This window comes from Martes martes, assembly GCF_963455335.1.
Source record: "Martes martes genome assembly, chromosome: 3".
NCBI classification, from domain to species: domain Eukaryota; kingdom Metazoa; phylum Chordata; class Mammalia; order Carnivora; family Mustelidae; genus Martes; species Martes martes.
Genome location: NC_137890.1, coordinates 148,764,346 through 148,836,434, shown reverse-complemented (window position 1 = coordinate 148,836,434; position 72,089 = coordinate 148,764,346).

Genomic DNA, 72,089 nt, shown 5'->3' with positions numbered 1-72,089 from the left:
CATACATGGTATTATTTCCCCTTATCTCTGGTCTTCTCAATCTGAAGACATCTCAAGTCTCAGGATTTTCTTGTGTGGGTAACTGGAACAGATTCAGCTGGCTTTTCACCTCTGCCCATCATGATCATTAAGACAATTATCTCAGTGGAAGACCTCTGAGTAAGATACTCAAAGATCCCTAGGAATAGAGACATTATAATATTTTTCAGTTATTGAAGTTACTGAAAGAAGTATCTTGGGCACCTGGGTGACTCAGTGAGTTAAGTCTCTGCCTTCGCTCAGGTCATGATCTCAGGATCCTGGGATCGAATCCCACATGGGGCTCTCTGCTCGGCGGGGAGCCTGTTTCCTCCTCTCTCTTTCTGCCTGCCTCTCTGCCTACTTGTGATCTTTCTCTATCAAATAAATAAATAAAGATAAAATCTTAAAAAAAAAAGTATCTTTCTAAAATTGATTCAAGATCTGGTATGTCCAGAGTGTGCTCTAGGACAGGACTGAAATAGTATATAAAATAAAATTTTTAAAAAAAGAATGTAACTTTGGGGGCTCAACTGGTTAAGTGCCTGCCTTTGGCTCAGGTCATGATCTTGATCTTGGGGTCCTGAGATCAGCCCTGCATTGGGCTCAATGGGGAGTCTGAGTCTCACTTTCCCTCTCCCCTTGCCCTCAGCTTGTGTGTGCATGCTCTCTTTCTCTCAAATAAATAAATAAAACCTTTTAAAAAAAGAAAAAAAAAAAAGAATGTAACTCTGGAGTTAGATCTGGGTACAAATCTTAGCTACTTAATTCTCTGAGGTCCAGTATCCTCATCTCTAAGATGAAGTTGACAATAATTGTTATAAAAAAATATTAAGATTTAAAGTACTTAAGACAGTGCCACAAAAGTAGTGAGCTCTTAGTGAAATGTGGCTGTTATTACTATAATTGTTACTATAATTATTACTAGACCTTTAGGAAATCAATGATTTGGGATTATCAAATATTTACCACAGATCATTGCTAAGAAATTGAAGAAGTCATGACAGCTCCATAATAATTAAACATCCATTTCATAGTTGGTAAAGTTTAAGCAAGAAGAATATTTTAAGGTTAGGTTTCCCTGGAAAAGCTAAGGGTGAAGTTACAGAGAAAGAATTGACTGGAATAGAAATTGACAGAACTATGAGGACAATATAACAGTTTTTTTTAAAAGATTTTATTTATTTGTCAGAGAGAGAGAGAGAGAGAGAGCAAAAGAGCGTGAGTGAGCCCAAGCAGGGGGGAGCAGCAGGCTCCCCACTGAGCAAGAAGCCGGAAGCAGGAATTGATCCCAGGATCCTGGGATCATGAAATGAGCTGCAGGTAGTCAACCAGGTGCCCCCACAGTATATTTCAAGAAAAAGAGTAGCAAATAAAAGCTGCCATTTTGGTTTAACCAAATATATACATAAAAATCAGAAAGATACATACCAAAATGTTAATAGTGATGGATTATAAAGGTTTCTTTTTATATCATTTTATGGAATAAATATATTTTTATTTGGTATAAAAAGTAAAATAAATAAAATAAAAACACTCAGCTCAGCCTATTCTACAAAGTGAGATAATGCTTATACACTTTGCTAATATTCCCTTACCTACAATTATTTACTTCCCAACCATAGTAGAGTTTATGTGGTATGACTATGACTTGTATTAGTCCAATCTGCAGAGAAAGAACTTAGACAGTGTATCCAAGCTTTAGGGGGACTTCATGTTTAAATTAGTATTGTGACAATGAGCTACTTTGTTTTATTCTGTAGTCCAAGGAAATGGTGCCAGACATCTCTAAGATGCCAGGAGGTTCTAAAATTCAGACTTTAAATTATCTGTGTGCTTCAGAGATTTGTGCAGGAGAAAGGGAGGAGCCCAGTGTCCCTGAACATCTCTGTTACCTGTGTTGACCATGGCACAAGTAACATTCTGTAGGCATCATTTTGATTTCTTGGTACTATTGTTAAAGTTGCTTTTGTCTCAAGTTCCTCCCTTTAGTAGTAATTATAATGATAATGGAAATTTTTATCTTTTATCATCCATGGGCCCAGATCCTGGGCTCCCAGAGAAGGTATCCTTTAACATTTTACCAAGATCAAAATGACTGGGCAAAACCTTAGAGCATGAGCCCTATTTCTGTCCCAAGCACCTGTTGTACATCTGCTTCAAGAAGAAAAAGATAACCAAAAAATGCCATTGCAAACATAAAGATTTAAAAAAAAAAAAAAGGAACCTCTCCTGCTCCCATAAAATTAAAGTCATACTGACTTGCGCATACTGAAAACATAAGAAAAAGCCTGTAACTTTCTGGAATGTTCTTCCTTATGATGATTTGTAACTCTGTATGTAAAACAAAACAGAACAAATATGTAAACCTGCCCACAGATCCACAGGCAGAGTTGGTGCAGGAAAGGAAGGGGCAGGTCTCTGAGAGTGGTGTGCAGCTAGAGGGATCCATGGAAGAAGCCCTGTGTGTGTGGGGGGGGGTGCTGCCCCAAACTCCCCCTGTTCCTGCATGGCCCAGCCAGGTGTTAGGGCAGGAGGCACCTCCAGGACCACCTGAAGTCGCAGGGAGGCATGAGTTTAAGGGTGGGTGGTTTGTGCAGGCAGGTGCCGCATCCAGTAGGCTCAGGGCATCACCCTCCCTGACCAATCACTGGGTAAGGGTGGAGCTACCTCTTTGTGGGTGGCCCCGATCTGCCCTGCGATGCAGAGGTGGGGCGGGAGAAGGTGAGGTTGACCTGTGGAATTCCCTGCTGGGTGAGTACACACTGTGGGCTGGGGTGGGGGGGTCCCAGGGTAAGGTGAGCCCCAGGTGGGAGGCGGGGATACTGGAAGGGTGTGTGGAATGAGCTAATGCTGGGAACTCAGATGAGATTTTTTTTTTCCTCCCTGAAAGTCTCTTCTGCCTGATGTTCATTGACTGGCTGTATTCCCCAGATCCATGAATTCCAGGGTGCCTGTTCACCCCAGGTTTTGTGGAATGGGTTGTGGACATGTCAGGGTTTCCTGTGTTCCCTGTGAAGAGAGCACCTAAGGATGGTACACAGTCCCAAACTTCAGTGGGGTGCCCCCTGTCCCCTGGCACAGTGCAGGTTATGGACCTTCAGCAGCACCCCAAGTTCAGCAGAGTGTCCACTATTCTCTCCAGCACAGGTATGGTGGCAACAAGCCTCAGAGCTGTTCCCCAACTTCAGCATTGTGCCCCATGTCCCCCAGAGATAGTGGTAATGGCCTGTCAGGATCACGCAGGAGGGTCCTGCAGGTTCCTGCCCACCCCCCACCCGGGAAAAGTGTGGTGGTAACAGCCCCAGAGCCATCCCCCAATTTTACCATTGTGCCCCGTGTCCCCCGTGGATGGTGGTAATGGGCTGTCAGGATTGGGCGGGAGGGCCCTCCAGGTCCCTGTTCCCCCAGGCAGAGGTGTGGTGCTAACAAGCCTCACAGCAGTCCTCCAGCTTCAGCATTCTGCACCCTGTCCCCCAGGGATGGTGGGAATGGGCTGTCAAGATCGTGTGTGATGGTCCTTCAGGTTCCTGCCCCACTCCAGGCACAGGTGTGGTGGCAACAAGCCCTAAAGCAGTCCCCCAACTTCAGCATTGTGCCCCATGTCCCCAGAGATGGTGGTAATGGGCTGTCAGGATCATGCAGGAGTGTCCTCCAGGTGGGGGCCTGGAAGTTGGAGTAAACCAGACCCCAATTAAGTTGCATGAGGAACAGATGAGGTGAGGTGTTCCTTTGGAAGAGTAATTTCACCTTTCCAAGAAAGACAATGTCATTGGTGTACGTTTTGAATGAAGATAATTACTACTTAAGAGACAAGTATGTGTTTCTCCTTCTCCCAAAAACTGAAGCAGGTGTGCAGGACATAGCTTGCAGGTACCTACCTATGCCCACCTGACAACACTTCTCTTCTCTGGCTCCACAAAACCTGAAGTTTTGAACACCAGCATCTAGGCCAGTGATGTAGCTTGTCACAGGACATCAGCGTTCAGAGAAAGCAGCAGATACATCGGGCACGATGTCACATCCATGTCAGGAATAGAGGTAAAGCTTTTCATTAACCCAAAACCTTGGGGCTTTTCTCTTTCCTCTAGTTGAGCCATGAAGTAAGACTTAAGTCGTTGTCAGCATTCTGATTTGGTGCAAGAGCTACTTAGTTTCCCTGCAGGTAAAACATTGCAGGGAATACCCTTTTTCTGTTCATTTTATTGCTTACAAAATGTAATCTGAACATCTGTTTCCTAGGAAATCACTTTTATTAAAAAGGGAAGGTGAGATTTACTCTTTGTGTGTTTTTAACATATTATTCTTTCCTTTATCTAACAGTGTTTGTTCAGTTGGGCCTAGGATATGGTTGAGTGGCCAAAATCTAGAGTTAGGTGGTTTTTTGTTGTCAAATACTGACCTTGATGATGTTGTTGGGTCCATGGTCAAAGGAACGAGACTGATACAAAGCGAAGGTCAAGCAAAGCTCTATTTCACACCAAGCATGGAGAATCAAACTGACCAGCCACAGCCGTCTCTTGCAAAGAGCAACCTCTCTCTGCTTTACAGACTAGCTTTTAAGGGCAAATGTCATGTGGTTGGACCTGGTGACCCACAGGTGACCAATGAGATTGTAACACACAGAGAAAGCTGCACAGTCATGCTAGGTCACACATAAGTGATCAATTGAATTACAATTTACCCTATAGTAGATATTTGAACTAGCCTATCACCTTGGTCAGAATTGGCACCCAAAAGGCACCCAAAGGGCGGGGCCCGTACTCCTTGGTAGCTAGGGAGACAGTATGCGCCCCCACTGATTGGATACCTCCACCTGGCCTGACCCACCCTTGTATTTGGGCTTTGTTACCTGGGACTGGTTTCCGGGACTTGTTTTTAAGTAAGTCCCCTGGGGGGAAGGGGGCGCAGGGAGAGTTTAAGTTTTACTGCATAAACAATAAAATCACTGTTTAACTGGATGGAATTGCTCTAGCTAAATAGGCCCTTAAAATGTCATTTGTCAAAAGTGATGTTTCATAATTGATTAGTCTTCTCATCAAAAGAGTTACAATTAGGGTTGAGGGCAAATTCAAAATTATTCAAAGTAGGCTTTTACTGTTTAGAAGTTGAACGTAACTTTAGTTTTACTAAGTGTATCATCCAGATATTTTGATATGCTGTATTTTCTCTGTAGGTTCTTTGTTGGTGGAGTCAAGGGAGAGTCTTTGGGAATTCTTCTGGATAGAGGCATGTTGCTGGTCTCAAGGGGCTTGGTGTCAGGAGCCCTGGGGTGAGTCAGGTTATCCCACAGAGTTTCTGTTTCCTCCTTATGAAATTGCTGGCAGGCAATATCTATGGAAAGGCCTTTTACACAGAAACTTTCTGCCTAATAAAGAACAACTAAAAATGAGGTGATTTGAGCTGTATTATTCTGTAAATAATAGTTTTAACCACCCCCTTCTCCATCATGGGATATGGTATTTTATTGCACAAGGAGTCCTCAGAAGGCTGGAGTGAAAGATTCAGATCTCAGAGCACATTCATATTCCATTGATATATTACTTACAGTTTGCACAGGTAGGAAGGTAAGTGGAGAGAAATATGACAGAAGAGGAAAGTAGGTGTTAACCATTCATTAAGTAGGCTTCTACTTTTCTCATGAAAGCCTTGGGCCAGAGTAATTTTGGAATAAGGGGTAGGGCAGTGGGAATCCTGGAGCTTTGCAGCAGACAGGGCAGTTCCAAGTCTGGGGAGAGTTGACAGGGGTCTCGGAGGAGAGTGGAGTGCATTCTGCAGGAGGGTGTGGGCAGAGCAGGCTCCAGGGTTGGCTGTGTGTCTTGCATGTGACAGTTGTGACAGGTCAGTGCTGTGAGCAGGTTTCTGGCTGAGGACAGGTGAGGCCCGGGTGGAGAGCCAGCTGAGCACCTTCTTCTGTGCCACCAGCCTCACCCAACACACACAACTTCATCGTCTGTCCATGTCACTCCACTTCAGACTTCTCTGAGTTGCCAGACTGAGACATTTGTTTGTGTTTCTTTCTTTGCATGTGTGTGAAGTTTCAAAACTTTGATTATGGAAATGACGGGTCATCAGAATGTCTTTTATTTGCTGCTCTTTAAGTCATCCCAGTGAATCATACCTGCTAGTGGAAGGGGCTATCTATGCATTTTTATTTCCTGTTTTAATTAAACAATGGGAAAATAATATTTTGAAATTTTAAAAGAATGCTTTGTGGGTATTCATGTTTTTCTCTTTCATGAACCACATTCCAATATTAGAAAATATTTGAAAGTAAAGCCCAGCCTGAGAGCTGTAACAGGTTATAGTGCCCTTTGTGAGGAGGAGAAATGGAGAAGGGAGTGTAATTGTTTAGGAGCTTGGGGAATGGTGCATCAGGTTCCCAAAGGAAATTGGGCCCCTTGTCATCCTTCCCCGGGGGGAGGGAGGGCATGCTGTTCACCTGGTGGCCCATCCTGAGCTCTGAAACCTGACCCAGTGAATCACTTGGAACTTGAACTGGAGAATTTATGAAGAAAACAGAATGAACCCTGGAGGGTGTTTGTATCCTTTGCACTCAGACAACTACATGGAACAAAAGAACTCATCACCCATGAAGTGTGTCAGGATCCCTGAGGGTGTGGGCTTTGCTTCATAGGCTGAGGATGTATCTTCATCCTTATCTGAACCAGAGCCATGTTGTCTGGTTATGGAGATCCAGAGCCTTACATGACAATGTCATTATTATTATTATTGTTATTTTAAGAAAGTCATATAGACATCAACTTCAAGATACAAATATCAAAAGGAAAACACAAGGTCAAATATATATATATGTGAGGACTGAACTTGTGGTATCTCTCATTAGTATGGGTAATGTAGGGCTGCCCATATGAGAATGACCAAGGAATTCTATTTGGATAGAAGTGTGCTGTGCACATGTAGTGTTTTATTCTATCCTTTTCCTTACTTCTCTGAAGGGAAAATAGAGTGGTGACTAGAGCTTGGTTTCTGATTTTAAGGAATGGGAGACAAGTGAATTGAAAGAGCAGTGTTCATGCTGACATGGTGTTCAGCACCCAGTGAGTGAAGGTTTGAAGCTTGGACTTGGAAGCATTGGTGTTCAGGTAGAATGTTGTCCAAGTGTCCAGCAAATCGAGTCACTTGGCTGGTCTGCCTACTTGAGCCAGTTTCTGCCTTTCTAACTGCAGCTTGAAAGTGGCTTGAAATCCTAGGGCATTTCCAGAGTGGTCTGGATGGGAAGCCTGTGGGGGCCAGTATAGACACAACCCAGGGAATTCCAGAGCTAATGATGAGCACATTTCCAAGGCTAGAATTTCTTCTCTGTGAGTAGCATGGAGCTGGGGTGGAAAGCAGTCTCTGTTTCTTATGACTCACCATATGAGCAGGTCTGAGCATTTCAGGGTCATCAGATCAGATAGCTGGGAGATTGTGAGGCCATGGTCGTGGACCATTGTTCTTGATGGATAGGCCAGTTTACTCCAGGGACAGGGACAAGGCTCTCTGCCCCCTGGCCAGCCATCCTGCTGCAGATGTGATATGAAAGTCATTTCATGTTTGGTTCTCAAGCCCTCAGCTTAGCAGGGGGTTTGGTAGGGAGGAGCCCACAGGAAGCATTATTGATTTTTGCCCAGTGTGCCACCTGCTTCCTCGGATGAGACGCAGCAGGTGTCCTCTGCCTGGTGTCGGTGAATTCAGCCAGCAGAAGCACTTCCTCTAGAGCCACACCCATGAGAAATGTTCTCTCCACATCCCTGTGCTATGTGGAGAAGGCCAGTTTTTATTTGGAACTGAAATCTCGGCTCCTTTCATTAGGTTCCGAGACCACACAGGACACCAGTCTCCATGAAACTCTAGTTCTATGTGGGGCCCAATGTGTGAGACTGAGGCTGAACCTAGGTGGTCTGTTGATATTGCTGCAGGTTCCTTCCTGAAGACTGTGCAGCAAAGCCTGATTTGTGATGACGTCCCAGGAAAGAGGGACAGGTGCACAACTCTGCCCAATCACACGAGGATGCTGGACATCAATCACAGGTGGTTGGTGCAGGGAGGAGGGATGTCTATTTCCCAGAACCTTTGCCAGAGGGACAGCTAGACCCGGGGATATGTCTCTGCTGAGCTTTCTTGGATGAGCACCTCAGGCATGTGGAGGAAGTGCTTGTGTTCACCTTTAATTGAGGCAGGTTTCTGGTTTCAGGTGGACTCCTCATATAGCTCATTTTCCTGATGGTGTTCAGGGTGTAATAGGTGGACCCCCTTATCCCAGGCATCCTGGCTGTATAAGAGCCTAGGGCACCTTTTCCCTCAGGGCTCTGAAATAGGAATTTGGAGGGAGTCAGTAGTGAAACCACCCATGTAGGCCTCCCTTTCTTCCCTACTGAGATGGACTGGTGACTATGATAACTATCTGGAAATATAAAGCAGGAGACAGAGCTGGGGTGCTGAAGGGGAGGTGGGGGTTGTGCTTGCTCTTCACATAGGGGCCAGTGGGACTTCACTAGGAAGGTGATGCTTGAGTCAAGTTCTAAAGAAGGTAAGTAATATCACATGAAGAGCATTCTAAACAAAAGGGAAAGCATGTGCAAAGGCCCTGGGGCAGGAGCAGCAAGAAGGCTCTGTGGCTGCAGGAGACAGCTTAGGACATGACCTTAGGGAGGTGACAGTAGGGTGACAGAAGGCCATTGCAGGGCTGTGACCACATGGGACCCTGTTTCACCAGGCCATCCTGGCTGCAGTGTTAAGAACATATGACACAGGGTTGAGGATGGGCAAGGGAGGTCAATGATAAACTTTTCCAGGAACTCAGGCAAGAGATGGGCTCCCATGGGGACCAGACAGGTAGCCTTGGAAGGAGTGGTGAGTTCTATTCTGGGTGCATTTTGAATATGGAATTCACAGGATTTGCTGATGGGTTAGATATTGGGAATGGGAGACAGAAGGAATTAGAGTAACTCCCAGCTGTTGTTGGTTGTCCTGAGCGAGGGGAAGCAGGAGGTTTCTGGGGGTAGGAGGTAGTCCATGTTCCACATGCTGAGGAAGGTGCATTTCAGTGGATCTGCTGATGTTTGTGTTGGGGAGAACATTTAACATCTATTCCCTCAGCAACTTTCAAGTACAAGTATCCCCCCGCTTTTTGAAAGTTCATGGTAAGACACTTGGCTCTTTTGAAAGATCTGTGTTATTACCCAGTTCAGTAAGAGGAAGAAACCTGAAGAGGATTTCCCTCTTAAGAAAAAGTCAAAGTTTGAGCATTGCGTTCAGCATCTGTTTTGTGGGGAACCACTACAGAGGTGGCATACACCCCATCCAGCCCCTTCCTGGGCACTGCTCTCCATGTCCAGCCACCAGCACTTTGAATAGTGTCTATGAGCATCTGCTGTGCTTTATCTCCATTTATTTAGGGCATCCAATAGCAAGTTGTGTCCTGAGGCTCCAGAAAAGCCAAAGAGAACTACTTTTTGGAGTCTGAGAGTGCTCACTAATTTTTCCATAAAAATTAATGGTAGTTCCTTCTTTACACCATTTCTGCTGTGAAAGGTTTCCTAGGAACACTGTACTTTCAGATAGTGGGGGAAACCATACCCCATCATACAGGGTTAGCTTTAGTCTCCATGCTGCACAGAACATTCCATGACTTACGGATTTTATCACTCAAACACTGTGCCTTTGACCACCTTCACCTGTTTCCCCCCCATCCCTGAATCTGGCAACCACCAATCTCTTCTCAGTATCTATGCATTCAGTATTTTTTTTTCCATGTGGAATGTCCATGAGAGCCTCTGGTGTTTGTCTTTCTGTGTCTGAGTTACTTAGCATGATCCTCCCAAAATCTATGTTTCCATGTCTGGTTATTGTGAATAATGCTTCTGTGACCATGGGAATGCATCTCTCTTTTTTGAGGGAGTGTTTTTGTGTTCTCCAAAAAGTACTCAGTAGAGCAATTACTGGGTCATGTGGTAGTTGCATTGCTTGTTTTTGAGGACCCTCCATAGTGTTGTCACAGTAGCTGCACCAATTTGCATTCCTACCAACTGTGCACAGGGTTGGCTTGTCTACACACCCTTGACAACAAACTGGTGTCTGTCTCTGGGATGATTGCCATTCCAACAGTTATGAGGTGATAGCTAATTGCAGTTAAAAAAAAAAAGATTTTATGTATTTACTTGAGAGAGAGAGATATAACAAGAAAGAGCATGAGCAGATTCCCTGCTGAGCAAGGAGCCCAATGTGGGACTCGATTCCAGGACCCTGGGACCATGACCTGAGCTGAAGGCAGACACCAAACCGACTGAGCCACACAGGCACCTCTGATTGCAGTTTTGACTTATGTTTCCCTGATCATGATTAGTGATGTTGAACAACTTTTTTCTATGTATTTTGGCAAGCCACTTGTATGCCATCTTTGGAAAGTATCTATTCACATGTTCTCCCCATTTTTTATATCATTTTTTGTTTTGATTTGTATGTGTGTTTTATGTATTTTGGATATTAGCCTCTTCTCACACATATGATTTGCAGATTTTTTTTTCATTAGGTTGGTCACCTTCTAAGTTTTTGATGGTTTCTTTTGCCATGCAGAAGATTTCAGTTTGAGGTTGTTCCACTTGTTTATTTTTGCTTTTGTTTCCTTTGCTTTTGGTGTCTGATCTAAAGACTCTTTGCCAAAATCAACATTGAGAAACTTATTACCTGTGTTTCCTTCTTGGAGGTTTATGGATTCAGGTCTTATGTTCAAGTCATTCACTGGTTTAAAATCTTTGTGTGTGGTGTAGTGATCCAGTTACATTCTTCTGCATTTGGTATCCAGTTTTCTCAGTACCATTCACTGAAGAGACAGTCCTCTCCACATTGAATATTTTCTGCTCCTGTGTTGTAAGTTAGGACCATATATGTATGGGTTAGTTTCTGAATTTTCTATTCTGTCCCATTGACCTGTGTGTGTGTGTGTGTGTGTGTGTGTGTGTGTGTGTGTTTATGCCAGTACCATACTGTTGATGATTACAACTTTGTAATCTACCTTGAAATCTGAAAGTGTGGTGACTGCAGCTTTCTTTCTCCAAATTGCTTTGGGTATTTGGGGTCTTTTGTGATTCTATATGAATTTTAGAACTGTCTTCTATTTCCTTGGATAATGCCATTGGAATTCAGATAAGGATTTCATCACATCTGTAGATTGCTTTGGGTATGATGGACATGTTAACATTATTAACTCTTCCAGTTACTGAACATGACATATGCTTCCATTTATTTGTGTCATCTTCCATTTCTTTGACCCAGACATTCCACCCCACCCCAACACACACATGTGCTTCCTTTCTTTTTCATCATGTGTTCAGTTAACCAGGTCTTTCTTATCCTTGGTTACTTTTATTACTAAATTTCTTTTCTTCTTGCAATTGTAAATGACATTTCTTTCTTAGTTTCTGTTTGTGAAAGTTTGATCTTCAGTACATAGAAACACAACAAGTTGGGGCACCTGGGTGGCTCCATCAATGAAGCGTCTGCCTTCAGCTCGGGTCATGATTCTGGGGTTCTGGGATGGAGCCCTGCATTGGGCTCCCTGCTCAATGGAAAGCCTCTTTCTCTCTCTCTCTCTGCTGCTGTCCCTGCTTATGCTCAGGCTCCCTCTGTCAAATAAATAAATAAAATCTTTTAAAAGAAGAAATGCAACAAGTCTCTGTATATCAACTTTGTATCCTGCAGCTTTACTGAATTTGTTTATTCTAATAGTTTTTTGGTGGAATCTTTAGCGATTTCTATATACAGCATCACATCATCTGCAAATAATGACCATTTTCTTTTCCAGTTTGGATTTCATCCATCTTTCTTTCTTTCTTTCTTTCTTTCTTTCTTTCTTTCTTTCTTTCTTTCTTTCATCTTCTGAGGACTTTTCGCCTAGGACATTTAATGCTATGTTGAATGAAAGTGGTGAGAGTGGGCATCTTCATCTTTTTCTTGATCTTAATGGAAAAGTTTTCAGATTTTTACCCTTGAGTATAATGTCAGTTGTGGGCTTTTCCTATAGGGCCTTTACTGTGTTGAGGTATATTTCCTCACTACCCAGTCGGTTTAGAGTTTTTAGTCGTAAATGCTTATTGAATCTTGTCAAATGTTCTTTCTGCATCCATTATAACAATCTTACAATTTCGTCTTTTATTTTGTTAAGGTGCTGTATCCCATTGGTGGATGTGCAGATGTGGAGTCATCCCTGCATCCCTGGAATAAATCCCACTGGATCGTGTTGTGTGAGTCTCCTGATGTATTGTTGAATTTGGTCTGCTGATAATTTATTGAGGATTTTTGCAACTCTGTTCATGAGGGATATTGGCCTTTCCTTTGCTTGTAGCATCGTTGTCTTGTTTTGGTAACAGGGTACTGCTGGCTTCATAAAGTGAGTTTGAATGGATGCCCTCCTCTCCTATTTTTTAAAGAGTTTTAGACGGGTTTGTATTAATTCTTCTATTGTCCGGTTGAACTCCTCAGTGAAACGGTCTGGTCTTGGACATTTGTTTCTTGGGAGGTTTTTGATTATCAAATTAATCTTTTTACTAGTGATCAGTCTGTTCAGATTTTTTTTTTTCCCTTCACAGTTCAGTCTTTCTAGGTTGTTGGTAGGAACTTATCTGTTTCTTCTAGGTTGTCCATTGTGTTGGCCTCTACTTGCTCATAGTACTCTCTTACAATCCTTTGTGGGGTTTTTTGTGGTATTAATTGTCATGGCTGATCTTTCTTCTCTTTTTTTAAAGTTTTCACATTTTTAAAAATTTAAATTCAATTAGTCAAGGTATAGTGCATCGTTAGTTATTGATGTAATGTTCAATGATTCATTAGCTGAGTATAACAGCCAGTGCACATCACCACATGTGCCCTCTTTAATGCTTATCACCCAGTTATCCCATCTGCCACCCACCTCTCTTTCTGCAACCATCAGTTTTTTTTCCCAGAGTCAAGAGACTCATATGGTTTTTCTTCATCTCTGATTTCTTCCCACTCAGGTTTCCCTCCCTGTCCCTATGGTCCTCTGTGCTATTCCTTATGTCCCACATATGAGTGAAATCATATGATAATTGTCTTTCTCTGACTTATTTCACTTAGCATAATCCCCTCTATTTCCATCCATGCCAATGCAAATGGTAGATATTTATCCTTTCTGATGGCTGAGTAATGTTCCATTGTATATATGAACTGCATCATCTTTTTTTTCATGTACAAAGGTTTATTTTGTTGATTTTAGTGCAAAGTACATTTTATCCACCACACTGGCAAAAATAATGCATATTTTTATTATAATATTATATATGTAACATATTATATATCATATATTATATTATATATTTATATATAAATATATATTATAATATTAATTAATTAATATATAATTTATATATTACACATTTATATATTATATATTATATATTATATAATTAATTAATATAATTTAATTATATTAAATATAATATAATTAAATAATGCATATTTATATTACTTTATTTTATTTAGGTTCGCCCTCACCAAGATAAGTTTTTTTAAGGGAAAAATATCCCTCAATTAATATAACTAATTATTTTCAGCAAATACACAGAGTAAGCAGATGAAGCAGTCACTTAGGATTTCAAAAAGTTTTTAAAACATCTTAGGGGAGCCTAAACTTAAATAAAAATAAACAGCAAGTAGATAATTCAAAATAATTATAATTTGCATTTTATAGCTGATTTATTAATAACAAACCACATCTTCTTTATCCATTCATCTGTTGAGGGACATCTCAACTCTTTCCACAGTTTGGCTATTGTGGACACTGCTGCTATGAACATTTGGGTGCATATGGCCCTTTTCAATAAATTTGTATCTTTGTGGTAAATATCCAGTAGTGCAATTATTGGGTGGTAGGGTAGCTTTATTTTTTAATGTCTTGAGGAAACTCCATACTGTTTTTCAGAGTGGTTATACCAGCTTGCTTTCCCACCAACCGTGTAAGAAGGTTCCCCTTTCTCTCCATCCTTGCCAACATGTGTTATTTCCTGCCTTGTTAATTTTGGGCATTCTTACTGGTGTAAGGTGATATCTCAATGTGGTTTTAATTTGAATCTCCTTGATGGCTAGTGATGTTGAGCATTTTTTCACGTGTCTGTTAGCTGTTATATGTCTTCTTTGGAGAAGTGTCTGTTCATATCTTTGCCCATTTCTTGATCAGATTATTTGTTTTCGGGTGTTGAGTTTGAGAAGCTCTTTATGGATCTTGGATACCAGCCCTTCATCTGTAATGCTATTTACAAATATCTTCTCCCATTCCCTGAGTTGCCTCTTAGTTTTGTTGACTGTTTCCTGTGCTGTGCAGGAGCTTTTTATCTTGATGAAGTCCCAAAAGCTCATTTTTGCTTTTGTTACCCTTGCCTTTAGAGATGTGTCTTGAAAGAAGTTGCTGTTTCCAAGGTTGAAGAGGTTGCTGCCTGTGTTCTCTGTGATTTTGGTGTGAGATAGGAATTAATCATCTTTCTTTCTTCATTCTTTTGAGCTCTCTCTCTTTCTTGGTGAGTCTAGCTAAAAGTTTGTCAGTTTTGTTTATCTTTCCAAAAAAGGCAGCTCTTATTTTCGTTGATCTTTTGTCTTTTTAGTCACCATTGGATTTATTTTCACATTCCTTTTTGTTATTTCCTTATTCCTACTGAGTTGGGGCTTTTTTTTTCTACTTCTTTCTCATGTAAAATTAGGGCATTTATTGGAGAGCTTTCTTATGGATTGATGAGGACCTGAATTTCTAAGAATTTTCCCCTTAGAACTACTTTTGCTGCATCTCATAAGTTTTTGTAGGTTCTCTTTTTTGTCTCAAGTTACTTCTAAAATTTCTTATGATTTCTTCTTTCACCATTAGTTCCTTAGTAGCATGTTGTTAAGTCTCCACATATTTTTGACTGTCCCATTTTCTTCTTGTGTCTGATTTCTAGTTTCATACCATTGCGGTTGGACAAGATTTGAACTAGAAGGTGAAGGGAGCATTCAGATTTGTTTTTTTTTTGTTTTTTTTTGTTTTTTTGTTTTTTTGTTTTTTTTTTCTGAGGGGAGAGCACGAGTTCCATACTAGTGGAAGGTTTTGTGAGATTGGGGGTCAACTCTTATTATAATTACTGACTACCATGCAGGCTGTGTACCACCATTCACAATGTAGTCCTGATGGATTTGTACTTCATTAGAAATATTTTCTACGAGGTGCAAGGGTGGCTTTCTCTAACAGAAAGATACCATGTGGGTTCATGGCATGGCCCCAGGTCAGAAACCAGGATGTATGGTATGGTGGGGCATCAGAACTTTCTTTGAAAGTGACAGAAACAGGTCATGGTGAGCTTCATGACAATAGCCAAAGTCCTGAGTGACCCACTGGGTGTTGGTGGTAGGTGGGGTAGTGGGGTCTGTAGAACTGTCCCATAAGATCCTGTGGAATTCAGGGGCATCCTCCTGTCTGAGTTGTGTGGAGACAGGTAGACAGCAGTCTCTGGCCAAGCACAAGGGTTGCACTGGATCACCACCAGAGGGGCAGTGTGCGGTGGCAACCACTCCTTCATTTCCATAAAAACAGACCAGGGTCTATGACAGTGATTCCTAGCAGCAGCATGGGGAGAGGAGGACAGTGGTGGTGCATACTTCCTAGGGTTGTGGTCAGGACTAGTCTGGATCCCACTGGAGTCAACTGCACCTGGCACAGAAGGCACGCAGTCACTGTAGCTGTGGGCACAGTGCCCATGGCACTTTCTTGCCTGGTGGCTACCATGCTGCTGCCTCCTACTTTTCATCATCTTCATGGTCGTGAGCCTCTGCTCTTTCCCCATGGCCTCCAGGATATTGCCCTCCCTCCATCTGGCCCTCATCCTCTGCCCTTTGCAACTGATGCCAGGGTAGCCTTCTCAAGAGACAGCTCAGTCAGTCCCCTGATGGAACACTTCCATGGATCCCCTGTGAGGTGAGGACAATGCCTTGCCCTAGAAGGGGGCTGCAGGTCCCCAATCAGGAAAACCACATCTCTGTTTTCAGCCTGGCCTGCCTTCCCCTCAGTTTTCCTCAGGGAAGATAGTCTCACTTTCTGAGCTGACAGCTCTGAACTTAAAAATGAATATTGTTTTATATTCCTCAATGCCTTAGTTCATCCATGGCATGGCTTTCAAAACTGTTAGTGGGTTTTTAGCAGTCCTGGAGGGCTGCCTGCTCAAGGAGGGAATGACACCTCCCTCAGCATGTCCCTGAGCCCTGGAGTGATCTGTCCCACTGAAGGTTAAAGGACCCAAGCCAGCCCAACCTGAGACCAAACTGTGTCATCTGTATAGACTAATGTGTGCAAGGAGCAGTGGGCAGCTGGCATAAGCCAGGTGCAGGCAGTTTCTCCTTCTCATTCCTTCCTTGCCTCTCTCCCAGAGGTAGCTCAGAGCAGACTCCAAGCCCTGCATCTCCAGATCCTGTGACCTGGGCCTCCTGCCTTCAACTGGTGACCTTCGTGCTTTCCTGTTGTTTCTGCCTCCCGTACCCACTCCCGTGGCTGTTCCTAGACCAGGAGAGGGATAGTACCTTTGTCTGTACTTGGTTTTCTTCCTGTCCCACACCAAGCCCATCCACCTTTATGTCTTCCATGTATGTGCTTGGAAGCAAGCCCATCCACAGGAACCTATCAGCCAAATTGACCCAGGTAATAACCACTGAATTACAGATCCAGGGATGTATAACAAACTTGCTCTGAAACCTGTACCACACTCTGTGATGATCACACACTAAAACAGAAACAATAATAGCTTTCCGGACTGTGAAGTGGCATGTGTCTTTACTTACACTCTTGAAAGCATAGGTGCTGATCCTGGATGGAAAGGGAACATGGCTCTTGTGGGCCAGGATTAACAGGTACAGTATAAGAATTCAGTGAAATTTGAATTCCAGGCATAGAGTGAATACTTATTGTAGAGTAAATACTCTCAAGTAAGTCTTATGAACATTGCATAGCAAAAGTTTTTTCAAATAGGTTACTGAAAGAAAAATCTTTTTTATTGTCTATTTTAATTCAGGTATAGTTAACATACGGTGGTATATTAGTTTCAGGTGTACAATAGAGTGATTCAGTGATTCTATATATTACTCAGTGCTCATCAAGAAAAGTGTACTCTTAGTCCCCTTCATCTATTTCACTCATCCCTCCATCCACCTCCCCTCTGGTAACCGTAGAGTCTGTATTTTGTTTTGTCTCTTTTTTCTCCTTTATTTATGTATGTTTGTTTCTTAAATTCCATGTAAGAGTGACATCATATGGCATTTGTCTTTCTCTGACTGACTGATTTCACTTAGGATAATACTCTCTAGCTCCATCCATGTGTCTGTAAATGGGAAGATTTTATGCTTTTATGGCTGAGTAATATTCCACTGTGTGTGTGTGTGTACATCTATCATCTCATTTATCAAATTATCAACAAACACTTGGGTTGCTTCCATATTGTAATATTTTAAATAATGTTGTAAGAAACATAGGGATGCTTGTATCCTTTTAAGTTATTGTTCTCATATTCTTTGGGTAAACACCCAGTAGTGTGATTGCTGGATCATAGGGTAGTTCTATATTTAATGTTTTGAGGAACCTTCATACTGTTTTCCACAGTGGCTGCCCCAGCTTGCATTCCCACCAACATCCACATCCTCCCAACATCTGTTGTTTCTTGTGCTGCTGCTGTTAGCCATTCTGACAGTATGAGGTAATAGCTCATGGAGTTTGATTTGCATTTTCCTATTGATGGGTGATGGTAAACATCTTTTCATGTGACTGTTGGCCATCTGTATTTCTTCTTTGGAGAAATGTCTTCATGACTTCTGCCTACTTTTTAACTGGATTATTTATTTTTTTGGGTGTTGAGTTGTATCAGTTCCATATATTTTGGACACTACCCATTTATTACACATGATATTTGCAAACATCTTCTCCCATTAAGTAGGTTTTCTTCTATTTATTACATTTTCATTGTTTTTCTGCTGTGAAATAAGTTTTCATATTGATATAGTCCCAGTAGTTTTTGTTTTTGTTACCTTTGCCTTAGGAGACATGTCCAGAAAAATGTTGGTATGGTTCCTGTCATAGAAGTTAGTGTCTATGCCCTCTTGGAGGATTTTTATGGTTTCAGGTCTCACATTGAGGTCTTGAAAGTGTTTTGAGTTTATTTGTCTGTATGTTGTAAGAAAGCAGTCTAATTTCATTCTTTTGTGCATAGCTGTCCAGTTTTCCCAACACCATTTGTTGTAGAGACTGTCCTTTTCCCTTCTAATATTTTTGTCTGCTTTGTGAAAGATTAATTGGGCACAAAATTGTGGGTTTATGTTTGAGCTTCTATCCTGTCCCCTTGGTCGCTGTGTGTATTTTTGTGCCAGTCCCATACCGTTAAGATGACTGCAGCTTTGTACTATAACTTGAACTCTGGAATTGTGACTCCTCCAGCTTTGTTTTTCTTCTTAACATTGTGTTGACCATTCAGTATCTTTTGCGGTTCCATACAAATTTTTAGGATAGTTTCTTTGAGTTTTTATTTTTTTAAATTTAAATTCAATTAGCCAGCTTATAGTACATTGTTAGTTTCAGATGTCATGTTCAATAATATATCAGGTGTGTTTAACACCCAGTGCTCATTGTATCACGTGTCCTCCTTAATGCCCATTACCCATTACCCATCCCCCCACACACCTCACCTCCAGCAACCCTCAGTTTGTTGCTGTAGTTAAGAGTCTGTCAGGGAACCTGGGTGGCTCAGTGGGTTAAGCCTCTGCCTTTGGTTCAGGTCATGATTTTAGGGTTCTGGGATCGAGCCCCACATCAGGCTCTCTGCTCAGCTGGGAGCCTGCTTCCCCCTCTCTCTCTGTTCTGCCTGCTGCTCTGCCTGCTCTCTGTCAAATAAATACCCCTCTCTCTGTCAAATAAATAAATAAATAAATAAATAAATAAATAAAATCTTTTTAAAAAGAGAGTCTATCATGGTTTTTCTCTCTCTTTGATGACTTCCTGTTCTGTTTTCCCTCCCTTCCCCTATGGTCCTCTACCCTGTTTCTGATATTTCACATATGAGTGAAACCATATGATAATTGTCTTTCTCTCATTGACATATTTTACTCAGCATAATACCTTCCAGATCCATCCAGGTTGATGTGATGATAAGTATTCATCCTTTCTGATGGGTGAGTAATATTCCATTGAGTATATGAACCACATCTTCTTTATCCATTCATCTGTCCATAGATATCTGGGCTCTTTCCATAGTTTGGCTATAGTGGATATTGTTGCAATGAACATTGGGGTCAGGTGCCAGTTCTTTTCACTGCATCTCTATTTTTGTGGTAAAAACCCAGTAGCGCAACTGGTATATTTTAGGGTAACTTTACTTTTAACTTCTTGAGGAAACTCCATACTGTTTTCCAGTGTGGCTGTAATGTGTATGCATTCCCACCAGGAATGTAGGAGGATTCTCCTTTCCGTGCATCCTCGCCAACATTTGTGGTTTCATGTTTTGTTAATTTTAGACATTCTGTGTTGTGTGATAGGGCAACTCACTGTGCCCTATGTGCACTGTGGTTTAGATTTGTATTTCCCAGAAGCCATGAGATATGGAACATTTATGCACATGTCTGTTGGTCACCTGTATAGCATCATCGGAGAAATGTCTGTTTATATTTTCACCCATTTCTAGACCTTACACTGGGTTAAGGCCCTGAAGACTGGAAGATGCGATCAGCCAGAACTGTGGAGAACTTCATAAGGTCTGAGTTAAAATGGAGTTTTAGGGTGTGTATCAAGCTCAGGATTTGTGTTCAGAGGGTAGATGAAAGTGTAGGTTCACTGACATTGGCTCAGGTTTGCACTAAGATTTCTCATGCTCTGAATCCAGCCTGGAGTCAGAAAGGCAGTTTCCTTCTGTGTGGCAGGCTGATCCTCTGGTATTGCTTGGGTGTCCCCAATCCTTGGGGCTTGGGAGCCAGGCCTCTGCAGATGGACTTCTCAGAACCCAAAATAGGGTTACAGTTAGGAGCTAGGAACATAGAAGATCTGAACTGCAAACTGTGTGGTGAGCATCCTGGAAGGCTGAGTTGAGGGCATGGGTTAGGGTGAGTGTCAGGCTCAGAGGTTCAATCCATGAGCCCTTGAAATTGGGGGTTCACTGGGGTTGAAAGAGATGGGACTCCAGATTTCTATTGACTTATATACTTACTAGAGTCCATTATGGAAAGCTTTCCTTCTGGGTAGCAGGCTGAGTTCTCTGGTATTCTTCAGGCATCCAAACAATCCTGGGGCTTTGGAGCCCACCCTTGGGGGGACATATGGATACCTGAGAACCGAACCTAGGGATAGGGCTAGGGTCAAGGGACATTGCAGACCCAATCAGCTGACTGTGTGTGGTTCCTAGAGGCTGAAATTGAGGACTAGGGCTCCAGATCAGGTCAGGCTCAGGGTTTGTGGCCAAGAGGCCACTGAAAGTGGGGGTTTGCTGGGATAGGCTCAGATGGGCAGGCATTTTCTCCTGCTTTGAATTCTCTAGAGGTCTACATGGCACACTTTCCTCCCATGTGTCAGGCTGAGTCTGCAGTATGGCTAAGGTGGCCCCAGTCCCCTTAGCCAGCCCCTGGGGATGGAATTCTTGGAACACAAACTAAGCTTCAGTTAGGGCCTAGGAGCATGGCAGACCCAATTTGACGGTGGTGTGGCAAGCTCTCCAGAGGGCTGAGTAGAGAGCAAAGGATACGGTGAGTGTTAGGTTCAGGTTTGTGTCCAGGGGGCCGCTGATTGTGGGGGTGAACTCAGAGGGGCATGGCAGATTTCTCCTACTCAGAATCCTTTGCAGAGTTTCAAATGGTATGGTTTCCTTCTGGGTGGCAGGTGGAGATCTCAAATATTGCTCAGATGTCCCCCATTTGTGGGGCTTGGGTGCCAGGCCTCTGGGGACAGAAAGCTGAAAATCAACCTAGGGTTAGGGTTAGGTTCCAGGGGCATGACACAATCTGCTGGCACTGAGGTGAGCTCTCCACAAGGCATGGTTCAGGCTGAGACAGGCCCCGGGTTTATGTCCACAGGGCTGCAGAGGTGGGGGTAGCCTCAGGGGGGTATGGCAGATTTCTTCTGCTCAGAGTCCTTGGCAGAGTTCCAATTCTACTGTTTTCTTCTGGGTAGAAAGCAGAGTCCTTTGGTATTTCTCAGGGGTCCCACATCTGTGAAGTTTGGGTGCCTGTATTCTGGGGACTGAAGACTGAAAAAGCACCTAAGTTTAGGATAGAACCGAGGGGCATGTCAGGCCCAGTCTGCTGCGCTGAGGGGAGCAGCCTGGGGAGCTGAGTTGAGGGTGTGGGTCACTGTGAGTGTAAGGCTCTAGGCAGTGTGAAGAGGGTTGCTGAACATGGGGATGGCCTTAGGGGAGCATGGCAGATTTCTCTTGCTCTGAGTCCTTAGTGAAGGTCCAAATTCTAATGTTTCCTGCTGGGTTGAAGGTGAAGTCCTCTGGTATAGCTCAGGTGTACCACATCAGCATGGATTTGGTGCCAGTCTTCAAGACACAGAAGACTAAAAACCCAACCTATGGGGTGGGGGTAGGGCTAAGGGGCATGGCAGGCCCGATTAGTCAGCAATGAGGCAAGCTCCCCGGGGTGCTGAGTTAAGAATGTCGTTCAGGCTGAAGGTAGGGCTCTGGGTTTGTGTCCAGGGGGCCGCTGAAGGTAGAGGTTGGCCCCAGTGAGGCATGCAGATATCTCCTGCTCTGACTGTTTTTTGGAGCTCCAAATGGCATGGTTTCCTTCTGGGTGGCAGGCGGAGACACTTGTTGTGGCTCAGGGATCCCCAGTCAGGAGGGATTGGGTACCAGATGTCAGGGATGGAAGCCTGCAAACCTGACCTAGGGCTAGGGTTAGGGCCTAGAGACATGGTAAGCCCCATCTGCAGGCACTAAGGGGAGATCCCCGGGGGCTGAATTGAGAGTAGGGTTCAGCCTGAGTTTGTGTCCAGGAGGGCTGCAGAATGTGGGGTGACCTCTGCGAGACATTCAGGTTTTCCTGATCTGAGAATTTCATGCAAATCCAAATGGCACAATTTCCTTCTGGGGGGCAGGTGGAGTCTGTGGTGTGGCTGAAGGGTCCCCAGTCTGGAAGGCTTGGAGGCCAGGCCTCTGTGGGTGGAAGCCTGAAAAATAAACCTAGGGTTAGGGTTAGGGTCTAGGGGCCTGGTCGGACCAATTTGCATTGAAGTGAGATATGCAGGGGTGAGTTGAGGGCAGGGGACAGGCTGAGTGTCAGGCTGGAGGTTTATAGCCGGGGGGCTGCTGAAGGTGGATTGGCCTCAGTGGGGCATTCAGGTTTCTCCCACTCTGAGGGTTCTGTGTAGCTCCAACAGCATGTTTTCCTCCTGGGTGGCAGAAGGAGTCATGGGGTATGGCTCGGGAGTCCCCCATTTGGAGGCCTTGAGGATGGAAGCCTGAAAACCCAAACTATGGTTAGGTTTAGGGCCCTGGTGGATGGTGGTCCCAATCTGCCGACAGTGAGGTGAGATCCCTGGGGTTCTGAGTTGAGGGAGGGGCCAGGCAGTGCATCAGACTCCAGGTTTGTGGCCAGGGGGGCTGCCGAAAGTGGGAGTGGCCTCAGGGAGGCCTGAAGGTTTCTCCTGGCATGAGGGTTCTGCACAGTTCCAAAAGGCATGGTGTCCTCCAGGTTGGCAGGCAGAGTCCTGGGGTGTGGCTGAGGGGTCCCCATTCTGGAGGGCTTGAGGTTCAGATCTCTGGAGATGGAAGCCTGAAAACCCAGACTAGAGTTAGGGTTATGGCCTAGGGGCATGGCAGGCTGGATCTGCCAGTGCTGAGGCAGGATCCCGGGGGGCTGAGTTGAGGGCAGGCGTCATGCTGCATGGCGGAGTCTGGCGTTTGGCCAAGGGGGCCGCTGATGGTGTGGGTGGCTTTAGGGGGGCATGCAGGTTTCTCCCCCTCTGAGGCTTTAGCACAGCTCCAAACAGCGTGGTTTCCTCCCACGTGGTGGGCAGAGTCCTGGGGTGTCATTCAGGGGTCCTCAGTCCAAGAGGGTTGGGGGCCAGGCCTCTTGGGATGGAAGCCTGAAAACCCAAACTAGGGTTAGGGTTAGGGCCTAGGGGTATGACAGTTCCAATCTGCTGGTGCTGAGGCGGGCTTCCCGGTCGGCCAAGTTGAGGGTGGGTGTCAGGTGGAGCATCGGAGTTGGGTTTGTGTCCGGGAAGGGCGCAGATGCTGGGGATGGCCTCGGGGAGCATGCAGGTTTCTCTTGCTCTGAGGTTTCTGCACAACTCCAAATGGCACTATTTTGCCCTAGGTGGCTGGCAGAGTGCCAGCGTGAGGCTCAGTCATCCCCAATCTGGCAGGCCTAGGGGCTAGGCCTCTGTGCATGGAACCTATACACTCCACCTAGGGTAAATGTGAGGGCCTAGGGTCATGGCAGACCCAATCTGCCAGTGCTAAGATGGGATCCCGGGAGGACTGAGTCAAGGATGTGCGTCAGACGGCACATCAGGTCTGTTTTTTTGGCCAGGGGAACCGTCCAAGATGGGGGTGGCCTCAGGGATGCATGCAGACTTCTGGTCTGAGGATTTTGCGCAGCTCTGAACAACATGGTTTCCTCCTGGGTGGCAGGTGGACTCCTGGGGTGTGGCTCTGGGTTCCCCAATCTAGAGGGCTCAGGGAACAGACCTCTGGGGACGGAAGCCTGAAAACCCAACTGAGGGTTAGGGCCAGGGCCTAGGGGCATGGTAGGCCCTATCTGCCAGCGCTGGGGCAGGCACCCCCGGGGCCTGAGTATCGGAGGACTTGGTCTTGCGTGGCCTGGCTTATAGAGGGCTTTCTTGCAGGGTTCAGGCCGTGACCACTTGGGATCCTGGGCCAGGACCAAGAGGATGCCTTACAGGCCTGCACCACTGGGAGCAAGTTCGCCAGGGATTTTCTAACCAATTCTCAGGAGTGTCCTGCCCAAATCCATATCAATTTGGGCAGAAAGCTCTTGAAAATTCGCCAGCGTTGGGTGGCGATTTGGGCTGCACTGGTGCCTGCCATCTAGAACACTTCCTCACTAGGTTCGTGTCACGGCCATCTGGGAACACGGGCCAGACCCACGTGGCTCCCCTGAAGGTCTTGGCTTGGGGGAGCTTTCTGGGGACAGAGTTGAATAAGGGGGACTGGCTGAGCATCAACATCCATGTTTGCGATGCAGTGGGGTGCCAAAGGAGGGGGTGGCCTTAGGGGGGTCATGCAGGTGTCTCCCACTCTGAGGGTTTTGCACAACTCTGAACAGAACTGTTTCCTCCTGGGTAGGGCAACCCACAGGGGAGCTTTCTGGGGACAGAGTTGAATAAGGGGGACTGGCTGAGCATCAACATCCGTGTTTGCGGCCCAGTGGGGTGCCAAAGGAGGGGGTGGCCTTAGGGGGGTCATGCAGGTGTCTTCCACTCTGAGGGTTTCGCACAACTCCGAACAGAACTGTTTCCTCCTGGGTGGCAGGCAGAGTCATGGGGTGTGGCTCAGGGGTCCCCAATCTGGAGGGTTTGGGGGCCAGATCACTGCAGATGGAAGCCTGAAAAGCCAACCTAGGGTTAGGATTAGGGCCTAGGGTCATGGCAGGCCTGATCTGCTGGTGATGAGGCAGGATTCCCCAGGGGGCTGAGTTGAGGACCGGGGTCAAGCAGCGCATCTGGCTCCAGGTTTTGTGGCTGTGAGGGGCCACCAGAGTTGGGTGTATCTTCAGGGAAGCATGAGAGTATCTTCCAGTCTGAGGGATCTGCACAACTCTGAACTACACGGTTTCCTTCTGGGTGGCCGGCAAAGTCCTGGGGTGTGGCTCATGGGTCCCCAGTCTGGAGGGCTTGGGGGCCAGGTGTCTGGGGACGGAAGCCTGAAAACCCAACCTGGGTTTTGGGCTGGGCCTAGGGGCATGGCAGGCCCGATCTGTTGGCGCTGAGGCGGGTTCCCCATGGGGCTGACTTGAGATCAGGAAGTGCGCCATGCTGTGAGTTTGTGGCCAGAGAGTGCCGTCGAACGTGGGGGTGGCCTGGGGTAGACATGCAGGTTTGTTCCATTCTGAGTGTTCTTTGCAGCTCTGAATGGCACAGTTTCCTTTTGAGTGGCAGGCAGAGTCCTGGAGTGTGGCTCAGAGGTCCCCAATCTGGAGGGACAGTGCCCTTGTGGCTTTAGAGCTATTGATGGCTTGTGAGCAGCATTAGTCTTTGAAAGGCCCGGCAATGCCTGTTCACGCCACTGGAGGGAGTGGTGAGCTGTGGTGTGAAAGACCACGGAAGGCATGGCAATGCTGCTTGCCACCACTGGAGGCAGTGACGAGCTACAGTGCGAAACACACCACAAGAGGAGACAGTGCAGCCTGCTGGCTCTGAGGACAGTGGTGAGGTGCTGGGTGTGAGACCCTGGAAGGTGAGGCACTGCCGCTTGTTTTTACAGGAGGGAGTGGTGAGCTTTATAGTCTCTGTTTCCGAATGCTCAAGAGTGGTGGTAACAACCCCTGGAGCCGGCCCCCACTCAGCATTGTGCCCCATTGCCCCAGGTTTGCTGGTAATGTGCTGTCAGGATGTTTCAGGAGGGTCCTCCCGGTGGGGGTCTGGAGCCAGGGGGAAACCAAACCCGACTCATGGTGCATTTGGAACCGAGGACTTGAGTGTTTGTTTGGAAGAGTATATTTGCTTCTCCAAAAAGGACAAGGGCACTGGTCGGCTTTAGAAGGAAGTTAATTACCACTTAAGAAACAAACACGTGCCATTCCTTCTCCCAGGAATTGGAGCAGGTTGCAGGTTTTAGGTGACTGCTTGTCCCCACCTGACATCCTTCTTCACTCTGGCTCCATGAGACCTGAAGTTTGGAAATCAGCGTCTGAGTCAGTCATGCAGCTTGTTGCAGGACGTCAGCATTCAGAGAGAACAGCAGGCCCATTGGGTGCAATGTCATATCCATGCCAGGATGGGAGGTAAATAAAACTTGTTTTTCACTCCAAACCTTCTGGACTTTTCTCTTGTCTCCACTGGAGCCACAAAGTTGCGCTAAAGCAGCTGTCAGCAATCTAGAGGGGGTGCCAGAGTTCTTGAGTTTCCCTGCAGGGAGCACATGGCAGGGGATCCCATTTTCTCTGTTTATTTCTGGCTTAAAAAAGGTATTTGGGGGGCGCCTGGGTGGCTCAGTGGGTTAAGCCGCTGCCTTCGGCTCAGGTCATGATCTCGGGGTCCTGGGATCGAGTCCCACGTCGGGCTCTCTGCTCAGCAGGGAGCCTGCTTCCCTCTCTCGCTCTGCCCGCCTCTCTGTCTACTTGTGATCGCTCTCTGTCAAATAAATAAATAAAAAAAAAAAAAAAGGTATTTGGAACATCTCTTTCCTAGGCAATCCATTGGATTAGAAAGGGAAGGTGAGGTTGACTCAGTGTGTGTTTTGAACATAGAATGTGTTCCTTCATCTAACAGTGTTTATTCCATTGGGCCTAGGCTGTGGTGGAGTGGCCAGCATCTAGAGTTAGGTGGCTGTTTGTGGTCAGATAGAGACTTGGATGATGTCTTGTCCTTTGTCAAAGGTGATGTATCCTAATGGATTCGTCTTTTCATCCAAAGAGTTCCAATGGGGGCAGAGGGAAAACTCAAAAAGGATTCCAAGGAGCCTTGGACGATTGAAAAGGGAAGCTTGACTTTCTAGTTTCACTCAGTAGACCATCTAGATAGTTGGACATGCTGTATTTTCTCTGCAGTTTAATGAATGGTAAAGTCAGGAGAGTCTTTGGGAATTCCCCTGGATAAAGGCATTCTGAAGACTTCAAGGGGCTTGGCGTCAGGAACGCTGGGGTGAATTTCTGTGGCTGCTTGCCTGACACTGGGTGAGTCAGGTTATCCTACAGGTTTTCCATTTCCTCCTTAGGAAATTCCTGGCAGGGAGTGTTCTGCTTAAAGTGGAACCCTCCTACACTGTTGGTGGGCGTGAGGATTGGTGCAGCCACTCTGGAAAGAGCATGGTGGTTCCTCCAAAAGCTAAAAACTGAACAACCCTAGGATCAAGCAATGGCCCTCCTAGGTATTTCCCTTAAGGGCACAAAAATGCACATTCATTGGGGTATAAGCACTGTGATATTTACAGTAGCATTACCAACCATAGCAAAACTATGGAGTCCCAATGTCCATTCACTAATGAAATATATATATATAATCTCCCACATCTTCTAAATGGAATAGGAGCCAGGTTCAAAAAGAATGAAATCTTACCATGTGCAAGGATGTGGATGGATCTAGAGTGGATTTAGCTAAGCAAAATCTGTAAGTAAAGACCAATAGCCTATGACTTGACTTCTATGGAATTTCGAAAGAAAACAGATGAACATAGTGAGGGGAGAAATATGGGCTAATGAGGAAATGGAATCAACGTTAGAGCACAAACCAAGGTTTGCTAGAGGGCAGGGGTGTGGGGGGAAGGGTTAAATGGGTGATCGCTATTAGGGAGGGCACTTGTGATGAACTCTGGGTGTTCCATGCAGTGAGGAATCATGAAATCCTACCCTTGAATCAAAGGAATTAACACTGCATGGAAACGAATTGGAATTGAAGTCAATGAAGGAAAGAAGACCATCTTCTACTCCACGAAGAGTGAGGTAAAATGGAGTGATTTTTGCTCTCCTGTTCTGTCGATGATCATTTTCAAACACACTGTGGTAGGATACACTAGTTTCTGATTGCATAAGGAGCCCTCAGAAAGCTACCATGGAAGATTCAGATCTCAGAGCATGTCCATGTTCCGTTGATATGTTCCTTCGAGGTTGCCCAGGTATAAAGGGAAGTGGAGAGAAATAGGACAGAAGAGGAAAGGAGGTGTTAAGCATTCAGGAGGTAGCCTTTTGCCTTTCTCATTAAAGCCAGTGTAAATTGAGAAGAAGGAGGGGGGGAGCCCAGAACTTTGTGGCAGATGGAGGAGTTCCAGGTCTGCCTAGAGCTGACAGGGGTCCCTGAGGAGAGCTGAGCTAGGGGCATGGCAGGTCTGAACTGCTGGTTCGGAGGTGGGTTCCCTGAGGAGCTGAGTTGAGGATGGGGCTCAGGTGGTGCATCAGGCTCTGGGTTTATAGCCAGGGGGCTGCAGAACATGGGGGAGTCCTCCTGGGGGCATGCGGGTCTCTCCAGCTTTGAGGGTTCTGCACAGCTCCAAATGGACTGGTTTCCTGCTGGGTGGCATGCCAACTCCTATGGCGTGACTCCAGGATTCCCAATCTAGAGGGCTTTGGGGATAGGCTCCTGGGAAAAGAAGCCTGAAAATGCAACTTTGGGTTAGGGTTATGGCCTTGGGGAATGGCAGGCCCGATCTGTGGGTGCTGAGACAGGCTCCTCTCAGGGTTGAGTTGAGGGAATGCATCTGGCAGTATGGGGTCTCTGGCCAGGGGGACCACTGATGGTGGGGGTGGCTTTAGAGTTGCACACAGTTTTCTCCCACTCTGAGGGAACTGTGGAGCTCCTGATGGCATGGTTTTGCCCCACATGGCAGTTGGATTCCTAGGTTGTCACAGAGGGGTCCTTCATATGGGGATTTTGGGGGCCAGGACTCTTGGGATGGAAGCCTAAAAACAGAAACTAGAGTTATGGCAAGGGCCTAGGGGCATGGCAGGCTCAATCTCTCGGTGCTGAGGCAGGCTCCCTGGTGGGCTGACGTCAGTGTGGGCACCAGGCAGCACTTCAGAATCCGAGTTTGTGTCCAGGGTGGCCACAGAAGCTGGGAGTGACCTCAGGGTGGCATGCAGGTTTCTCCCACTCTGAGGGTTCTGCAGAGCTTCAAATGGCACGGTGTCTTCCCGTGTGCCAGACGTAGTCTTGGGGTGTCACTGAGGCATCCTTAATCTGTGCCGGCATGAGTCTCAGAGGTGCCCAATCTGGCAGGCTTGGGGGACAGGCCTCTGGGCATGGAAGCCTGTATACCACACCTAGGGTTAGGGTTAGGGCCTAAGGGCATGGCAGGCCCAATGTGCCCATGCTGATTTGGGCTCCCCTCAGGGCTGAGTTGAGGGCATGCTTCCGGCGGTGTAGCAGAATCCGGTTTTATGGCCATGGGGGCCACTCACGGTAGGGTTGGCTTTAGGAGGCTTGCATGTTTCTTCCCCTCTGAGGATTTGGTGCAGCTCCAAACCACAAGGTTTCCTCCGGCGTGGAAGGTGGAGTCCTCTGGTGTCACTTAGTAGTCCTTAACCCAGGGGAAGTGGGGGTCAGACCTCTTGGGATGGAAGCCTGAAAACCCAAACTAGTGTTATGGTAAGGGCCTAGTGGCATGGCTGGCCCAATCTGCCGGTGCTGAGTTGGGCTCCCCTGTGGGCTGAGTTGATGGTGGGTGTCAGGCGGTGCGTGGGATTCTGGGTTTGTGTCCAGGGAGGCACAGATGCTGGGGGTTGCTTCCAGGGGCATGCAGGTTTCCCCGCTCTGAGGTTTCTACACAACTCCAAATGGCACCATTTCACCCTAGGGGGCTGGTGAAGTGCCTGTGTGAGTCTCAGGCATCCCCAATCTGGCGGGCTTGGGGACCAGGCCTCTGGGTACAACACCCCACCTAGGGTAAGGGTTAGAGCCTAGGGACATGGCAGGCCTGATTTGATGGTGCTGAGGCAGTTTCCCCTTGGGGCTGAGTTTAGGACATTCACCAGGCGACCCTGCAAAATCAGGGTTTGTTGCCGCCAATTGTAGGGGTGGTTTTAGCGAGACATGCAGGTTTCTCCCCATCTGAGGGTTTGGCACAGCTTCAAATGACATGGTTTCCATCCACGTGGAGGACGGATTCCTGGGGTGTCGCTCAGGGATCCTTAATCCACAGGGTTGGGGGCCAGGCCCCTCGGAATGGAAGCCTAAAAACCCAAACTAGGGTTCAGGTTAGGGCCTAGGGTCATTGCAGGCCCTATCTGCTGGCTCTGAGGCAGGCTGCCCTCAGGGCTGAGTTGAGGCCATATGTCCAGCGTTGCAAGAATCCTACTTCATGGCCAGGGGGTCCGCTGATATTCAGGGTAGCTTTAGGGGGGCATGCACTTTACTCCGCATCTGAATGCAGCTCCAAATGCCACGGTCTCCTACCGTGTGGCTACGGAGTCCTGAGGTGTCAATCAGGGGTCCCTTATCCAGGGGGCTTGGGGTACAGGACCCTTGGAATGGAAGCCTGAAAACCAAAACTAGAGTTTCTGTTAGGGCCTAGGGCCATGGCAGGCCCGATCTGCTGGCGCCAATGTGGTCACCCCAGGGGGCTGAGTAGCAGGAGGCATTGGACGTGCGTGCACCTGGCTCATAGAGGGTGTTCTCAGAGGATTCAGGCCGCGACCACCCGGGATCCCAGGCTAGGCCCCTGTGGTGGCCCTGCAGACGTGCGCCCCAGGAAGCAACTTCACCGGGGGTTTTCCGGCCAATTCTCATGAGCTTTCTGCCCAAATCGATATTGTTTTGGGCAGAAAGCTCGTGAGAATTGCCCAGTGTTAGGCGGTGATTTGGGCCACGCTGGCACCCGCAGTCTAGAGTGCTTCCTCCCTAGGCGCGTGTCGCTGCAATCCGGGAACATGGGCTGGGCCCACACAGCTCCCACGCAGGCTCTGAAAAGGGGAGCTTTCCAGGGGCACAGTTGAGGGAGGGGTTCTGGCTGAGCGTCAGCCTCCGTGTTTGTGGCCTGGTGGGGTGCTGAAGGTGGAGGTGACCTCAAGGAGTGCATGCAGGCTTCTCCTGTGAAGCTCCAAATGGTACGGTTTCCTCCTGTGTAGTAGGCGGAGTCCTGGGGTGTGGCTCAGGGGTCCCCAATCTGGAGGACTTGGGGGAACAGGCCTCTGTAGACAGAAGCCTGAAAACCCAACCAAGGGTTAGGGTTAGGGCCTAGGGGCATGGCACACCAGATCTGCCGGCACTGAAGCGGGACCGCCAGGGTGCTGGGTAAAAGGCGGGCTTGGCTGGCATTCGGAGGTGATCCGGGGTCCCTCATGTGGCCGGCATTTAGAGCGCTTTCTCGGAGGCTTGGGGCCGCGACCATATGGGACCATGGGCCGGACTCAGGCGACTCCCCTAAAGGCCCCTACTGCTGGAACAGCTGTGGGTTTCTGGCCAGTTCTTCTGAGCTTTCTGCTCAAATTGACATCAATTAGGGCAGAAAGCTCTTCATAATTGGCCAGTGTTGTGGGGCAATTCGGGCCACGCGCCCAACCAGTATTGGGAGCGCTTTCTTTGCTAGGTGCGTGTTGAGGCCATGTGGGACCATGAGCCTGGACCACTGGGCTCCCCTGAGGGCCCCCACTGAGGTGAGCTCCCCAGGGACAGAATTGAGGGAGGGGGTGAGTCTGAGTGTCAGGCTCCGGGTTTGAGGCCTGGGGTGGGGGAATCCAAATTTGGGTGTGACGCGAGGGAGGGACATGAAGTTTTCTTCCACTCTGAGGGTTGTGTGCAGCTCCAAACAGCACGGTTTCCTCCTGGGTGAATGGCGGAGTCCTGGGATGTGGCTCAGGTGTCTCCAATCTGGAGGGCATAGTGAGCCCAGCCTCTGGGGATGGAAGCCTGAAAACCCAACCTAAGGTTATGTTTAAGGCCTTGGGGCATGGCATTCCCTATTCCCTGGTGCTGAGGCAGGACCACTTGGGGGCTGAGTGGATGGCATGGATCAGACGGGGCATCAGGCTCTGGGTTTGTGGCCAGGGCAGCTGCCTGGTTGGCCGAAGGTGGGGTGGCCTCAATGGGTCAGCCTGGTTTCTCCCGCTCTGAGGGTTCTATGCAGCTCCAAAGGGCACAGTTTCCTCCTGGGTGGCAGGCAGAGTCCTGGAGTGTGCCTCAGAGGTCCCCAATCTGGAGGGCTTGGGGTTGAAAGCCTGGGAACCCAACATAAGGTTAGGCCTAGGGCCTAGGGGCATGTCCGGCCCCATCTTGCAGCACTGAGATGGGCTCCCTGGGGAGCTGAGTAGAGTATGAGCTTGGGCTGCATTCAGAGGCCATTTGGGCTGCTTGTGTGCCCAGCGTTTAGAGCACTTTCTTGGAAGCTTTAGTCCCCGACTACACGGGACCATGGTCCGGGCCCAGGCAGCACTCCTGAAGGCCCCCGCCACTGGTAGTGAGTTCTCTGGTGGTTTACAGCCATTTCTCATGAGCTTTCTGCTCAAATTAACACTGATATGGGCAGAAAGCTCATGAGAATTGGCAGGTGGGTGTGGTGATTCGGGTTGTGCACCCGCCTGGTGTTGGGAGCTCTTTCTCACTAGGTGTGTGTTTCGGAGGTGCGGGACCATGAGCACACCTCATACAACTCCTCTGAGGGTCCCCGCTGAGGCAAGCTCCCTGGGGATAGTGTTCAGTGGGGGTGTGAGCCTGAGCATCAGGTTCTGAGTTTGTGGCCTTGGGAGGGTGCTGAAAGTCACAGTGGTGTGAGGGGGCATGCAGGTTTCTCCCATTCTGAGGATAGTGCCAGCTCCAAACAGTGCAGTTTCCTCCTGGATAGCAGGTGGAATCCTGGGGTGTGGGTCAGGGGTCCCCAATCTAGAGGGTTTGGGGGCCAGGTCTCTGGGGACAGAAGCATGGGAACCCAACTTTGTGTTACGGCTAGGGACTAAGGGCATCGCCGGCCCCAACTGTCAGCGCTGAGGCGGGCTCCCAGGGGCACTGAGTAGAGCGCGGTCTTGGGCAGCTTTCAGAGGTTATTCGGGCCACACATGCGCAAAGTGTTTAGCATTCTTTCTCACAGGCTTGGGGCTGCAAGCACGAGGGACCACGTGCCAGGCCCAGGAAGCTCCCCTGAAGGCCCCTGCCACAGGAAGCAAATTCGCCTGGGATTTCCGGCAAATTCTCACCAGCTTTCTGCCCAAATCAACATCAATTTGGACAGAGAGCTCATGAGAATTGGCCAGAATTGTGCAGGTATTCGGACCACACATCCACCCAGGGTTGGGAGTGCTTTCTCGCTAGGTGCCTGTTGCAGCCCTGTTGGACCGCGGTCCCCAGGAACACAGCTCCCCCAAGTGCCCCTGCTGAAGCGGGCTGGGGGTGGGCGGGCTTAGTAGAGGGCATGCTTGGCCAGTGTTCAGAGACAATCTGGACTGCACATGCGCCCAGAGTTTGGAGCACTCTCTCCCAGGCCTCAGGTCGCGACCATGTGGGAAGCTGGGCTGGGCCCAGGCAGATCCCCTGAAGGCCCTCCCTTCTGGAAGTGAGTGTGAAGGGGTTTGCAGCCAATTCTCATGAGCTTTCTCCCTCAATCAATATCGATTGTGGGAGAAAGCTCGTGAGAATTGGCCATTGTTATGGGACGATTCAGGCCTCGCGCTGGCCTGATGTTGGGAGTGTTTTCTCGCTAGGTGCGTGTTGTGGGTGTGCATGATTGCGGGACTAGCCCATGCGGCTCTCCTGATGGCCCCTGTTGAGGTGAGCTCCCCGGAGGCAGAGTTGAGGGAGGGGATGAGGTTGAGTGTCAGGCTCTGGGATTGTGCCAGGGGGTGGGGGGGTGCTGATGGTGGGGGTGGCCTGAGAGGGGGCATGCAGGTTTCTCCTGCTCTGAGGGCTGTGTGCAGCTCCAAACAGCATGGTTTCATCCTGAGTGGCAGGTGGAGTCCTGGGGTGCAGCTCAGGGGTCCCCAATCTGGAGTGCTTTGGGGGCCAGGCCTCTGGGGATGGAAGCCTGAACACCCAACAAAGACTCAGTGTTAGGGCCTAGGGGCATGACAGGCCCGATATGCCAGTGCTGAGTCAGGATCGTTGGGGGCTGAGTGGAGGGCTTGGGTCAGAAGGGGCGTCAAGCTCCGGGTTTGTGAGCAAGGGGGGCCACCAAAATTTGGGGTGGCCCCAGGGTTACATACAGGTTTCTCTGGCTCTGAAGGTTCTGTTAGCTCCAAATGGCACAGGTTCCTCCTGGGTGGCTGGCAGAGTCTTGTGGTGTGGCTCAGGTGTTCCCAGTCTGGAGGGCAAGGGGGGTCAGGGCTCTGGGGATCGATGCCTGAATACACAAACTAGGGCTAGGGTTAGGGCCTAGGGGCAAGGCAGGCCGGCTCTGATGGTGCTGAGGCAGTGATCGCTGGGGGCTGAGTGGAGGGCAGGTTCAGACAGGGTCAGAGTCTGGGTTTGTGGCCAGGGATGCCACTGAAGTTGGGGATATCCTCAGGGAGACATGTGGGTTTCTCCCGCTCTGAAGGTTCTACACAGCTCCAAAGAGCACAGTTTCCTTCTGGGTGGCAGGCAGAGTCCTGGTTCGTGGCTCAGGGTTCTCCAGTCCTTAGGAATTGGGGGCCAGGCCTCTGGGGATGGAAGCCTGGAAACCCACCTCGGGTACAGGCTAGGGCATAGGGGCATGGCCAGCCCCATCTGCCAGCACTGAGTTGGGCTCCCTGGGGGGCTTAGTAGAGGGCAGGCTTGGCCCACCTTTGGAGGTGATCCGGGCTGCTCAAGCATGAAGCATTTAGAGTGCTTTCTCGCAAGCTTGGGTCCGTGACCATGCGGGACCACGGGCTGGGCCCAGGTGGCTCCCCTGAAAGCCCCCGGTGCCAAAAGCGAGTATGTGGGGGGGTTTCCAGCTAATTCGCATAACTTTCTGCCCAAATCAACATCAATTGGGGTAGATTTTTCGTGAGAATTGGCCAGCGTTTTGCAGTGATTTGAGCCATGCCTGCCGCTGCTCTTTAGAGTACTTTATCGCTAGGTGGGTGTTGGGACCATCCTGGAACAAGGACCAGGCCCGTGCAGCTCTCCTGAGGGGCCCCACTGAAGTGAGCTTTCTGGAGGCAGACTTAAGGGAGAGGATCAGGCTGAGTGTCATGCTCCGTGTTGTAAGGGTGCCCTGAGGGGGGCATGCAGGTTTCTCCTGCTCTGAGGATTGTGTGCAGTTCCAAATGGCTCTGTTTCCTCTTGGTGGCAGGCAGAATCCTGGGGTGTAGCTCAGGGGTCCCCAATCTGGAGGGCTTGGGGGCCAGGCCTCTGGGGTCAGAAGCCTGAAAACCCAATCTAGATTTAGGATTAGGGCCTAGGTTCATGGCATGCCCAATCTGCAGGCACTTTGGTGGGATCGCTGGGAGGAGCATATGTCCGTAAGAAGATAAGCACAAGAATATTACAGAAGCTTTATTCATAATAGCCCCAAACTGGAAACAACTATAACATCCACCAACGGGCTAACACATAAACAAAAGAAGTACATCATATATTAGAATACTTCTCAGCAGTAAAAAAGAATGAACTGCTGGTATATGTCATAACATGGATGAATTTCATGTACATTATACAAGCAAAAGAACACAGACAAATGATTTTATTTATACAGTGTTCTAAAATAGGCAAAGTTAATCTATGGCATTGGAATGATAAATTTTTGAAATTTTTGAACTCTGGTGAGAGTATAAAATGGAACAGGCATTTGGGAAAACAGTTTGACAGGTTTGTAGAAAGTTAAATATACCCTTCCCATGCAACTCAGTGATCCCACTCCTTGTTGTTTACCCAAGTGAAATGAAAACTCTGTTCACATAAAACTATGTACATGGATAAATGTTTAGTGTGGTTTTATTCATAATAGCTCCAAACTGAAAACAATCCACATGTCCTTCAGCTGGGGAATGGGTGAGTGAACAGTGACATGCCCATGTAATGGAACAATCCAGCAACGAGAAGGGAGCAAATTACTGCTGAACGCCACAGTATGGGGCATGTTGACGTGCTCTGTGTTCATGAAAGGAACCGCATCCAAAAGGCCGCATACATCCTCTATGGTTCCATTTATGTTACACTATAGAAAAAACAGATCAATGGCTGCAAGAGGCTGGGGGTACAGAGAGGGGCTGGCTACAAGGGGGAAATTTCTATGGGGTAAATTTGGGGAGGAGAGAGAAATGTTCTTTATCTTGATTATGGTGGTGGTTATACAACTCTGTTCATTTATCAAAAACTCTCAGAATTATGGCCTTGACTTTCTGGATATTTCTCCTTCAGCATAAGCTGTAAATGTTATAGAACCAGGAGAGAAACAATGAGGGATGGGAAGGGATCAATGAATTAGATACAGGGAAATATCCATCAGGAGTCTTCGCATGAGCATCCACAGGGCACTCCTTCCTATCTCTTAAAATCAGATTCTCAAGGCTGACAATACTAAGTAAGTGTCCTTTTCTCTGAGAAATTTTACCTCATGACTTGGTAACCTGGACATCTACTTATTAGGTTATGGAAATAACCCTTTGGCTGAGAGACAACTGACTCTAAGGGGAGTAATTTCTTTTATTAGTCAGGTTAGACTAAATTGAGGTAAGAAATAGACCAAACACTCAGTGGCTCAATACAGTAGAAGTTAGCTTGTGGTCAGCCAATGACCATTTTGAACAAATAGGGATTCCATTAAGTGATGTCTAGGTGTGTGCCAGGAAAAAGGGAAAGTGGATTTTGGTAGACAGTTAGCAGTCTCTTTCATATTCTGCCATCATCCAAAATGGAAAATGATAGCTTCTGCTGCTTTGCTTATTGGATATTTGGTTTAAATTTGGCAGATGTTCACTTCTCTCTCTCTCTCTCTCTTTTTTTTCACTACTCTGTTTTTACCAATGTTTTTGATCAGAGGATAAAGACTAGGGACAAAGAAAGTGAAAAACTGTCAGAGAGGTTTCAGTGGTGAAGGATCTTATAGTTATGGGCTTGAAAGAGGCTGATGAATTATTTGTGGTTTATGATGACATAGGTCTCTTTCTTCTCTGTGATTGTAAGTAAGGGAAAAGGGTTGAAAAATTACTGGTAAGGCTACATTTTTATTTGATATAATATTTAATATGCAAATAACTATTGGGTGTAGCTACTTTTGAGTTGATTTTGAGTTGAGCCTTAGATGGCATAATAGAACGAAATATTCTGAACAGTAAGATGCTAATCAGTGTGAACTCTCTAGGCTTTGCACATGGCTTTTTAAAATGTCAAATGCATTTCAGTATGAGCAAGGAGAAAGTAATGGCACTGAGGGAAAGTACTCCAAAGGAGTGATAGAGGCTAAAATATTCAGACATTGATTTGGAACAATTCTAATAGCAATCAGTGGCAATAAATAGTGAACAGGTATTGTTGTGGCAAAAAAACAACAAAATGTAGGCCATTGTGAACAGGAGCAGTGGGAACAAAATATGAAATATTACCCTGTCTTTGCACCAAAATGTGGAAGTCCACAGCCAGAGTCCTATGGGGAGTGCAAGAAAGACATAATGCTGCCTGGGAAGGCACAGTTAAGGACAAGTAAGTGAGCAAGGAAAGAAAAATATAGCTCTGTGAATGTAAGCTGCGGCAAAAGAAAGTACAAGTCTTTAGTCATCAGAAGAAAGTGCTCAATAAATGTCTATTAAATAAATACATAAATTAACCAAATCCTATAGGATATGGTGGATAGGTTTATTCGGTGACTACCAGAAGGTATAAAGAAGTACATTTAGCACTCTCACAGAAAAGGAAAACATACTTTATGCAATAGTAAACATAAGGAACTTGTTTCCTTAAGAGACAATATGAAGAAATCAGTAGGGCTGAGAATGCATAAATAAATTCATGGATAGTATATCACTAATGGCTACTTTAGGAAGTGAGGGATGCTTGAGGGTTATCTTTTGAGACTGCCACTAAACTGTAATCTAACCTGGGGAAAGTTCTCCAAATTATGCTTTTCTTTTGTTGTTGTTGTTGTTGTTGTTGTCTTATTTTATTTTTTTATTATGTTCAATTAGCCAACTTATAGTACATCATTAGTTTTTGATGTAGTATTCAATGATTCATTAGTTGCATTTAACACCCAATGCTCATCACCACACCTACCCTCCTTACAAACTGTGCTTTTCTACAGAAAGAGGATGATGGGATAAATGGCCCATGTGCCTGACAGAAACAGGCAGTTGTCTCTCTTTAGCATTCCTGGGTCAAGCCTGAGGCAGACTGAGGAACAGTGCTCTAGGATTGATGACCACCAGTCTAAAAAGACATCTATGATCATGGAGGGGTGGGGCCACTCAAGAATTGTCCGTGTGCCCATCTGTGTCTCAAGACTATCCCAGGAATAATCATGATAGAGATTCTCCAGCCTGGGGGATGTGGGGTAGAGATTAATTAATGTTCAGAACATTGAGAGTGAAGGCCCTAGTTATTTTTGGCTGCCATGTCTTCTGGGAGCAGAAAGCTCAGTGGGGAAGGAAGCAGAAGGTGGAGAGAAAAGAGGACCAGAGGCACTTGGAACACCCCACATCCCAGCCCAGTACACCTAGCTTTTGTGCCAGAGAACTAGCCCCTCAGAGTATTGTTGCCATCTCCTACAAGCAGAAAAATGCACGTGAGTCCCCAGCCCGCCAACCCTCCCACCATGGAGTACACACAATGGGAGAAAGTGTGGGTGGTGTCCTGGAGGAGCTGGGGTACAAATGTGAGAACAAGGAAATGAACCCGGTCTATCTGCACAGTTCTGCTGACATCCTGTGAAATCGGGTTTCCGTTCTGAGATCTCCTCTTTGACCTCTCAGTTGAAAAGTCTCGTCCCCATAATGCACAAAGTTCCTATGCTGGGATGGTGTGACATTCATCCAGTTCCTCTGCTGGGCACCTTTTCTCAGGACAAAGGTGGCAGCAATGTCTGCCAGCCAACCACCACCAGACCATCCAGAGCGATGTTGTGTCACTTGAACATGAGCATCACTTGGATGTTATATCATGTGGACAGATGTGCTTTTCCTCTCTCTGCTCTGGGCTTATTTCTGTTTGTTCTCTGCCTTTCTCTCTGTACACCTGTGTCTCCTTTTCCTTCCCTCCCCTTCTGCCTGCCCTCTCTCTATTTCTTGCCCACACAGGACATTTTTGAGTCTACAAAATGTAACAACACATTTATTACCCCTAGGTAACTCCATAAACAATCAAGAAAATGCTTTTCGGCATGATGGAAGTGTCATGAGCAATGAATGTATAGCAAAATAAATTATTCTATAAATGAAAAAATATTTCACTAATACTGAGTCTAGGAATATCTGAATGTAACAATTTACTACAATTAACAATGTCTTGGAAGGGGAAAAAAAAACCTCTTGAGCCAAGACCTGATATTTACTAAGAGTTTCAGACTTACAGCGCAATTATTCAGCAGGTAGTCTTGTTAGGAGGGAGATAGGCTGCCACCACTGAAGGCCTCCTTATCCTTTGTATCAGGTAGCGTTCTATGACCGCAGGCCTGGGTTGATGCACACTTAATTCTCATTAAGGTGCATAACTTTATCATGCTTTTAGCACGTTGTTTTGGGATTGCCATTTCATGCACGTGTACCCAGTCTGACCAGATTGCAAACACCTTGAGGAGTAGGTAGGGCTTCAGATGATTTGAGCTCTGCATCCTGGTCACTTGGCACAAGGTCCTCAATATGGTAGACAGTTAATACATGTTTGATGAATAGATGGATGGATGGATGGATGGATGGAAAGGTGAATAATTGATAGTGATCCCCAAACCTGGACTGATCTCTGAGATGGCAGGATGCAAATCCAATCTGTGGTTTCATGTCTCCTGAGCAGAGAGGCAGGCCAGGACAAGTGGTCTGCAAAATCAGTTACCTATCATGGATTGCCTTTTGATGGCCTCCAGGCCACCTTCACATAGCTGGGGTCAGCAGCAATCTTTTACCATGAGCTCATGCACTGTCATTATAGCACTGGGTTAACTTCATGTGTGCTTGAGTATCAACTTCACCACAAGGCCCTCTGTCACCCTATTTACAGTTGTTTCTGCCCCAGCCAATCAGACTCCTCATTCCTCCTACCCAGGTCCCCATCTTCTTCTGTGGTTCTTATCTCCTACTAATGTACTGAGTAATTTATTTATTCATTCTGTTTGTTATTTGCTATTGTATCACTCTATGTTACAGTATTGTATTTTAAATAAGTATACAAAATTATTGTATTTGTATTACTGCAATTATATTACACTAGAATGTAAGTCCCACTATGTGCTTGACACAGTAGGCACAAAAATAAATGCGTGTTAAATGAATGAAAACTACCTTGTAGCACTGGCTAGGAGATACAAACTGGAGCCTACGGCAGTGGATTTTTTTGTCTGCGCCCTTTGGAAAAATAGACTTCCACTGAGATATCTGTGGCTGAGAGAAACTGAAAGAAGATAAATAGGCAGGGTTTAGGGGACCCTCCCTTGACACAACTACTCTTCTCTGTTTTATACATTGAACTTTTATAAAATATTTCTTTTGAGAAAGAAGTTCTACTGCTTTTAAGAAAACATGCTTCACTCAACTCTTTGCCCCCTCAGAAGGAAGCTGAGAGCTGAGAGTTTTTGTGCACTTGCTCTGTACTGAGTAGGGGAGGATCCATGACATCTCCCAGCCCAAAGCACCATCTCTGTCTTCCTTCAGGCAGATAGACTATGCAAAACCCATCAGAGCTCAGGCGAGACATAGGCCAGTCCTCTGGGGAGCCCCTCAGAAAAGTTGAGGTTCTAGACACATATATGGATGCCTTCCTTCCCGTAGGTGAAGTGAGAGTGATATATGCATAGAATGGGATACCCTTCAGTCTTTAAAAAGAAGGAAATTCTGCCATATATGACAAAGTGGATGAAAGTTGGGGATATTGTGTGAAGTGAAGTAAGCCAGACACAGAAGAACAAATATTGCATGATTTCACTTATGTGAAGTGATCTAATATAGCCAAAGTCACAGAATCAAGAGTGGAATGGTGGTTGCCAGGGGCTTGGAGAGGTAGAAATGGGGACCTAATAATCAAGAGGCATAAAGTTTCAGTTAAGTAAGATGAGTAAATTCGAGAGAAGTTATTATACACTTAAATTTTTGTTAAGAGGGTAGCTGTCATGTTAAGTGTTCCTACCACAATGAGATAATTTTTTTTAAAGGAAACATCTTTGAAACCCACTGATGTATAGCAAAATATACATGTTTTTGCATGTATGGGTCTAGACCAGCAACAATATCATTGCAGGGGAGATTATTAGAAATGCAGAATCTCAGGCCCATCCCAGACATACTGAGTGAAAATCTGCATTTTAACAAGACCCCCAGGTGATTCAAATCCACCTCAAAGGGCTGTGTTTTTGGTGCTGTAGTTCCTCCCTCTCCCTAGAGTGCTATGAATGCAGTGGGCAGCTAGACGTGGCTTGGGCTGTCTTTCTTCATGTAGAGTTCGTAATGTATCAGACTGATGCCAAAGTTGGGTAGATGGAACAGGCAAAGAAGGGGGGAAGCAGGAAATGTGCATACCCCCACACTTGAGATTATTAGACTTGACTAGTTGACTGCATGCCCAGGATTGGATTATTTGGTTAAAGACAGAGTGAGGGCACAAATAATTGAAATATACCATATTCCCTGAACTTCATTCCAGACAGTACTTTCAACCTGTTCCTGTAATAAATCTTCTACCAATGCTGCTAGCAGGAGATGAAACGAACGGAATTAAGTTTCCGCTCCTTTGCCAGGTGGAATTACTAACAAGTGATGACATATCTAGAAACTAGGCAACAGAAAACAAAACAAAACAAAAAAGACAAAAAGAGAAAAATAAGCAGACGCCCAGTAAAATCCAAAAACTTGATAACCAATTTATGACCTCTGAAAAAGGAAGAGCTGACTACACATTAATTTGAAAGCACACACCCCTCCCAAAGTCAAGCTTTATTAATTACACTTGAAAAAAGTTTAGTAAGGCAGCCTAGCTTTTACCCACAGTATATTTTTAAGGTGCATGCTATCAAATAGGAAGATACTTTCATATTTCTTGGGCATGTGCAAGAGATCCTATAAATACCTTTCAGCTCCATTTATCTTTCCTGTGACTTAGAGTTGTGGTTCTTGATGAGTGATTTGTCATCTCTCTATGTGATTTTGATCATATCATTTAGCAGTACTGTCAGAGAGCACTTAGGTGGTTTAGCTTTGAAACTACCCATTGAGAGATGAATAAAACATCAACAACATTATCCACATCATTAGCTTATGTAATAAAAAGTGATTAAATACAACTAGCTTTCAAATACATATAAAATAGATCTAGCTGAAAGTATAAATTTTTATAATGTTTATGTTCTTCTTGGATTGAATTACCTTAAATAACAGAAAATCACTATCCTACCTCACTTGGTAACCATCAACACTGAAGTCATCAATGGATTATGAAAATTTTGCAAGAAAGTTTGAACAATGCCATAATTTACTTTGTCAGCATTATACATCCCTTTGGATAAATCCCCCCCCAAAAGTAGACCAGTTGTGTCTTCAAGAAATAAGAATTAGAGCATGTGCTTTTAGGCTGCTGGAGGTGGGAGTAGGGTGAATGAGAGAGGGAAAGATAAATTTATCATTTAAGAAATACAAATTGTGTCACCAAAATATTTGGTGAGTTAGATGTGGGTGTTTTCCCTCTCTGATTTTAGTGACTACCAGAAATTATGTGGAATTCCCATCCTGTTTCCACATTCCTGGCCTTCTTTGAATGGAGGTTCTAGAGAGGGAGGACCCAGGGGACTGTGGGTTTGGAAACTCCACATCTGGAACACTTTCCAGCTGGCTGAGTCATACCTCATTACTGAAGCCATTTGGAAGGCCACCAAGTCTCAGTTCCCTAATTATCATCAGGAACTCCTTTGAATATTTACAAACCAAGTTCAACAAAAATCAGCATTGGTCATACCTCCTCATTCAAAAGTCGTGTCTAGATTTGGGTTTTTGGAAATCTATTCAATTTATTGTACATTTTCACCATGGAATTTTATTAAATTCTCACAACCAAGAGTTTTCAGTTTTTATTCTCATTGACCTCTTAGAATCCTGCAAATCATCTATTCTTGCTGATCACCCCTTTCTCTTTGAAACACTCTTTCTCTGGTTTTCACTATGTGGAATTATGGTGATGTTCCTTCTGTTTCTCTGACTAACCCTCTCACTCTGCTTCTCTCTTAGTAGCTAAGTTTGACTGTTAAACATTGGTGTTCTACAAATTCACAGAGGTCATCATTCTCAGTCCTGAGTTGGTTCTACTCGCTTCTTACTCTATTCTTTCTCCCTAATCAGACTTGTTTACTGCATGACTTCAATCACTGTCTATTGATAATGACCTCCAAGTTAATTTCTCCAGTTCAGAGCTATTTTCTGGGGCACACAGTCTTGTGTGTACACACAACTTTCTTCTCAATTACTCTGCTTGGATTTTGACAGACACCATTTATCCCCTCACAGTAGGTTTCTCTTCTCTCCCATTCAATTCAATAAACGTGACCAGAAAATGAAGCATATCACTTGACACCTGCCTTCCTCTCACCACCCATGCTCAATCATCACCAAGTTATCACTTTATCACTAAAATCTCTCTCAAATTATCTCCAATTATGCTATTACCACTCTAGTCCAAGTTTTTCTCTTCCACCAGAATATTTTGAACAAATCATTTTTCATACTATAGCTAGAGTGATCTTTTAGAAATGCAAATCTAATCATGACTGTCTTGTTCAATAGTTCCATATTGTTCTTAGGTTAAGGATCAAGCATCATATCTGTACCTACAAGATTTATTCAAAATTACCTCCTAGGGCTTAGCCAGTCTTATCCTTTTCAGATTTACCCCTAACTTCAGCCAGAGAAGCCTCAGTTCTTCACCTGTTCCAGGCTCCTTCTTTTCTCAGATCTTTTTCCAAACAGTTTTCTTCCTGGAATTGAGTTCTCCCTCTTGGTGCCTTCCTAAAATATTTAAAATTTTGCCTTGAACTTGGTCTCTTCTCTTTTTACTTTGTCACTCAGCACTTAACCACTCCTGAGGGGTTCCAGTAATCATTTCTGTGAAGACAATACCTGAATATACATCTTTTAAGGCTGAAAATGGCATGTACAATAATGGATATTTATGCCCAGATGTTTTATAAATGTCTTAACATCAATATCTCCCAAATTCATCTTCCCTTCACAGCTGTTCCTCCTCATGTCCTCTCCTCATGTCCCAATAATAACATCATTGGTCTTAAAACTATTTATTCTTTAAAGTAATAACTTTATTGAGATATAATTCACATACCATAAAATTCACCCCTTTGAAGTGTGCAATTCATTGTGTTTTTTTTGTATATTCACAGTTATACAATTGTCACTACTCTCTAATTTTAGAACAATTTTATTACCCCAAAAAGAAACCCCAAATCCATTTACAATCACTCTCCCCACCCTGCCCTCCCCCCAACCTCTAGAAACCATTAGTCTACTTCTGTCTCCATGGATTTGCCTATTATAGACAGTTCAAATAAGTAAAATTGTATGCTTTGTAACTTTTTGTGCCTGTCTTCTTTCATTTAGCATAATGTTTTCAAGACTCATCCATGTCATACCATGGTACTAAAGTACCAAGTACTAAATTTAAGATTTAGTACTTCATTCCTTTTTACAGATGATTAATATTCCTTTATACAGATATACCACATTTCTTTATCTGTTCATCCACTGATGGATATTTGAGTTGTTTCCACTTTGGGCTGTCATGAGTGATGATGCTGTAAACAGTCCTGTATAGGTTTTTGTGTAGATATATTTTTTTCAGTTCTCTTAAATGTATTCCTAGGAGTGGAATTGCTGAGTCTTTCAAAACTTCTCCTTTCCCTGCTTCTCCTAAATTTAGCTCTACCTGCATCAAATTAATAAAAGACAAAATTTTTAAAAAGAGCCAAATTAAAGCTCTAATTCTGTCACTCAAATTGTTAAAAATACCTCAATGACTTCTCACTGACAACCGAATTAAGCCAAACTCATTGGATGGACATTAGTAGCCTTGCCTAATGTGGTCCTTGCTGAATATTTTGGTCTCAACTCCAACTACTATAGTATAAAAGCTGAGTTATTTGTTAAGTCTTTTCTGAATAATCTCAACCACACCCCAAGTTAAAACTTTACTAATCCTTTTCTAGAACTTCCATAAACTCATCTGTTTGTATCAGGATATAAGTCCTAGAACAATGTGCAAGTTCAAGGACAATGCATATGATAGGTACTCAATAAATATATATTGAATGAATGAAAAAGAAGTATAAATGTAAAGTGTTATCATACCACTTTCCCATGTGCTCATCAAATTCATTCAACCTCACTTACTGGGCAGTAAACTTTCTGAGGGAAAGGACTGTATCTCAGCCATCCTTGAGTCCCCAGCTGGTAATAGTAATTGGCATACACTAAGTTTTTAATAAATACTTTTGAAACAGCTGAATCAATCTATCAATCAAATCTTGAACTATTCCCTAGTTTTTGGACATGCCTTGAACTCATTCTTTTACTTGTCTTTGAGAACAACTTTCCTTCTGTCTGAAATGCCATCTGTCTCTCTCCTAAAAGGCCCATGTCAAATAATACCTCTTCTATTATATCTTTTCTTCCCTTAGTTCAATAAGAAATAATCTCACAACACTCATGTAGCACTTTATTAGTAACACTTTCATGGAAAATCCTATCCTGCCTTCCCTCACCGACATCGTTGACCTCCTCTTATGCAACACCTCCCCCAGTTAGCACTTCCTTTAGTTATAAACTATGTAAGAGGAAGGAATATGATATTATTTCTAGGAGACTGCTTTATACAGAAGTAGATACTTAAGGATAGAATTAGGAAATAGAGTTAACTGATTGGTTGAACTTAAGGAGATACAGTAGAATTCTTGATTTTTTCCACCTTGAGCTTCAGTATTTGATACCATTAAACAAATTCTAAGAATACCCTCTGATTCCTCTCCACTCCTTTTCCACATATCCAACCTATTGGCAAGTTCTATTGCTTATAACTCTACAGTAGATCCTGAACCCTTTCATTTATCTTTATTACCTTGGCTACCATCTTCGTCCAAGCTACCACCATCTCTTAACTACTGCAATAGCCTTCAACTAGTCTCTTTTCTTTCACTCTTGTATCCCTGTAAGACTAAATTTGTATATTATTAAATGTATGTTAAATTTAATATTTAAAAGTATACATCAGATTTATAGCTTTCTGTTAGGGCACTTAGATTAAATATAAACTTCAATGAGTGGCTGGACTCCATCCTCTTGAGGTTCTCATGTCCTTACAGTCTAATCCTTGTTTACCATCTGCCAGTGATACTGGCCTGGAGGACCAGGGGGAAATTGTATTTTACTTTCCATCCTGTTAAAAAGTATAATTTAGAACAAGTCTCTACCTATGAGACTCAATCACTTATTTCTAGAATGAAGGGCATAAACAGACTGGTCGTGAATGATCCCTTTAATTTAATTATCTTCAGTGTTCCTAAGTCACTTGTTCCTATGGATTATTAGTAGGAATGATTTTTTAAAAAATTTTTTTGTTGAATGAGTGTGATGTATAACATTCTGCAAATTTAAGGTTTATAGCATGTTACTTTGATTCATATAATATTGTAATATAATTGTCAATGTAGTGATATTTGTCACATTACATAATTACATTATTATCTATATTAATTATGTGAATTAGAGCTTCATGGCTTATTTACTACCTGTTACAAGTCTGTAGCCTTAAACACCATTGGTCTTACCACACACATACATATCCACACCCACATTCCCTCATAACCACCATTGTACTTTTTATTACATATTTAACTTTTATTTAGGTTCCATATATAAATGACATCATACAGTACTCATTTTTCTCTGTTTGATTCATCTTGTTTAGCATAATATATTAGGTCCACCAATTTGAAGGATATCTTCCTTTCTCTTGTTGTTTAATATTGCACTGTGTATATGTACCACATCCTTTTTATCCATTGATGGACACTTGGGTTCTTTCCATAGTTTGCCAATTATGAATAATGTTAAAATAACATGGAAGTGCAGATATCTTGTGGAAATCCTGTTTAAATTTCCTTTGAGAAAATACCTAGAACTGGAATTGCTGGATCACATGGTAAATCCTTTTTTAATTTTTTGAGGAACATCTATATTGTGTTCCATAGAGGTTGGGCCATTTACATTCCCACCAACAATGTATAAGTGTTCCCTTTCCACCACATTCTCGCTGGCACCTGTTGCCTCTTGTCTTCTTGAGGATAGCCATTCTAACAGGTGGGAGGTGGTTTCTCATTGTGGGGGTAATTTGCAATTTCCCTAAGGATTAGTAATGTTGCGCATCATTTCATGTGCATGTTGGTCATTATTCTATATTAGGAAAATGCAACGTTTATTTTTTAATGTTTATTATTGAATATAGTTGAAAAACAATGTTATACTAGTTTCAGTTGTACGACATAATGATTCAACAATTCTACACATTACATGGTCACCATGAAAAGTGTAGTGATATCTGTCACCATACATTATTACAGTCCATTGACTATATTCCCTATGCTGTACATTTAATCCTCATTACTTACTTATTTTAAAACTAGAATTTTGTATCTTTTAAACCACTTAACTACTTTAGCCATCTCCCCACTCCTCTTCCCTCTGACAACTACCAGTTTGTTCTCTTTATCTATGAATCTCCTTCTCCTCTTCCTCCTCCTCCTCCTCCTCCTCCTCCTCCTCCTCCTTCTTCTTCTTTTGCTTTTTGCTTGCTTGTTTGTTCATTTGTTATGTTTCACATATAAGTGAAATCATTAGGTGTTTGTCCTTCTTTGACATATTTCACTGAGCATATGTTGTCTGAGTCCATCTATGTTATTGCAAAGGGCAACATTTCATTCTTTCTTTATGGCTGAGTAATATTCCATTATGTGTGTCTATACAGTGCACACACATGTTCTTTATTCATTCATCAATCAATAGACACTTACGTTGCTTCCATAATTTGGCTATTGTAAATAATGCTGCAATAAACATAGGAGCACATAGATCTTTTTAAATTACCACTTTTATTTCATTGGGTAAAAACCCAACAGTGGAATTTCTGGATTGTCTGGGTTTTCTCTTTTTAATTTTTTGAGCAACCTCCATACTGTTTTCAATGGTGGTTTCACCACTTTACATTCCAACCAATGGAGCACAAGGATTACCTTTTCTCAACATCTTTCTAACACTTGTTCCTTTTTGCTTTGATTCTAGCCATTCTGACTGATGTGAGAATGCTAAAGTATGAATTTATGAATCCATTGAATGCTTGTTTTGTCATTTTTGTAATGATCTTCAATTTTTTGTCAATTTTGTAATGATCTTCAATTTTTCTCCAGCAAAAGCAAGATATCTCAATGAGAAAATTCATAAAATGTCCTGGTTTTGACAAAATCACACACACACACACACACACACACACACACACAAGCAGAGGTAAAACTATATAGCATTAAAACAACACCAGAAATGAAGTTGTACACTATATATGTGTGATTCTAATTACTCATCGATTGAGAAATGAAGAGTGAGATAGGAGATATTATTATATATTTTAGGGAGAATTTTCAGAGGTAGCTCCACTCATGACATAAAGCACTCTGGAGCCCTCCTTTGTGTTACATGTTGTACTCAGAGGGAGAAGATGTTTGGGTCATGAAAAATGATCTGGAGTTAGTGATGATTTGTGAATATAAATATACCTGACAGACAAGGTAAAGAAGCATTCCAGGTAAAGGAGAGCAGAAATGCCAAGGGAAAGCTTTAAGATAAGACTAATTATATTGGGACTGCTGCCATGCAGGGTGGCCTGAAGGCTATTAGAAGATTAACTGAAAGGTAGGCAGGAGACTGAGGATGACAGAGGGCCTTATGCACCATGCTGATGACTTTGGATGTCACCATTGAGGGTGGTGAATTCTAAAGAAATTCCGTGGGACTCTGGATATTTCCCTAGAAGGGGAAACTGTGAAGGATAATAAGGGTATAGAAGAGGCTTCCAACGTCCTCCCACTGTTCACCCAAGGCTTACAATAAAAATTATATTTTATTTGTTTATGCACTCATGTAAGTATGCAAATAAAAGTTTGCAAGGCTAAAATGATTTAAAAACTACTAGAACCAAAAAGAAACAAAAAACTGGGGGCAAATAAAAGCTATGGGAGGATTTTGGGTAAGACAAATTCTGGTGCGTTTCAGAAAAATTGCACTCAGTCTAGATTAGAGTATCCATCCCCATCCCGAGGTGGCCGTGTTCCAAGTATGTTGTATAGGAATGCTTGTTGTCAACTGACATCACCACGTGTCATCTCTCCTAAGGCTGGGAGGCAGATTTCCCTTTCATTGCCTTCCCAGTAGTTATGCAATAGCTCTGTGATGAGAGGAGCTTGTGGAGATTTAGCAAGCCCAGGTGAAACACAGTCCATTATACTCAGAAGGTTGTGGGAGTCACAGGGACAGTCCTGTATAAGTGTTTACAGGAGCCCTGTGTGGGAGCGCCCATTTCACAGGCCTCGTTGTGTTCAGACCCATTGCTCCTCAGACTCCTGTAAACCCCAGGTTTTATGCTTCCAGTTGAGACAGTGACTGTTTTCTGTCGCTCTGACTACCCCTTCACTTCCCAGCTTCTGCCTCATCCAGGTGAGCTGTAATTCTTCTGTTAACCCCTCAGTCCTGTAATATTGTAGTGTCTTAAGAGACCTGACAGAGTAATCCACTGGGTGGAGAAGATCATGTTAAAACTCCTATTTCTATGTGTATTTTAATCTCTCCATTTTAAAATCATAGCATTTTAGGACAAACGTAATGGTGAAAGAGTAAGCATACGTAACTTACAAAGAAGTCAAAGTGCATGTGTTGAGATGTGTGTTCTGTTTGTTTACTGAGAGAGGTATGAAGTTTTCAGAATTTGAGAACCTTGGTAGAGAAGATGGCCCTGGAAGAAGGGCAAAGCTGTAGACCGAATGTTCAGTCAGAAGGCTATTGTAGACGTCATCCAGGAAGGAATTGATGAGGCTCTGAAGTGAGGCTGTGGCAGGGGCAGTCGGATTTGAGTAGTACTCAGGAGGTAAAAGAGATAGGGAGCAGCAGCTGATAGATCACCTTTATGGAGGAAAGAGAAGGACAGTTCACAGATGACTCAGGTTTGCAGCTAAGGTGCTTCCATTTGCAGAGCAAGACCTGCCAGTTGCTTTTGTTTGTTTTTCCTCTCCTCCAGCTTGGCAATTTAGAAAAACCACCACCCACCAAAACCAAGTAGGGTTCATCTAGGAATGTGAAGGATGGTACAGTATTAGGAAAACTTCCCCCAGCTCTACCATGCAAAGGCTCTAAGAGAAAACTTGTGGTAGCTACAGCTAACCGTCCACCCAAATTTTGTGCTCTCCACTCCACTGTATGGAGTTGTTACCTGGAAGTGATGCCCAGATGGGACCATGTGACTCATTCTTGCCAAAGGAAATGTTTGGGGGGGGGCTGGTGTGTATGCCAACTCTGGGCCAAAGCTTTTTAAGGAGCCAGAGTGCTGGTTTCACATCCCCTTCCCCTTCTATCTGCAGAATTTAGACAACAGCAAGGTCCTAAATGCGAATGCAGACACAGGTGGAAGAAATCTGGGCCCTTGAATTACATTACGGAGGAGAGCCACCTGCCTTAGTGTTCTGTGACTGAGAAATAAGCCTTCTGCCACATTAGACACCAAAACATGTGTCTGCTTGTTCTTTACAAATGTTTAGTCTACTTTAAATATTATGAAGATACTATAGTAGAAGCCCCAAAGCATACAATAACAGCAAATAATCATTGTTGAAACATATTTTTAGAAAACCTATTACTTAACAGGCTTTCTGGATGTGGGGTCCATGCATAGGATGAATTTGGGTGGAAAAAATTACACTTACCTTTTCACTAACATTCTGCTGAAATTTAGCATGTCTTTTCATTGTGGAAATAGGTAACATGTTCAGTGTGATTAGCAGTTGCTGCGACTTGTCGCCAACAGAGAACAGATCTTTTCCTATCACAAGGAAAGGATGTCAAGATGTTCCTTGACTTACGATGGCATTATGTCCAGATAAATCCATCGAACATAGTTGGATGAGTTGAACATAGCATAAATTGAGAGTGCACTTAGTACACCTTACCTGCTGAACTTCATAGCTTAGCCTTACCTACCTTAACTGTGCTCTGAACACTTACATTTTCCCACAGCTGGGCAAAATCATCTTCCCACAAAGTCTGTTGTATAATGAAGTATTGCGTATGTCATGTGATGGCTTGAATGCTGTGCTGAAAGTGAAACAAGGAATGGCTTTATGGGTACAAAGTAGTTGTAAGTGGATCGGTTGTTTGTCCTCATCATCAAGTGGCCATATGGGAGCTGAGGCTCACTGCTACGGCCCAGCATCATGAGAGAGGATTGTACTGCCTATCCCTAGCATGGGGAAAGCTCCAAATTCAGAATTCACTGAAGTGTGGTCTCTACTGAATGCGTGTTGCTCTTGAACCATAGTAAAGTCCAAAATCCTAAGGTGAATCACCATAAGTTGGGGACACTTTAAGTGTTGCCAATATATCAATACCATTTATACTGTCAATATTTCAGAATTACAGATCTTGTAATACTAAACCTTCATAACAAGCACATATATTGGAGGAGAAGTCAAGATAGCGGAGAAGTAGCAGGCTGAGATGACATCGGGTAGCAGGAGATCAGCTAGATAGCTTATCTAACCATTGTGAACACCTACAAATCCAACGGGAAATCGAAGAGAAGAAGAGCAACAATTCTAGAAACAGAAAATCAATCACTTTCTGAAAGGTAGGACCTGTGGAGAAGTGAATCCAAAGCAACGGGAAGATAGACTGCGGGGGGAGGGGCCGGCTCCCGGAAAGCGGCGGAGCAACGGAGCACAAAATTGGGACTTTTAAAAGTCTGCTCCACTGGGAGACATTGCTCCAGAGGCTAAACCGGAGGGAAACCCAGGCGGGGTCAGCATAACATCAGGTCCCACGGGGTCACAGAAGGACCATGGGGGTCTGAGTGCTGCAGAGCTCGCAGGTATTAGAGCAGGGAAGCCGGCTACAGTGACAAAGCCGAGGAGTGAGCTCTCAGCCCGGAGTTACCTTGTGCCGGTCGCAGACTGGGTGGGCTCGGAGCACGGCCAGAGGCCATGGAGACGGAAGCGACCGGGCACTTTTCTCCAGGTTCCAGCAATTGACTGCTTTCCTCAAGGCTCGACCGCAGGCCAGGGAGGCAGGGTGGTTGGGCGCTTTTCTCTGAGGGTGCACTGAGGAGCGGAACCCCAAGCTCTCGGCTCCTCCAGGCAGAGAGATTGGGAGGCCGCCATCTTCATTCCCGTCCTCCGGAACTCTACGGAAAGCGCTAAGAGAACAAAAGCTCCCTAAAGCAAACCCGAGCGGATTACTTAGCCTGGCCCCTGGCAAGGGCAGTGCAATTCTGCCTGTGGCAAAGACACTTGAGAATCACTACAACAGGTCCCTCCCCCAGAAGATCAACAAGAAACCCATCCAAAACCAACCTCACTCACCAAGAACAGCGGAATTCCACAGTAGGAGAAAGCAAATCTTATCTGGACAAAATGACAAGGCGGAAAAACTCACCTCAAAAAAAGAACAAGAGGCAGTACCGAAGGCTGGAGACCTAATCAATATGGACATTGGTAACATGACAGATCTAGAGTTCAGAATGACAATTCTCAAGGTTCTAGCTGGGCTCGAAAAAGGCATAGAAGATATTAGAGAAACCCTCTCCGGAGAGATAAAAGCCCTTTCAGGAGAAATAAAAGAACTAAAATCTAACCAAGTTGAAATCAAAAAAGCTATTAATGAGGTGCAATCAAAAATGGAAACTCTCACTGCTAGGATAAATGAGGCAGAAGAAAGAATTAGTGACATAGAAGACCAAATGACAGAGAATAAAGAAGCTGAGCAAAAGAGAGACAAACAAATACTGGACCATGAGGAGAGAATTCGAGAGATAAGCGACACCATAAGACGACACAACATTAGAATAATTGGGATTCCAGAAGAAGAAGAAAGAGAGAGGGGAGCAGAAGGTATATTGGAGACAATTATTGGAGAGAATTTCCCTAATATGGCAAAGGGAACAAACATCAAAATCCAGGAGATGCTAAGAACGCCCCTCAAAATCAATAAAAATAGGTCGACACCTCGTCACCTGATAGTAAAATTTACAAGTCTTAGCGACAAAGAGAAAATCCTGAAAGCAGCCCGGGAAAAGAAGTCTGTAACATACAAGGGTAAAAACATTAGATTGGCAGCGGACCTATCCACAGAGACCTGGCAGGCCAGAAAGAACTGGCATGATATATTCAGAGCACTAAACAAGAAAAACATGCAGCCAAGAATACTATATCCGGCTAGGCTATCATTGAAAATAGGAGAGATAAAGAGCTTCCAGGACAAACAAAAGCTGAAAGAATTTGCAAACACCAAACCAGCTCTACAGGAAATATTGAAAGGGGTCCTCTAAGCAAAGAGAGACCCTAAAAGGAGTAGATCAGAAAGAAACAGAGACAATATACAGTAACAGTCACCTTACAGGCAATACAATGGCACTAAATTCATATCTCTCAATGGTTACCCTGAATGTTAATGACTCAATGCCCCAATCAAAACACACAGGGTATCAGAATGGATAAAAAAACAAAACCCATAAATATGCTGCCTACAAGAAACTCATTTTAGACCCGAAGACACCTCCAGATTTAAAGTGAGGGGGTGGAAAACAATGTACCATGCTAATGGACATCAGAAGAAAGCTGGGATGGCAATCCTTATATCAGATCAATTAGATTTTAAGCCAAAGACTATAATGAGAGATGAGGAAGGACACTACATCATACTCAAAGGGTCTGTCCAACAAGAAGACCTAACACTCTTAAATATCTATGCCCCTAACATGGGAGCAGCCAACTATATAAACCAATTAATAATAAAATCAAAGAAATTCATTGACAGTAATACAATAATAGCAGGGGACTTTAACACTCCCCTCACTGAAATGGACAGATCATCTAAGCAAAAGATCAACAAGGAAATAAAGGACTTAAATGACACATTGGACCAGATGGACATCACAGATATATTCAGAACATTCCATCCCAAAGCAACAGAATATACATTCTTCTCTAGTGCACATGGAACATTCTCCAGAATAGACCACATCCTGGGTCATAAATCAGGTCTCAACTGGTATCAAAAGATTGGGATCATTCCCTGCATGTTTACAGACCACAATGCTCTGAAGCTAGAACTCAATCACAAGAGGAAATTTGGAAAGAACACAAATACATGGAGACTAAACAGCATCCTTCTAAAAAATGAATGGGTCAACCAGAAAATTAAAGAAGAATTGAAAAAATTCATGGAAACAAATGATAATGAAAACACAACGGTTCAAAATCTGTGGGACACAGCAAAGGCAGTCCTGAGAGGAAAATATATAGTGGTACAAGCCTTTCTCAAGAAACAAGAAAGGTCTCAAATACACAACCTAACCCTACTCCTAAAGGAGCTGGAGAAAGAACAACAAAGAAAGCCTAAACCCAGCAGGAGAAGAGAAATCATAAAGATCAGAGCAGAAATCAATGAAATAGAAACAAACAAACAAAAAACAATAGAATAAATCAATGAAACTAGGAGCTGGTTCTTTGAAAGAATTAATAAGATCGACAAACCCCTGGCCAGACTTATCAAAAAGAAAAGAGAAAGGATGCAAATAAATAAAATCATGAATGAAAGAGGAGAGATCACAACCAACACCAAAGAAATACAAACAAGTATAAGAACATACTATGAGCAGCTCTACGCCAACAAATTCAACAATCTGGAAGAAATGGATACATTTCTAGAGACATATAAATTACCACAACTGAACCAGGAAGAAATAGAAAGCCTGAACAGACCCATAACCAGAAAGGAGATTGAAATAGTCATCAAATATCTCCAAACAAACAAAAGTCCAGGACCAGATGGCTTCCTAGGGGAATTCTAGCAAACATTTAAAGAAGAAATAATTCCTATTCTCCTGAAACTGTTCCAAAAAATAGAAATGGAAGGAAAACTTCCAAACTCATTTTATGAGGCCAGCATCACCTTGATCCCAAAACCAGACAAGGATCCCATCAAAAAAGAGAATTAAAGACCAATGTCCTTAATGAACACAGATGCGAAAATCCTCACCAAAATACTGGCCAATAGGATCCAACAGTACATTAAAAGGATTATTCACCACGACCAAGTGGGATTTATTCCAGGGCTGCAAGGTTGGTTCAACATCTGCAAATCCATCAATGTGATACAATACATTAATAAAAGAAAGAATGAGGGACGCCTGGGTGGCTCAGTTGGTTGAGCGGCTGCCTTCGGCTCAGGTCATGATCCCAGCGTCCTGGGATCGAGTCCCACATCGGGCTCCTTGCTCCGCAGGGAGCCTGCTTCTCCCTCTACCACTCTGTCTGCCTGTGCTCGCACTCGCTCGCTCTCTCTCTCTCTCTGACAAATAAATAAATAAAATCTTTAAAAAAAAATAAAAGAAAGAATGAGAACTATATGATACTCTCAATAGATGCTGAAAAAGCATTTGACAAAGTGCAGCATCCCTTCCTGATTAAAACTGTTCAAAGTGTAGGGATAGAGGGCACATACCTCAATATTATCAAATCCATCTATGAAAAACCCACTGCAAATATCATTCTCAATGGGGAAAAACTGAAAGCTTTTCCGCTAAGGTCAGGAACACTGCAAGGATGTCCATTATCGCCACTGCTATTCAACATAGTACTAGGAGTCCTAGCCTCAGCAATCAGACAACAAAAAGAAATTAAAGGCATCCAAATTGGCAAAGAAGAAGTCAAACTATCACTCTTTGCAGATGATATGATACTATATGTGGAAAACCCAAAAGGCTCCACTCCAAAACTGCTAGAACTTGTACAGGAATTCAGTAAAGTGTCAGGATATAAAGTCAATGCACAGAAATCAGTCGCATTTCTTTACACTAACAACAAGACAGAAGAAAGAGAAATTGAGGAGTCAGTCCCATTTACAACTGCACCCAAAGCCATAAGATACCTAGGAATAAATCTAACCAAAGAGGCAAAGAATCTATACTCAGAAAACTATAAAGTACTCATGAAAGAAATTGAGGAAGACACAAAGAAATGGAAAAATATTCCATGCTCATGGATTGGAAGAACAAATATTGTGAAAATGTCTATTCTACCTAAAGCAATCTACACATTTAATGCAATCCCTATCAAAATCCCATCCATTTTTTTAAAGAAATAGAACAAATAATCCTAAAATTTATATGGAACCAGAAAAGACCTCAAATAGCCAAAGGAATATTGAAAAAGAAAGCCAAAGTCGGTGGCATCATAATTCCAGACTTTAAGCTCTATTACAAAGCTGTCATCATTAAGACAGTATGGTACTGGCACAAAAACAGACATATAGATCAATGGAGCAGAATAGAGAGCCCAGAAATAGACCCTCAACTCTATGGTCAGCTAATCTTCGACAAAGCAGGAAAGAATATCCAATGGAAAAAAGACAGCCTCTTCAACAAATGGTGCTGGGAAAATTGGACAGCCACATGCAGAAAAATGAAATTGGACTATTTCCTTACACCACACATGTAAATAGACTCAAAGTGGATTAAAGACCTCAATGTGAGAAAGGAATCTATCAAAATCCTTGAGGAGAATGCAGGCAGCAACCTCTTTGGCCTCAGCTGCAGCAACTTCTTCCTAGGAACATTGCCAAAGGCAACAGAAGCAAGGGCAAAAATGAACTATTGGGATTTCATCAAGATCAAAAGCTTTTGCACAGCAAAGGAAACAGTTAAAACCAAAAGACAACTGACAGAATGGGAGAAGATATTTGCAAATGACATATCAGATAAAGGGCTAGTATCCAAAATCTATAAAGAGCTTAGCAAACTCAACACCCAAAGAACAAATAATCCAATCAAGAAATAGGCAGAGGACATGAACAGACATTTCTGCAAAGAAGGCATCCAGATGGCCAACAGACACATGAAAAAATGCCCCACATCACTTGGCATCAGGAAATACAAATAAAAACCACAATGAGATACCACCTCACACCAGTCAGAATGGCTAAAATTAACAAGTCAAGAAATGACAGATGCTGGCAAGGATGTGGAGAGAGGGGAACCCTCCTACACTGTTGGTGGGAATGCAAGCTGGTGCAACCACTCTGGAAAACAGTGTGGAGATTCCTCAAAAAACTGGAAATAGAGCTACCCTATGACCCAGCAATTGCACTACTGGGTATATATCCTAAAGATACAAACGTGGTGCTCCAAAGGGGCACGTGCACCCGAATGTTTATAGCAGCAATATCCACAATAGCCAAACTATGGAAAGAACCTAGATGTCCATCACCAGATGAATGGATAAAGAAGATGTGGTATATATAAATAATGGAATACTATGCAGCCATCAAAAGAAATGAAATCTTGCCATTTACGATGACGTGGATGGAGCTAGAGGGTATTATGCTTAGCGAAATAAGTCAATCGGAGAAAGACAACTATCATATGATCTCTTTGATATGAGGAAGTGGAGATGCAATGTGGGGGGGTTGGGGGGAGGTAGGAAAAGAAAAAATGAAAGAAGATGGGATCAGGAGGGAGACAAACCATAAAAGACTCAATCTCAAAAAACAGACTGAGGATTGCTGGGGGGAGGGGCGATGGGAGAGGGTGGTGGGGATATGGACATTGGGGAGGGTATGTGCTATGATGAGTGCTATGAAATGTGTAAACCTGGTGATTCACAAACCTGTACCCCTGGGGATAAAAATACATTATATGTTTATTAAAATAAATAAATTAAAAAAATAAAATAAAATAAAAGAATTTTACTTTCATCTACATTTTATTAGTGGGTCTGAAAGTAGTGATCTTCTTCTAAAACCAGAACTCAATGGCATCTGGAACTTGAAGTGTCCAAAGGCAGCATAACATACTCTGAACATCCTGCCATATATTCTTATACCATCATGTCTTTCCATTTATGACCTAAAAAAAATCGAAAAATAATTACTCCTGAAATCACTTTAAAGGACATTTAAATCACTTCCCATCATCAACCGCCCTTCCTTCCTGTATATTTTAATACAAAAGCTATTTCCAAAAGTGAGACACTTGGCCAATAATGTTCATAAGGCAATGCAATATGAACGAAGGGAACTTTCATATTTAAAAAAACCTGGGTTTGGGATCCTAGCCCATTACTTAAAAACTTTGTGTCCTTAATTTTTTTTTTCTTGAGTTTGATTTCCTCCTCATGAATTGGAGATAGGATCACTTACCCCATACTGTTTTTGTGAATATTAAATGAGATACTTGTGTAAATTTCAACAGAAAACGTCTGTGCAGAAAACTGTTAATTCTATCCTTTACTAACATAAATAGAGTCATCACAATAGGCCTGAACAAAGGGTCTAACCTTCACAATGACCTAGCAAAATCTCCCCAAAGGGAACTATTTTGCCTCAGGTAGGACTTTTTAAGACTTGGCTACACAAACAGCATCTGTCCCTATAAATATACTTTTCAAATCTCTGTTTTTCTTAAAGTCAGTGTATGTGTAGATCTTTTTAAATATTTGACATAGAATTCTGTTGGCTCCAGCGTTTGTGTGTTGGGTTTAGAAGTACTGCCCACCTAACTAAAGGAAAACTATTTAAAAGAGCAGTCAACAATTTCTGACGAATGTCTCTGGGCATGTAATGGCTGAATAAATCTAAAGCAGTGAATTCCATAATTACCTCCATTAACACGCTGTGTATTAACAGCTGATGGGAGTATTTTGCTTGGTTTTTTTTTTTTTTTTTGGATGTCCTGAATTGTGTGTGATGGTATGATATTTCCCTCTCCAAAGTTGTAGTTAGATTAAGTACTAAAATATCCTGTCACACATTCCTTGAAGTGGTTGTATTACATTTTTAGGAAAATCCATTTGGGGGATAATTTTTACTGCTTCTATGTCCACAAAAGTGTACATCTTTAGAGATCAGATAACAATAGCAGCTAAAATTTACAGACCTTCTTCATAGGAAATTTAACAAATGACTCGTGTATGTCATTTCCTCTAAACCTAATAGTGCTCCCATTAGATGGGTATTATTACAGACAGAAAGTAACTTGTCCAAGAATGGAAAACTTAGAGTGGCAGAACTAAGATCCAAACTCAGGTGTTGGGCAAAGTTCTTTTTTTTTAAGCCATGATGCTACACAGTTCTTTGATTTCCCGATGATTCTAGATACCTGAACTCAATATTTCGTGGCATGATGTTTGAGATTTTCAGAAGCCTAAAGCAGGTTGGAACTTTAAAAAGGAGAATGAAAATATCATGAGCCACCTGATTTCCTAGAACCAAATGGAAATGAATATAGTACTTGATTCAATAGCAGATCAGTAGAGAGGACAAAAGATAAGCAGACCCTTACTCCAGCGAGCTCTGATGTGAAAGTCTGTGGGCACTATTTCCAATGGGGCTGAAAATCTTTATTGTCTCACTACCAATTCCATCAGGTCCCCTGCCCTGGAGTACAGAAAATCAGTGGGTTAAATGGTAATGTCAAATTCAGTGATGGAGAGTTTCAAGGATTCAGGTTAGTTGAGTGAGGTAAACCTTGCATTCAATGCTGTCTCCTCAGTAGTAACTGTTCTCTGAGTTCTAGATTCCCATCTCCCCTCCCAGCTAGATGTTCCCATTTGAATATTCACCACCATTTCCCCTTAAACATATTTAAAGTTAAAAGGGCTAAAACCCACAAGGGAGTACTTGCTAATGGGACCATCAGGAGAGGCAGTAGATTCTGGGGCCACATCACTGGTATTCCAGTCCTGTCTGTCCCTCATGATTCTGTGACTGAACACATCCTCTAACCTCTATTAGCTTCAGGTTTCCTATCTGTGCAGTGGAAATACTACTACTGATGTCATGGGGTTATTATGATGGCTAAAGAAATTATTACATGTAAAGCCCTTAGACAAATGCTGGGCATCCAGTAAGCACCATGGAAATGTGGTTGCTATTATTATTATTGTTAATATTATATCATGGATCATCCAGGCTGAAAACTGATGTCATCTGTTTGGATTGCTAGATGTTGGGAGGATGTGGGAGCAAAGCAAGGGAGCAGTCAGCCACCAACTTCTTTTAATTCTACTTTTGGAAGACTCCTCTCATTTTTAACAGCTACTGCCCTAATTCAGGCCTCTCTTACCTCTGATCTTCTCCATTACAGTAGTGGTCTGCTCATACTTCTCTCCTACAATTTATGCCCTATGCCAACAGATTTATCTTTTCAAGCTAGAGTTTATGGTATTATTCTCTACCCAACAACGTTCAAAGTCTAATGCAATTGTGGGTAGTGCAAACTTATCATTCTGGGACAGAAAATCCTTTCAGTCCAGCCCCAGCCTAGCTGCTAGCCTCATCTTCCTCCCTTGCATGTCCATTTGAGATTAACTGCCTCTTCCAGGTCACTAATTCATACTCTAGTGTCCTAGGAGAGTTAATTTATTTCCCATCAGTGACCACTTGACTCTACAAAGGTATTTTAACTCACTGGGGCTTAATATAGGACAAATCTTATTACTATAACTTAGTTATTGCAAAAAAAAAAAAAAAAAAAAAGCAGCTTCCCTGTCTCTCTCCCAGTTTGTTTCCGCTTTGCCAAAACAGAGTCTTCCTTTTGGCCATACCAGTGATTTAACTCTGAACAGCTTCAGTCTCTGGTCAATTATGTTAAGATTGTATGACATTAGATATGGAATTCATATTACTTAAAATAGCTTTTTTTTTTTTCACTCAAGTATAATTAGCATACAGTGTTCTATTAGTGTCAGTGTACACTATGATGATTCATTAGTTCTCTGTATTTCTCAGTGCTCCTCCAGATAAGTGTACCCTTGAACCCTTTGTCTATTTCACCTAATGGCCCAACAGCTTCCCCTCTGGCAACCAGAGGGGATCTTTGTACTCACAGGTTTGGGTTTTTTGTTGTTGTTGTTGTTGTTGTTCAATGTGACATGTTGTTCAATGACTGGATGAAGTCATATGATAGTTGTCTTTCTCTGACTGACTTACTTCACTTAGGATTGTACCTTCTAGGTCAATCCATGCTGTTGCGGATGGGAAGATCTCATCCCCTTTTAGGGCTGAGTAATACTCCATTGTATGTATACACCACACCTTCTTTTATCCATTCATCTGTGGATGGACACGTGGGTTGCTTCTATATCTTGGCTATTATAAATAATGCTGCAGTAAATAGAAGGGTGTCTGTATCTTTTCGAATTGGGCTTTGGGGTGTTTTTTTGGTAGGGGGTGGGGAGGGATTAACTCCCCAGTAGTAGAATTATTGGATCATTTGGTAATTCTATTTTTTTTATTTTTTGAGGAACATCTATAGTGTTTTCCACGGTGGCCACACCTGTTTGCATTCCCACCAACAGTGCACGAAGGTTCCTCTTTTGCTCCACATTCTTGCCAACACTTGTTATTTCTTGTGTTTCTGATTGTAGCCATTCTGACAGGTATATTGTAATATCTTACCGTGATTTTCATTTTACTTTCCCTGATGACTAGTGATGTGGCACATCTTTTCATGAGTCTATTGCCCATCTGTATGTGTCTGTGGAAAAATGTCTGTTCAGGTCCTCTGCCCAGTTTTAATTGGATTCATTTGAAATTTTTTTGGTGTTGAGTTGTATAAGTTCTTTATATGTTTTGGATATTAACCTTGTGTTGGATATATCACTTGCAAATATCTTCTCCCATTCAGTAGGTTGTCCTTTGGCTTTATTGATGGTTCATTTCTCTGTGCAAAACCTTTTTATTTTGGTGTTGTAGCAGTAGTTCCACTTGCTTTTGGTTCCCTTGCCTTAGGACACGTATCTAGAAACATGTTTCTACAATGGGTGTTAAAGACATTACTGCCTATGTTTTCTTCTGGGAGTTTTATGGTTTCAGGTCTCATGTTTATGTCTTTAATCCATTTAGAGTTTGTTTCTGTGTATGGTGTAAGAAAGTGGTCCAGTTTCATTTTTTTGCATGTAGGTGTCCAGTTTTCCAGCACTCTTTGTTGAAGATACTGTCTTTTCCCCATTGTATATTCTTGCCTGTTTAGTTATAGGTTAATTGACCATGTATATGTGAGTTTAATTCTGGGCTCTCTGCTCTGTAGCACTGATCTAATTGTTTGTTTGTTTGTTTTTTCTTTGCACTGCCATACTGTCTTGAATACTACAGCTTGTAGTATGTCTTAAATTGTAGGATTGTGTTACCTCTAGCTTTGTTCTTCCTCCCATTTGCTTTGGTTATTTGCAGTTTTTTGTGGTTATATACAAAATTTGGACTATTTGTGGAGTGCCTGAGTGGCTCATTGGTTAAGCATCTGTCTTCAGCTCAGGGCAAGATCTCAGATTCCTGGGATTGAGCCCCGCATTGGGCTCCCTACTCAGCGGGAAGCCTGTTTCTCCCTCTCCCACTCCCCCTGCTTGTGTTCCCTCTCTTGCTGTCTCTGTCAATAGATCAATAAAACCTTAAAAGAAAAATTTTTTGGACTGTTCTAGTTCTGTTAAAAAAAGAAAAAAAAGTTGGTGTCTTGAGAAGGATTGCAATGAACTGTAAATTGCTTTGGATAGTTTAGACATTTTAGCAATATTTGTTCTTCCAATTCCTGAGCATGGAAATCATTGCAGTTGCTTGTGGCATCTTCTGTTTCTTTCATCAGTGTTTCATAGTTTTCAGAGTACACGTATTTCAACTCATTGGTTAAGTGTTATTCTTTATGGTCCAATTCTAAGTGGGAAAGTTTTCTTTTTTTCCTCTTTCTGTGCATCATTATTAGTTTATAGCAATGTGACAGATTTTGCCTATTAATTTTGTATCCTGGAACTTCACTGAATTTATTAGTTGTAGTTTTTTGGTGGAGTGCCGCTTCCTGACAGCGGACGGGAAAAGAATGAGGCACAAACAAGTCAGCTTCAAGAGAAAGGGAGCAGGGGACGACAGTAGAAAACACTGTTGCCCCGAACAACTCCTCAGTCCTGCTTTTATTAGATGTAGACAGTAATCAACAGAAGAGCCGAAGAAGGCCAAACATTAATCATATGCCTTGTAGGTAAGAAGGAAGGCAAAATATGTCTGGTCAAGCAGCATAAAGTTAATAGTTGATTGAGCACACTCAGAGGACTTATCTAATTAGACACAGGCTCTCTCGGGGTAGGGGTGGGGGAGGGAGATAATGGAAAAATAAAGCAGGTGGCATTCTGCCCTGAGCTAGCCGGGCATCCCCAGCTGCTCGGCTTCAAGGCCTTATATCGTCCTCTCCCCCAGAGGCCTGTTGCCAGTATGTGTTTTTCTTGAGGCTCTATCTAAACGTGCTTGGTAACTAGTAAAATTTCCCATGGTTTATATTTTGAGTAATACATTGTTCTGAGGGACAGTTACAGTGGAGTCTTTAGGGTTTCCTCCATAATATCTTGTCATCTGTAAATAGTGAGTTTTACTTCTTCCTTTTCAATTTGGATGTCTTTTATTTCTTTAGTTGTTTGATTGCTGTGGTTAAGACTTCCACTATTATATTGAATGAAACTGGTGAGAGGGATATCCTTCTGTTGTTTTTGATCTTAGAGGGAAAGCTGTTTTTTACCAGTGAGTATGAAGTTAGCTGTGCATTCCTCTTATATGGCCTTTATTATGTTGAGATATGTTCCCTCTAAACCTAATTTGTTGAGGGTTTTTATCATGAAAAAAATTTTTTTTTGCATCTATTGAGGTAATCATGTGATTTTTGCCCTTTCTCTGTTAATGTGATGTATAACTTCGACTAACTTGTGAATAGTGAACCACCCTTGTGTCCTGGAATAAATCCCTCTTGATCATTATGAATGATTTTTTAATGCATTTCTGGATTCAGTTTGCTACTATTTTATTGAGGACTTTTGCATCTATGTTCATCTGAGATATGGCCTCTAGTTGTTGTTGCTGTTGTTTTTGTAGTGCTCTATCTAGTTGATGTCAGGATTTTGCTGGCCTTGTGGAAGAATAGATATTAGCCCTTTAACTATTTGGTAGAAATTACCTGTGAAGTCATTTGGTCATAGATTTTTTTATTTATTGGGATTTTTTTCTGATTTAATGTGATTGGTAGTAATTTATTCAAATTTTCTGTTTTTTCCTGATTCAGTTTGGAAAGTTATATGTTCATGGAAATTTATACATTTCTACTAGGTTGTCCAATTTGTTGGCATATAATCTTTCATAATCTCTCACATCCTTTTTATTTTGGGGTGTCAGTTATTTCTCCTACTTCTTTTTTTTTTTTTTTACTTTACTTGGGTATTCCCTCCCCCCTATTAGTCTGGGTAAATGTTTATCAATTTTTTTCTTCTGTTCCAAGAAACTACTCCTGTTTTCATTGATCTATTCTCTTGTTTTTGTTGGTCTGTATTTCATTTATTTCTCTTCTAATCTTTATTATTTCTTCTACCAGTTTGTGCTTTCTTCATTCTTCTTCTAGCTCCTATGGGTTATTTGAGATTTTTCTTCCTTCTTGGGTAGACTTGTATTTCTATAATCTCCCCTCTTAGAATAGCTTTTGGTGCATTCCAAAGATTTTGGACAGTTTTCTCATTTTCTTTTGTCTCCAAGTATTTTTTGGTTTTCTCGGTTGATGCATTCATTTTTTAGTAGCATGTTATTTAGCTTCCATATATTTGTTTTCTTTCCAGATTTTCTCTTGTGATTGATTTCTAGTTTCACACCATTGTGGTAGAAGAGATGCATGTTCTGTTTTCAATTTTTTTGAATTTGTTCAGACTTGTTTTGTGGACTGACATCATCTATTCTGTTAAGTTCATCTGGTCCAGTGTATTGTTGATTTTCTGTTCGGATGATCTACCCACAGATGTAAGTGGGGTATTAAAGTCCTCTTACTAGTACTGGACTGCTGTCAATTACTTTGTTTATGTCTCTTAACAGTTGCTCTATGTCTTTAGGTGCTTTCATGGTGGGTGCATATTTACAGATTTTGTATCCTTTTTGGACACACCCCTTTATGTAGTGTCCTTGTCTCGTTACAGTTTTTGTTTTAAAGTCTATTTTGTCTAATATAAGTATTGCTACCCCAGCCTTCTTTTTACTTCCATTAGCATGGCAAATGCTTTTCCATCCCTTCACTTTCAGTCTGCATGTCTTTAGGTCTGAAGTCAGTCTCTTGTAGAGAGCATATAGAGATGTCTTGTTTTTTTTAATCCATTCAGTCACCCTATGTCTTCTGATTAAAGCATTTAGTCCATTTACATTCAAAGTAATTACTGAGAAGTGTTATTGTCATTTTGTTACTTATTTTACATGGTTTTTGTAGTTCTCTGTTCCTTTCTGCTCATGTTCTTCTCTCACAGTTTGATGGCTATTTTTAGTGATTTGCTTGGATTCTTTTCTCTTCATTTTTGGATATCTATTACAGGTTTCTGATTTGTAGTTACTATTAGCATCTTATGCATATAGCATTAACATCTTATGCATATAGCAATCTATATTAAGTTGATGGTCACTTAAGTTTGAGTCATTCTAAAAGGACTACATTTTTGCCTGCCCCCACGTTTTATGTATATGATGTCATATTTGACATATTTTGTGATTCTCTTGACTAATTTCTATATCTATAATTGATTTTACTGCTTTTGTGCTTTAAACTACATACTGGCTTCTAAGAGATTAATTTACTAATTTTATTATGTTTGTGTTTATTTTTGAGATTTTTTCCCTTTCATAATTTCCTTATTCTTTTTTTTTTTAAAGATTTTATTTATTTATTTAACAGACAGATCACAAGTAGGCAGAGAGGCAGGCAGAGAGAGAAGGGAGGAAGCAGGCTCCCTGCTGAGCAGAGAGCCCGATGCGGGGCTCGATCCCAGGACGCTGGGATCATGACCTGAGCCACCCAGGCGCCCCTAATAATTTCCTTATTCTTGATTATGACCTTTTATTTCCACTCAAAGAATTCCCTTTAATCTTTCTTATGTTGCCATCTGAGAGGTTTTTTGGTGTTGGGGATGGGTAGTCAGATCAGATGTGTACTGTGGCTGCAGTCAAACTTGTGTATATGGTTATACTCAACTCTCTCCAGGACATCACTTTGGTGTGATACCAGTCCCTGAAAGGGCTGCCTGCAGGATGTGATACCACAAGGGCTTCTTTTTTTTTTTTTTTTTTAAAGATTTTATTTATTTATTTGACAGACAGAGATCACAAGTAGGCAGAGAGGCAGGCCGAGAGAGAGAGAGGAGGAGGAAGCAGGCTCCCTGCTGAGCAGAGAGCCTGATGCGGGACTCGATCCCAGGACCCTGGGATCATGACCTGAGCCGAAAGCAGAGGTTTTAACCCACTGAGCCACCCAGGTTCCCTACCACAAGGGCTTCTTAAGAGTGACTCCTACTGAATAGGGTGGGTTAGGATAGGAGGAGCCACAAGGTAATGTCAGGATGGGGCACATGGTGTTAGCAACGTGGTAGATTGCTAACCATGTTCCACTAGTTCCTGCAAGTGTCAAGCTATCTAGTGTGGGACATGGGGAGTGTGGAGAGAAATGGTGCCTGACAACTTTTGTGTTCTTGGGGAGGTCTAATGATTCTTTCCCCTCCAATACACATTCTGAGATTAATAAATAAATCTCCTTCATATATACCCCATGAGCTTTTCAAATTTGCTTCTGTTCTGTATCTCTGAGGTGTTGTTTGTTATGTTCTTTAATGGCAGGGACTCAGTTGTCTATTGTTCTCAGGCTTCCCCAGGCATGAGCCTGCCAATTTTTAAAGTACCCTGAGTTCAACTGCACTGATTGTAAAAACTCAAGAAATTAAGTTTTCAAAGCCAAATGGTATAAGGACTCATCTTCCTGATGTGGGTCCCCTCTCTCTGGGATGCCTGGCATGCTTTCTGCTATTCTCCCTTCTCCATACTCATGGTGTCCCTCCTGTTTTGGTTAGTCTCACCTGGAGTTTAGTTCTGGTCTGTGTCTCTGCCCCTCCTTCTCTTTCAGTGTGGCCCTATCCATGGGATGAAGTAGGCTTAGGATCTCCCTACTCACCATCTTCCCAGAAGTGCTAAAATAACTTTAAATAATGGCAAATAAAGTCACATGTTTTGTAAGCAAATGACAAATGGATTTCTTGTCCTTCTGCAATCAAATAGAAATCTAGAGAATAAAATTCTTTTTCAAAATATTATTGTGTCTAATGTTAAGGATGTAGCTTAGTTTTTGAAGAAAAATAGGAGAAGGAAAAAAGCAATTAATAAACTACAGAAACGATGATTTTTCAAGGCAAAAACCTGGGGAAAAAATGGTAAGTCATGGAAGCATTAGTCAATTCTGAAAGTGCTGGTTATTCAAGGTCATCAAATCTTGTACCCTTTTCAACTCTAGTAGGTATTTGTACATAAAAAAAAAAAACCCTTCAGTTTGCTATTCTATTAAATTTCCTCTGTAATCTCACATTATAAGTCACTGTTGTTTGGATATTGTAAATAATGCTGCAATGAGAATGGAGGTGCACATGTCTCTTGGAGATAGTGATTTCGTTTCCTTTGGATATATAGCCAGAAGTAGAATTGCTAGATCATATGATAGCTTGATTTTAATATTTCAAAACACGCTATACTCTTTTCTATCATGGCTGGACAAATTTACATTTCCAATAAAAGTGTACAGGGATTCCCTTTTCCTCAGATCCTTGCCAGCACTTGTTATTTTTTGTCTTTTTGATAATAGCTATCCTAATTGGTGTGAGGTGTTATCTTATTCTGATTTTAATTTGCATTTTCCTGATGATTAGTGATAGTGAGAACCTTTTCACACTTGATGGCTATTTGAATACCTTATTTAGAAAAATGACTATCGAGGCCTATGTCTATTTCTAAATTAGAGTATCTGAGTTTTTTGTTTTTTATTTGTTTTTGTCATTGAATTGCATGAATTTATTATGTATTTTGGATATTAACCCCTTATCAGATATGTAGTTTGCAAATGTTTTCTCCCATTCTATAGGTTGCCTTTTTTACGCCATTGATTTTTTTTTTGGTCACTTTTTAAAGTTTTTATTTAAATTCCAGTTAACATACAGTGTGACATTAGTTTTGGGTGTACATTATAGTGATTCAACACTTTCATACAACATACAATAGCCAAGACATGAAAACCTAAGTGTTTATTGGCAGATGTGTGGATAAAGACAATGTGGTATGCATATATGGAGTATTATTCAGTCAGAAAAGAAGGAAATCTTGCCATTTGTGATAACATGAATGAATATTGAGGATGTGATGCTAAGTGCACTGTCAGACACAGAAAGACAATTTTTGCATGATCTGACTTATATGCAGAATCAGAAATACTGAACTTACAGAAACAGAACAGACTGGTAGTTGCCAGTGAGCAAAATGGGTGAAGGTAATGAAAATGTATGAATTCCAGTTATAAGACATGAGAATGAATTGATATATTATACAGCATGATTATTATAGCTAACAATAATGTATTATTTATATGAAAGTTTCTCAGAGAGTAAAACTTGAAAGTTCTTGTCACAAGAAAAAATAACTGTGAGGTGATAGGTGTTAACTAAAGTTATTGTGATAATCATTTTGCAGTAAATTCACATATTAAATCACTATGGTGTATGCCTTAAATTTATATGATATTATATGTCAATTATATTTTAATAAAACTGGAGAAAAGAAAAATCACTGTTTGATAGCAATGTTGTCCTTCACTTGGGGTAACCAGATTTTGCAAATAAAAATAGAGTACACTCAAATAAATTTGAATTTCAGATAAAAAGTGACTTTTCTTATTCTAAGTGTGTACCATGTAATATTTGGGATTTAGGCAGTGCATTTCATTAAATGTTCCAAATGTGTTGCAATTGTAAAACATGTTGAACCAATCTGAAACTAATTGGGGCTCTTTCTACAGAAGGTTTTCGGATTAAAATGGACACAAAGACAAAGTTTCAGTTTGACCCCATCAAATCTGAATTACTTTTCTGAATCATCATTAAATTAGCATTAATTTTACAACATCTGTTAGTGAACATTTATGTGACAGGCACTGTGCTGAAGCATTCTTGCAGCAAAAGAACTGGACCTCTGGCAGGCACTTGTTCATGGTGTTTGTGACAAGAATGGCTTTTTACTCTTCAAAACTACTGAAAATTCAACTAGGAAAACAGTCTAGGCTATCAGTACAAACCAGTATTTAAAAAGTTTAAGGCCTATTTTTGTATCATTAAATTGCCACTCATCTTTAATAACAGGAATGTTGCTCTTTACACTAGAATATGTAATTTAAGTTGTAATTTACATATAATATTACACAAAACAAAATTAAAGCAGTTAGAGCCTCTTTTGTTTTTATAGGATAGTAAGGTCAAAACAGACTATAACATTGCAATTTTATCTGTTTTGCCTGTTTTCCTTTTAAGGAAGCAAATCTAATAACCATGGCATGACAAGTAAATACACTGATGTAAAATTGCAAGTGTAACCAAAATGAAACATTTTGTGAAATAATTGGATATGATGAAACAACTTTTAAATGGATTAATAATTAAAGAGTAAAAATCTATGAGGATGACTGAATGCTAGAAACTCTAAAAGAGAATGATTTAAGTATCCAAGGATTAAAAAGTTCTTGGAAAACTCTTTAAGCTCTTGGCAAAATTGATCATGTTATTAAAAAAGGTAAAATATGTCTAATATAATGGTTAAGAAAAATGAATTGGTTTGCAAACTTGTTGCTTTATTTAATCTAAGAATTGATGGATAGTTGAACTTACACCTAAATATTTAAAAAGAAAAAACAATTTTCACCATTTTTTCAGAGTTAACTATAAATTTTAATTCCTTTTTAAAAAAAAATATTGCTTAAGGGTCCTTTTATGGTACCAGTTATCTTTGGGTAGGCTCTCACACTATTTTAAGAGCAGATTAGGTTGTATATTTAAAAACTTTCTACTGAAGTAGTATTATGCATACAAAAAATGCACATAAATGTACCACTCATTTGCACAGCTAAATTAAGTATGCAGTCAATACCCAAATTCAGAAAAGAGTATTACCAACACCTGGGTGTCACTCCAGTCCTTCTTTCCAGTCACTACCCTCCCCTCCCAAGGGTAAGCACCATCCTGACTTCAAGAAGCAGTTTTGTTTTTGTACTTTATATGCCTGTAAATATATAGCATGTACTCTTTAGTATCTGGCTTCTTTCACACAACATTGTTAGTGTCATCATTTTGATGTGAATAGTCATAAAGCATTCATTTTCATTACTATAAAGTATACTGTTGCATGACTATTCCCCAATCGATATATCCATTATAGTGTTGATGGGTATTTGAGCAATGTCCCTTTTTTTTTGTTGTTGTTATTATATACTGTGGTGGTATAGACTTTTATAGGAGTATTTGCCTTTTGTTGAACAGATGTGTGCATTTCTGTTGATCTATATCTTAGAGTGGAATTACTAGGTCTTAGGTGTATGGTAAGCTTTAGAATGGCCAAACTGTTTTTTGAAGCATTTGTATCGTGCTTGCTTCGGCAGCACATATACTAAAATTGAAGTGATTGTTTCATTTTCCAACAATCTGTGCTTGCTGTACATCTGTCAACACTTGGTATCTTCATCTTAGCCATTCTGGGGATATGCACTGGTGTGGTACTGGGGGTTTAGTTTGCATTTCTTTCTTTTTTTTTTTTTTTAAGATTTATTTATTTATTTGACAGACAGAGATCACAAGTAGGCAGAGAGGCAGGCAGAGAGGGAGGGAGAAGTGTGCTCCCTGCTGAGCAGAGAGCCCCATGCGGGGCTTGATCCCAGGACCCTGAAATCATGACCTGAGCCAAAGGCAGAGGCTTTAACCCACTGAGCCACCGTGCCCCTAGTTTGCATTTCTGATGATTAATATAGTAGAGCACCTTTTCATGCTTACTGGGCATTTGGATATCTTTCTTTGTAAGTGTTTATTTCTTTATTTTTTTCCTCACAGATTTTAGAAGTTCTTTATATATTTTGGATATGAGTCCTTTGTTGGATAGGTATGTCTGTATATAATCTATATGGCTGGATTGTTGTATATGCATATCTTCAACCATTGTTTGCCTTCTCCTTCATGACGTCTTTTGATTAATTAAAAATTCTTAGTTTTAATATAACAAAATTAATCATCTTTCACCCTGTATAGTTTTGTGTCTTGTTAAAAAAAAAAATTCCTGCCTACTTACAAGGTCACAAGGACCATTATTTTCCTCTCCTTTTTAAAAGTTTTAATTTTTCACATTAATGAATTTTTTTTTAAAGTTTGAGTATAGTTGACACATGATGTTTCATCAGTTTTAGGTATACAACATAGTGATTGAACAACTCTATATGTTATGTTATGCTCACTGCAAATGTAGCTATCATATATCCCCGTGCACTGCTATTACAATACCATTAACTATATTCCCTGTGCAGTACATTTAGATTTACAACCCATTTGGCAGTAATTTTTTTTTTTGCATATGGTATGAGGTAAAAGCAAAAGTATATTCTCTCCCTAAATGAATATCCAGCTGACTCAGCCACATATATTGAAAAGATCACCCTTTTCCACTGCACTGCAGTGTCGTGTTGATCATAAATTGAATGACTACTTAAGTATAGGTCTGTTTCTTAGATTTTTCCTGTTGATTCATCAGTCAGTTTGTCTATTCTTGGGCCATTACTACTGTCTTAATTACTATACTTTATAGTAGCAACATAGGTTTAAGTGGTTGTAACTTCCAATAACATGATTGGAAGTCATATGTTCAAAGCCTGAATTTTAATCTTCTGGATAATTAAGTTATGGCTTACATATATTGTATTGACACAAAGTGGGGAGGGTAAAGAAAACTTATGAAAACATTTAAAATACCCTGGCTAGTAACAAGAAGATGAGAATAAAGATTATTACTGCATGTTTAGTACTGTGTCTAAATTTAGTAGGGAGTTGTATCCCTACTTTCCAGGTATGAGAGGAAAAATTTAAGACAACAAAAAATACCCCCCAAAAATTGTGTACAATCATATAATCAAGAACAAAATGATGTGGTGTAAACCAAGTAATATACAGATGAAG